Raw genomic sequence first — 72,089 nt, 5'->3', positions numbered from 1 at the left:
TCTATGGAGAGAAATAAATGGTCGATGTTTCGCATCCTGAAATGTTGACTGTTTATTTCTCTCCATAGATGCTGCCTGACCTGCTGAGTCCCTCCAGCATTTTGTGTGCATTGCTCCAGAGTCCAGCATCTGCAGAATCTCTTGTGTTCCAGCTAAGTGTAGCTTCAGTCTTTGAACCAAAAGATACACTGATCAAACATTCTAAGGACTTTCAAAAAAACTGTAGACACTGGAAATCTGAAGTAAAACAGAAAACGCTGGAAACACTCAGCAGGTCAAGCAGCATCTGTGGAAGGAGAAGCAGTCAACATGTCGGGTCTTCAACCCTCTTTCTAGCTGTGTGACAGTTCTAACAAAGGGTCACACACCCAAAACCTTGACAGTTTGTCTTTCCACTGATGACTGCCTGACCTGCTGGGTTTTCCAGCATTTTCTGTTTACATTTTGATCTAAGGACCAAGGCTGTGACCTTTCACCCAGTGTAGAACTGGAATGGTTCGTGTATTATGCATTGAAGAGGCCAATCAGTGGGTGGGATCTCAACTTAATCTCACTGTGTCTGTTATATTTCACGTGTAAATATACTGAAAATGTCTTCAAGCTTAATGGCAGAAAAGTAGGAAAATAGAAAGAAGGATCGCCTTTCATATTCCAGGATACTCCAAAGCATTTCACAGTGAATAATTACTTGCTGTTGAAATGTGGCCTCCAGGCTAGACTGTCTAATAAGGCAGCACATTGCACACTTCAATATGGTACAGATATTAATGAGAGAAATAATCATTTCCATTTTGACCTTGTTGTTTGAAGGTAAATGCTGATTAGGATCATTCTTGCTCTTCATTAGAAAACTTGTGGAATTTGTTACATCCTCCTGATCAAGCAGATTAGCATGTCTCTCCCCCAATACAGCACCAAAGTGGCTGCTATATTCTAAGGTACTTAAGCCAGCCTTGGTCCCACAACCTTAATGAACCAACCAACCTAATGAGTGCAGGAACTCAACCCATTCTGAAGTTAAAAAGAGGTCTGGTTTGCATTTTATAAACTGTTGAATCACCCACTCAAAAACCAGACTGGCCTGTCCAAGTAGTAATTCCAACCCTGGAGCCAAGCTGTCAAACATCAATCAAGGAATGTGAACCTGAAGTTCAGATCTGCAAGTAAGTTAAAGCACCACCCTTCTGGAGAATGCACTTTATTCCATCTAAAAACTTACAGACAAAACAGGGGAGATGACGACTGCCCCTGGCTCCTTATTCAGCCCCACCTATCCCTAAGACTACGGTAGATAAGCAGAAGTGGTCAGAAAAAGTGCTCCTACATAACGCATAGCCACACAGAACTGTGTGACTTACAGTGTCAGGCTCAGACTTTGAATTATGTGCAGCTGTTAACTGTTGAGCTGAGATGAGTGAAGTCATAGCCTAAATGTGCCTGATAAGAATTTACATTTTACAACCTAATCCTATTGTGTTTTGTGTGGTTTTGGTGTTCATTAATGGCAAAGGAAATATTTTCTTTAAATTTCTTTATCTTAGCTCAAAGATTAAATGGCATTTCTGCCAACTATTCTTGCTATTGCACATGTTGGGGTTTGGACTGCACAACAGGAGGCTCCTTGAGTTGGATCATATTTCAGTTCCCCTCTATTGCCAAAACAGTAAGCTCCACTGTGCTGCCACACCATGAATGGTTCTCTCAGCAGACCCTTCTGAAATAAACTGCTCCATAACACAGAGTCATTTCGAATGCCTGATTCTTTTAAGGCTGCGTGGCATTGTTGCAAGACTTTGCTTTCTTTTCAACATTAAATTCTACAATATAAGTATTTACGAAATTCAAGAAGATTCAATAAATGTGGAAAGGTTAGAATAACATGCAAGCGGCCGAGACTGTAAAAGTAGATTATCACCTCAGTGAGGAGAATTTAGCTGGGCTCAGGTCCTATAAGAACTGGAAACACTTTGCTGAATAAGGTTGGTTTATCAGATTCTATTCACTCTGATAAGTTTGTATCACAACAGGCTCTATAGCTGCTGCAGCATAGTCATTAACAATAGATTGTCAACATTTTACCTTGGTAATCAAAAGAGAAAATGGATCTGAAGTAGAAGACCTGCCATGATGTGAATGGTTGAGCAATACTGAGGGGCTGAATTGCCTGCAGCTATTTCTTAGTTTTTTTAAAATTTTATTTACAGAGTGGTAACAGGCCCTTCCAGCCCAACGAGTCCGTGCCACCCATTTTAAACCCAAATTAACCTACCCGTACATCTTTGCAATGTGGGAGGAAACCGGAGCACCCAGAGGAAACCCACACAGACACGGGAGAAAGTACAAACTCCTTACAGACAGCGACGGGAATCAAACCCCGATCGCTGGTGCTGTAATAGCATCGTGCTAACCGCTACGCTACCGTGAAACTTTTATATATCTGCAACTCCATAAATTCCCCTTCATGAACTCCATGAATTTCTCCACTGGAGCAAGGGTTGGGCAGTGAGGAGGGCAGGGGGTGTTGGAGGTTGGAGAGAAGCCAAAATCGGAAAGTATAACCTTACAGCTGGAGTTAAGCAGTTCAAGAGTGTTGTTAGGAAAATCTTCTCCCCATATAGGTAGTGGAAGTTTTTAACTCTCTCTAAAGAAATTGTTGAGGGCTAAGTAACAAATTTTCAAAAGTGAACAACTGTTTCCATGTTGAGGTTTTAACTTCCTGCTGCAGACAGAATATCTGTGAAACTGCTTCGCTATTAGGAAGCAGACTCTCTACAGGAGTTGGCTGTCCAATAAGATCACAATACAAACTCACACATAGGTACAGATAGACCCACATGTTCTGTTCTTGAAGATACGTTCTAATAGGGATACGGAAATAAGAGTGGAGATTCAATCACTGACTTTACTCAGGTTGGAGCTCGATAGATTTTTGGATATTGAAGGAGTTAAGGAATATAGAGAGTGTCGGAAAGAGCGCTAAGGTCAGCCATGATCTTATTAAATGACAGAGCAGGTGTAAAGGGTTGAATGCCTGCACCTGTTTCTATTTCTTATGTTCTTATAATATCTCATGGTTGTATCTGCTGTAAGTACTTCAGCTGATCCCCAGAACCTTTCCACACTCTATAATGCACGAGTCCGGAGTTAGAGGGAATGTTCTCCACTTGACTGAGTGAGTGCATTCCAACAACACTCGAGAACTTGGGTTCAAGACAAGGCATCCTATTTGATTGGCAGCCCATTCACCATCATAAATGTCTGTTCCCTCTGCCAGCAGTACAGTCTGACTTCTGTGTCAACTATCTTCAAGTTGTACTGAGGTTTTGTCCCTGGGCTGCTCTGACTGCACTTTCTAAATCACAACTTCTACCACTGAAAAGGACAAGGCAACACATGCGTGGGTTCACCACCTCCTTCTGGTTCTCTTTCAAGTCAAACACCAGCCTGACTTGGAATTATATTACTGTTCCTTCATCGCTGTAATGTCCTAGTCTTGGAACTCACTCCGCAACAGGGGGAGCATCTTCAACAGCAGAACCGTACTGACTCGTATGAGGTAATTGTATGTGAGCTTTGCCATCAACACCATCCAGCATAATAAATTTTTAAAAATTACCCATTTCCTCCTTCAACGTTATTGCAGATAGTTTTTACTGAAAATATTCCTACCCCTGAGACAGAAGTTTGAAGGAATGAACTCATTTTAGCATGTGAAGATAATATCTCAGTGCAATACAATGAGCCTTGCATGGTCAGATGCACTATTTGTTAAGCAAAATGTCAAAATGAGGTATAGATTCCTGTTTGCATGGGTCATATGATTAAGGGTCCCCAGGAACTCCTAAGAGCAGGCTGATAACTTGTACCACGTCTTTCCTTCAAACCAGATCACCAAATACACCTCTGAATGTGGTGAGATGTTAATGACTGCTGCACAATAGTGTGCACTTTATTGGGCTTGATTTGCAAATGAAGGGTGAAATAAGCCGCTTTATAAATCCACATCAAAAGTGTCTATAATTTAAACATTGTTCATTGATTATGAAATCCTGAAGAGTATCTGGAGGATGTGACAATATATTTAAGGGAAAAAGTCACAAAATCAAAAATATTTCTTAACCTGCCTATGGATTTAATTTAAATATATAATTAAAGTCAACCTTTACAAGTACTGGTCTGGTTAGAAGTAATATGAGCATTCATTTTCACACTATTTTGTTTCACAACATTTGAATGAAGCAACTTCAGCTGCGGGCAAAGTGAATTTCATAAAATGGATAAAATCTCATTGTAACATGGTGTTTAACTGCATTTTTTAGTTTTCAGTTGTTTAGTACAGGTCCTCCTCAGGTTACAACAGGGTCTGCTCCTGAGGACTGTTTGTAACCTGAACGGTTCGCAAGTTGGAAATGCAGCTGTCGGGCAATATATTTAAATAAAAACATAGGCCAACCAAGGCTAATGTGTAGTTAAACCAGTGCATTGAACTCAACCATTCAGGTTTCTCTGCAAGGTCCAATGATATTAGTGCAAACAGAGTTCTCACATGGCAGAAGGTGCCTGCAGCCCTAAACAGCAAACCCCTCCAGTCGGTCTCCCAAACCCTTGTTCGTGTGTATGAGCTGTACTTAAGGGGGGGATATTCGTAACCTGGGGAGGGCCTGTGTAGTGAGTGGGTGAAAGAGTGAGCTGAGAATGGCTTAGCAAGGGAGACTAGGTAGTGAAGTGAACAGGGAAACCAATAAATAAAATCAGAGAATGCTGGAAGCACTCAGTTTGTCAGGTAGCACCTGTAGAAAGACAGGGCTAACATTTGAAGACTGTTCCTCAGAACTGGAGAAGTCATAAACCAAGTTCCTTTTAAGTTGCAGAGAGGGTGGGAGAGGATTATATAGAATGAGGGGAATATGTCGGATAGGGTGAGGCCAGGGTTGCCATGGTGATATACTGTTTACAGAGTAGTTCTTTAACCAATCATATTGAAGGATTGTGAAATTAACAGTGCAAAGTCTGAGGTGGAATTGATATATTATAAAGAAAGTGAGGAATATATTATAAGGAAAAGTGAGGAATGGTGAGGGGATGGTGCACTGGACAAGGGAACTTAACAGGGGGGCTCTCATCAAAGGACATCAGTGATGGCATTCATCATTAGGAAGATGTCCTGATGATCCCTCCCAACATTGAGGAAGTGGAAACCTTCCTGTTGAAGTAAAGGTCCATGTTGTTAATGGTGCCTTTATAGGGACAGGAGTGAAGTTAAAGAGCAAGTCTCAGAGATATCATTTGGTCTTCATCAAAGGAAATTAAATCATTTCCTCATGAATACAATCCCCAGGTGACCTCTCATACTGTCGATGTGGCAGAGATCTCTGTGGCTTCACAGGAAGATCTTGTAAGTTCAATGTTAATGTGACCTTGACCTCATCAAGAGAGCAATCCAGGCCTGAGAGTGTGGCTGAAGGTCTACCAACAGCATCTTACATTTTTCACAGTTTTGGAAAACCTGAGCCTGTGAATATTTTTTTCACCGGAGAGATCCAGGTAGGACATAGTGTCGCTGAAGGCTCTGTGGGAGGTGGGTAGTCATTGCCATCCTAGCACCTCCTGCAATGGACAGCTGCCAGCAATGTCCTCCTGAGGCCTCATGGAATGAACATCCAGCAAACTTAACGATGAGAAAGTACTCGCTATCTGAGCATGCTCTATAAACATTTGGTAAGTGCTTGAGCAGCCTGTATTCAGTTCTGCAGCTCTCACGTCTCCTGATATCAGCAGGGTTCCCCTTTAAATTACCACACATGTAACAAAGTATTGCAAAAAAGTAAGTGCAACTGTTTCTACTGGCATTGTTCAGTGACAGTCACAGGTTGTATGCAGTGGCTCCAATTTATGTCGGCCAGGGAGGAAACATATGGTGCACAGTAGTGACATCATTAGATGCACAACTGACACCGGAAAACATCAAGCATACTTAGGTGAATTGCACACGGAATTGCCTGAGCCAACTTCCGCATGCTTGGAAATTATTACTATTACAATCTAACCAGAGTTAAATCTCTCTTGTGTACAATTTACATATTAAAAACAGGCGTTAATGGATCTAATTTCCAGCCTTCTGTTTTTAACCTCAGCAGCTATGTCTACCTGTTTACACACAGCAAAGTTTCACAGATAGCGATGTGAGAAAATGATCAGTTGATCTGTTTTGTGGTAAAATGTTAGCCAGGATGCCTATGCTGCCTTTGTTCTGACACATCAGTTGGATCCCCAACATCCCTCTGAGCAAACAAACTGAACCGTGGTTTCAAATCTCCATAAAGGTTAGAACCGTCAGCTGTGGAATTTTAACTTCTGGCTATGGGAGGCCCACACTAGGGCCAACTCTGGCACAGGACGTTAAAAAGATTGTTTTCGATCAGAGTCAGTTGCATGACAATTAATGTGAAACCAAAGTGACGTGAGACTCATCATTGTGCCCTTGAGCATCAAGGCAATACAACTGTGTCGTATAATACCAACAAAATTTAGTGTTTGTGTAATGTGAAATCATGTCCCAAAGTTCTTGGGCTGGAAAAAGATTATAGTACCTGATGTGAACCATTGCTCGTGTCTAACTGCAAGCAACAATGAACTTCTGCTCGTGATTTGGTTGTATTTTGAGTAAAAGAAAGACAGGCAGCACTGGGTGGTAACAGAAAATCGAAAGTCTCTTTTACAAATAAAGAGAGTCATTCTGAAATAACTGGGATTAACAAAGAAGTGACAGCATTGGTGTTTCAACAAGCAGATGGAAAATAAAATAAACAATTCCAGCAGCTTCAGTGATTTTTGCCTCTGTAATGTCTATAATCTCACAAAATCTTTTTTTAGAATACATCAGCCCAGAAACAGCAAGGCTCCAAAAAAATGCGTGTTAAGGCAATGCCGCGTGGACGTAGGGAGAGCAGGGTGGGGTGTGGTTATAGCAGTCTTGTATATGTGGCCTGGCTCTAAAACTTTTTCATAATGAGGCCCAAGGCAGGAAGTGTGGAATGAGCCGAGACCAAGGAACACAGAACATAGAACATTGCAGCACAGTGTTGTGCCGACATTTTATCCTGCTCTAAGATGTATCGAACCCTTCCCTCCCACATAGCTCTCCATTTCTCTGTCATTCATGTGTCTAATGAACTAAAATGTTCCTAATGTATCTTCCCCCACAACCTCTGCCAGCAGTGCGTTCCACGCACCCACCACTCTCTGTGTAGAAAACTTACCTCTGACATCCCCCCATACCCTCCTCCAATCACCTTAAAATTATGCCCCCTCATGTTAGCCATTTTCGCCCTAGGAAAAAGACTCTGACTGTCCACTTGATCATCTCTCTTATCATCTTGTGCACCTCTATCAAGTCACCTCTCATCCTCCTTCTCTCCAAAGAGAAAAGCCCTAGTTCACTCAACCTATCCTCATAAGACATGCTCTCCAATCCAGGCAGCATTCTGGTAAATCTCCTCTGCACCCTCTCTAAAGCTTCTACATCCTTCCTATAATGAGGCGACCAGAACTGAACACAATACTCCAAGTGTGGTCCAACCAGACTTTAATAGAGCTGCAACATCACCTCTTATTCTCTTTAAATAACGTGGCAGTAGGCCTCAACCCTCAGATTAAGACCTTTATTTTGTGTGCAAGGCACACATGGTACAATTTTCTACAAATAATATCAGGATATGCACTCCATGTTGCCGGAATCGCTGTGGATACCCAGCTGAACAAGGTTCTGGATATTACTTCCAGAAAGGCACTTCTGCTACACACAAGGTGATTTGTTAAAACGTGTCATCCCCAACCACACCTGCCTGAACCCACCTTCCCAATTTCTTTGGGATAACCCCCATTTAGTTTTCAACGCTAACTCTGAGAAGTAGATGTCCTCCATAAGAAGTGCTGTGTAACCTTACATTTTCACTGATAAATGGTTAAAAAGGGAGGCACCAAGCTGCCTATCAGTGACATAATATAAGATCAGTATCTGTGCCCACTGACTCCTGCCTCACCCAATCACCAATCTTCAGTGGAAGAGCATAAGAAAATTCATCTTCTGAACAACTAAAAAACCTTAGGCTTCTTAAAGCCCTGGTCAGCTTTATTTTCCACTTTATTTACCTAGTTATTGATATGATGGTACAGTTACTGTTGAGCAGCCTTGGCTACCCTTGGTGTTAAGCATCCTCAAACCACAGCAAACTGTGTGGTGAACCCTTACCCAATGTGATGTAGAGAAGGGAGTTCCAGCATTTTAACCCAATGCCAATAAATATTTCTTAGTCAAGTGATTTAAAGGAGAGATCAGAGCCACTGGCATTCTCATGTACCCTCATCTTTTACTCTTCTAGGGATCACTGATTGGGAAGTGGTGTCAAAGAGCCCTCAGTGCGTTGCTGCGTTACCATACATCTTGTAGTGCTTACTTGAACCTGAGATGAGCTCATGTCAGATACCACAAATGCACAGCATCACTGACCACATTTGCATCTGTAACATTACTTCTCCTCTGCTTCAGCTCAACTGCAATTGAAATCCTCATCCACATCCTTGTTACATCTCAGTTTGACAGTTTCAACATACTTCCTCCAGCCTCCCTCATTCTACCCTGTGTAAACAAAACCTGAGGTCATAAAAAATTCTGCTGTCCATGTCCCTACTCACACTGAATCCTGTTCATCCATCACTTTGCTTTCTGACCTACATTGTCTTCACGTTAAACAATGACTGTTTAAAAATTCATATTCTCTTCTCAAATCCTTCATCACATTTCCTCTCCCTATTCCAGTAATTGTCTTCAGCCCTGCAATTTCTGAGATATCTGCATCCTTCCAATTCTGGCCTTATGGTCATTCCAGAATTTAATCAGTTCAATACGACAGCTATGTTCTGTGTTATGGAACTTCTACTTTAAATCTCTCTGCCTCTCAGAGGCTCCTTAGAAAAACAACTTTTTGATCAGACTTTAGTCATCTCCCTTAATATCTCCTCATGTAACTTAGCGTCAGCTTTCTTTGATAATGCTCTTGTGAAGACCCTAGGGGTACTTTGCTATGTTGAAGGTGTTACAGAAAGACAAATTGTTGTCAGAAAGTCCACCCTGCAGTCAAGGTGAGCCTGAGGCAGAGGGAGTGAATGTTTAATTTGGTGAATGTCCAGGACAACAGGCTGTTTTGTCCTGGAAATTTCCAAGCTTCTTCAATGAATTTAGAGCTGCACTTTCTTAATTAAGTGAAGATTATTCCATTTGACTGAGGTTTGTGCATAATGAAAAGTCCAGAGAGGAGCTATTTGCTGCAGGATAACCAGCCCTTGATTTAATCTCGCAGGCACAATGCTTATTCAGCTAATCCAGTGAAGTTTCTGGTCAATGATGACTCTGAGGAAATTGATGGCGGGGGACACAGTGCTGGTAATACTGTTGAATTTCAAGAGATCATTAGACCACCTCTCGTTGAAGCACCTATAAATACTACTTGTCACTTATCAGTCTACACCAGCATGTTGAACAGGTCTGGCTACATCTGATTATCATCAAGAACTGAAAACACTGCAATAATCAACGTCAGCCAAAATTCCCATTTCTGACGTTATCATGGAAGGAAGATCAGTGATAAATAGCCTGTGGATAGCTGGACCAAGGTCACTGCTCTGAGAACTGCCTGCAGCAATTTTGTGGCTGAGGTGATTAGTCTCCTACAACCAGAGCCATTAGCATTGGTGTTTTTCTTCTGGATTCCACTGGCTTTAATTTTATCATACCACACTGACTCAGTAAAACGCAGCAGGGATGTCGTCAGGTCCTATGCATTGCTGCATCCAGCACACTTTGTCATTCCACAATATCACCTTGAATTAGCCACATTGTCAGCTTCAGCTTCTATAACAGTTGGGGCCTCCTGAGGCCAATATTGTCTGTCCACGAGGCAATGCTGGTCACAGCCAGCTGAAAATGCTTCAGCTTTTTCTTTGGCAAGCTGTGTCCGATGCTAAAAACAAACTGCTGGAGAAACTCAATGGGTCAGGCAGCGTCTGTGGAGGGAGATGGACAGATGGCGTTTTGGGTTGAGACCCTTCTTCTGTCCATTTCCCTCCACAGATGCTGCCTGACCCACTGATTTCCTTGAGCAGTTTGTTTTATGCTCCAGATCCCAGCAGCTGCAGTCTCTTGTATCTTTGCGTTGGATGCTGCCAGTTTTTTAATGTGGAGATGTTCTCAGGGCCTCCAGTTTAATTGTCCACCACAATCCATGACTAGATATGGGAGAAATGTAGAGCTCTGATCTGATTCATTTTTGGATAGTTTCTACTCTTGTTACAGCACCCTGATTCTGCTCTTTAGTGCTGTACGGTAACCTCACCAGCTCAGCACCCACTTTCATTTACACCTGACGCTCTCTGGTCTGTTCACCTACTCACCTCATTTCAAAATGGATGAGCTCCTGGTTCTCTAATCATGGCAGACTGGGGATATCAGGCCTTGAACTTGAACGTGGTAATGTAGTGGTTAGTGCAACACTATTACAGCGCCAGCGACCCGGGTTCAATTCCAGCCGCTGTCTGTAAGGAATTTGTACGTTCTCCCCGTGTCTGCGTGGGTTTCCTCCGGGTGCTCTGGTTTCCTCCCACATTCCAAAGACGTACGGGTTAGGAAGTTGTGGGCATGCTGCGTTGGCACCAGAAGAGTGGCGACATTTGCGAGCTGTCCCCAGCACATTCTCAGTAACGCAGAAGGACACATTTCACTGTGTGTTTCAATGTACATATGACTAATAAGTAAATGTCTTAATATTGTAAGACTGTGGGGGAATGCATTCCTGCTGCTGCTCTGATGGCCTACAGCAGTGCGTAGATGTGAACTGACAGGTCTATTCAGAATCATAGAACATAGAACAGTATAGCATAGGAACAGGCCCTTTGGCCCACGATGTTGTGCCGAACTAGTTAAGCTAGTATTTAAATGCCTATCTAAACTAATTCCTTCTGCCTACACAGTGTCCATATCCCTCCATTCTCTGCACACTTAAGAGCCTTTTAAATGCCTCTCTCATATCTGCTTCCACCACCACCTCTGGCAGCGCATTCCAGGCACCCACCACCTTCTGTGTAAAAAAACTTGCCCCACACATCTCCCTCTCACCTTAAGTGCATGCCCTCTGGTATTAGAAGCCTTCTGAAGTCTTCTAATCTGAAGCCTTTATCACAGTAGCAGTGCCACAGAATGTGTTGGAGGGTGCCCTCAGTATGAGAAAAGGATTCCATCTCCAGTCTCCACATGGACTAATCCATTTCTCTCTTTCTCAGTTCTGATGAAGGGCCTTGAACCTGAAATGTTAACTGTTTTGCTTTTCCCTGATGCTGCCTGACCCGCTGAGCTTCTCCAGCACTTTCTGTTTTGATTTCATCTCCAGAAGGACTGTGGTGTGGTGGCTCCTACCAATTCTGTAGAGATAGATCCATCGATGATAGATTGGTAACAATGATTCCTCGTACACTGAGCCTAATACTTACTCATCACAATGAGTGGTGAATGGCATCCCATCACCAACTGCTATATTTTGGTTACCAGAACCTGGAAGAATTAATATAAATGTGTTGCTGTACACAGGAGAAAACCGTAACACCATGAATTTACATCTTGCTTATAAATACCATCAAGAATTCCAGCCTCCTCTCCATGGACTCTGTCTACACTTCCTGCTGCTACCTCAGGAAAGCAGCCAAGGACCCCTCCCACCCCCCTCACCATCAGGCAGAAGATACATAAGCTTGAGAACACGTACCACCAGGCTCAAGGACAGCTTCTATCCCACTGTTATAACTCTTGAACAGGCCCCTTGCACAATAGTGATTACACAGTCTTACACAAAAGGTGAACTCTTGATCTCTACCTCGTCATGGACCTTGCACTTTATTTGTCCACCTGCACTGTACTTTCTCTGTAACTTTAACACTATATTCCACATTCTGTTTTTTCTTCCCTTTTGTGCTGCTTCAATGTATGGAACAATCTGACTGGATGGCATGCAAACAAAAGCTTTTCAATGTATCTCGGTACATGTGACAATAATAAACCAATTACCAATCGCCAAGAAGTCCATGTTTTCAAGGCAGCCCCAAATAACAAACAGTCAACCAGTAAAGGCTACCTTTTGTCTTCTGTTAACAATTAGTAACGAAGCAGTACTTTACGCTGCTATCAGCACCAGTCTCTCCATATAATGGAAATGAAAACAGCCTGACGTCTGCAAGCTTGTATGGACGCCTTAAGGAATTCTCTGGGTAATTACTTTCATGTGGGTGAAGGGTATTATTTGCGTCCTTAAAAACCATGCAGCTTTGTGTTACAAAAACACGGCACATTGGAAAGCAGACAAGGATTGGGACTCGTAAATTTTCTGATGTGTTGGTCAGAAATGGATCAGACTTGAGACAACAGCCTCCTCAAATTCTCCCCGTCTGGTCTTGTACACCATGGTCACAGGACGGCCACACAGTTTTACATTCAGCTGAAGAACGGTGTGGCAAAGAAGATGTTAAAAATGGTTCTGTCAGGTCATTTCAATTTAAAATGACTATGAGCCTTGACATTCCTCTGAATTAGAAATGCCATTCTAAAGTCAACTGCTTCCTGTTGGTTGTGCAACAGATTGAGTCAGTAAACTTGCAAATAGTCAGAACATCTTTTTGACCCAGAGTTCAAGACTGGACACTTCTTACATCAATCTTCCTATAGTTTGTAGTTTTGCAAATCATCTTGAACCTTCACTAAATGGATGTCACCGGCAATGGAAAAAGTGGGACAGAGACAGGATTATCCTCCAAGATTATTAATACTATTGAAACAAAAATTCTTTTATTAGCATTAATCATTCATTGTGCAATGTGTGTAATAGCAGAGTGCCCCAGATGTGTCTTTCATTTTGAATCAACGTGTAATATGGAGGCCCCCTTATGTCAGGAGGGGTTTGGCCTGGGTTCCTGTTAATAATCGAATAGATGAGACTCCAGTTTGTAAAATGTCTTTATTAGCCACTTCCATCTGTATGACGATCCAATTTATACAGCCTCTGTGTTTAGAAGGATTTACAATTGAATACTGAAAGTACAGGGTCACAGTACAGTACATCTCTGTACACAAGTGGTCTGAGATAACCTAGTAGAGAGATTTTACCAAGTATGGAATTTAGCAACAGACGATTTACAGAAACATTGAGTTCTCTTTCCCAACAGATTGTGGAAAGGAAACAGTTCAAGCTCACTATGTACTTTGTGGTGCTGACTTAAAACCAGGCTCTGTAAATATAATTGAAATTGCAGTTAAATACAGAACTAATTTTAAACGGTTTAACTGCTGACTGCAAGTCATTTGTAAATTTCCACAATGGATAATATCCACAACTAATATTGTAGCTGCATTATGGACTTGGCCAGAGTGTTCAGCCTGAGGCCCATGCTCTGTATTTGCTCCCTTGAGTCTTGGTAATCCAATCTTGGAAACCAAGGCAAGCTAACCGCTTGTATTCACATTTGTTATTAGCCGACTTGTCTGTTACATTTCATGGCCTGGAGATTTGGAAATGTATGTTCTTTGTGCTGTTACTTCAAAGGTGACTAAATCAAGGCACCAAGATTTCTGAGTGCAACTTCATATACGCAAATAAAAGATCTTGTGTGACACCAAAATCTTCACTCTGTCCCACTCTGTGCTTCACACCTGGACAGCTCCATATAAAAAGATTGGTAATTGGTTGATTATCATCACATGTATCTAGGTACAGTGAAAAGCCTTTGGATGGAAAACGGGGAACATTTGGAGGATATGATCCCAATACACACATGAACATTTCAGAATCCCAAGAAATAAGAACGGAATTGAACTCAGTGAGCCTCTAGTTATTCGGACCCATCTGGATGCACCACAGCTTGGTATGGCAACTGCTCTGGCCAAGGTCACAAGAAATTGTGGAGAGTTATGAATGCAGCCCTGTCTATCACACAACCAAGCTCCCCTCCATGGACTCTGTCTACACTTCCCGCTGCCTCAGGAAAGTGTAATCAAAGACCCTTCCTGCCCTGGACATTCTCTCATCTCCACCTTCCATCAGGCATAAGATACAAAAGCTTGAGAACAAGCACCAACAGGCTCAAGAACAGCTTCTACCCCCGCTGTTATAAGACTCTTAAACTGACTTTTCATACGCTAAAGATGAACTCTTGATCTCCTGATCTACCTCGTCGTGGCCCTTGCACTTTACCTGTCTGCCTGCACAGCACTTTCTCTGCAACTGTAACACTATATTCTGCATTCTGTTATCCCCATGTACTACCTCACTGTACTTATGTATGGAATGATCTGTCTGGATGGCATGCAACCAAAAACTTTTCACTGTACCTCAGTATGTGTGACAATAGTAAACCAATTATCAGTTATCATTCGAGACTGGAACCTGCTTTTGGAATACAAAGTGGGTATAGGACTCAAGGTCATTTGTTCAGCAACCCTGCACTCTTGGTAACATCTTCATTGTTGGGGAGGAAGTGTGTTGGTTCTGAGCCTAAGAAGATCTAAAATATGAAGGACAGGGTCCATGGTGGATGGGGGCTGGGTAGGGAGGGACCATAGAAAGATCATTTAAGAGTTAGTCAGTGTCAGGGATGGGTGAGCACTGAGGGTTTTCAAGGTCTGAGCTGAGGTGGGGCAGATTAGAAGTCCAGCATTTCTATCTTGCAAACCTCTTCAGCTTGGAGACCCCACTCTTGATACTGCAATCGGATTATTACCTTTCTTTAAAATGGTGTCATTATGACAGCTGTGAGATCCTCGACCCTCTCCTCTTCCCGGATTAGGAAAATAAGGTCATGAATTTGAGCCAATAGTAATTCTCCACCATGTTGTATTACTTTAGCAGGGATTTTGTCTGCTCCAAATGCCTTGTTGTTTTCACCCTCTTGAGGAGATCATTGAAATTTTCCTTCAGCAAAAGCTAACTACCTCACTGTCCTTGCTAAGTGCACCTCCATTCTTGGCTCTCAGCAGAGTGGGTACATCGGCAAGGTGGTCTTGACATTGCTGAAGAATCCACACATTATAGCTCTCAGTCAGCTGCTTAATTTAGTGTGATCTTTCTATGCACCATCAGAGGTCAAATGTATTTTTTGTTAGTCATTTGCCTATAAGGCATGGTGGCATTTCCAGTCCAATTGTAATTACCGGTTTACCATTGATTAAAACCAACCTTTGTGTTCTCTGGTAGAGAAGCTTAGTCCCTTTGCATTATTGCAGACTTCAGGCCAGACCAGACACGGTGGACATTCTGCAGCTACTGTCGGTTGACAATCATCAGGTTGTTTGAGAGCACTGTCCGCGGAGAGGTTTCTTTGCTGGATCTGTAACCCCTCTGGCATAGATTCCCATGTGGCAGTGTTTCTGTTGCCACGTAGGGGACTGGTTGATGGAGATGACAGAGTGGGTGAGGCTGTAGTTGGCCCGGCAGGAATCGGTGCCAGTCATGCGACATCCTTGTGGTGATATAAACCAATGCATGGACTGAAGCTCCTCAGTGACTCTTATCCCATTCTATTCACCCTGACTAATGTTAATTGATTGTGTTAAACAATTTTGGGAAGTCAATTCAAAAAAAAGGAAATTAAAAACTTAGGAAACTCATGGTTCACCAACACATTTCCGACGCAACAATGTATGAGTTTGACAGTAATAATGCAGTAATCATTTACTGTTTGCACAGCTCACAGTAAAAAAATTAATTGGCTGGAGTTTTTGTGAATGAAGAATATGGCATTACAAGTAAAAGCACACATCTTACAGATGATAAATACAAAACTCTGCCCAGTCCTTATCTAAATTCATTCAGACAGGTGAGGTTCTGTATTATCAGGACTATTTATCTCAGTACACACACAGACAGATGGTACAGTCCATGTGAACACTGCAGTTCTTTAAAGCTGTACTGTGAGTTGCCAACATGATTTTGCAATTTATTGCTCAAATTCTATCTCAGCTCATGAGAAAGGTTGAATTTTGTTGCTTACCTTTGTCTCACTCGCTACACCAAAGAAAATCATATCAAACTTTCCAAAACTGTTTTACAATTTTCCATTAAACTGGAACACCACAATGTAATATTTGTCAAGATGCAAGATGGAAGCATAGTTAAAACTGTAGCAGTGCTGTCAAATCTCTTCAACTCCCCACTTTGCTAATGCTTAAAAAGGTATACAGTTTATCTACCACAGATAATTACAGTCAACTACTGTCAAACCAAAATAAAATCATCCAGTAATTTTAATTAAACAAAATTGGGATATTAATCCGAAAAAGACTTGACTGTACAGATCATCGGAATTATGTGACTGTGGTAATCTGGAATACACTCCTTCAAATGACTGAGCATATTGGATCATTTTGAATCCTTTTGGACTGAGATTTTTATTAAGTGAGGGTGGTTAGGTTTCATGACAAAACATCTTAGTCATTGTTGTAATGCTCCCAGTTCTTCAATCGTTTATGCAATGAGTAATTGTGAAACACAAACTGAGAGCGAACTGGCATTTTTCCAATAAACTAAAAACAACTAATCTGGGCCAAAGGAGTGTCACAGGTGCAAATTCAGACAATAATTGAAACTGAGCCAAAGAAGAGAAAATTTGGTTGGATTATTAAAGGCTTGGTCAAAGGAATAGGTTTTAAGGAGTGTCTTAAGAGGATGGAGGTAGAGACAAATGTGAGATGTAGGGAGAGGTTTCCAGAGTTTAGACCTAGGTTGCTGAATGCACATTTGTCAATGGTGGAGCAAAAGAAGTGGAGCTGAGATAGGTTGGAGTTGCAGGGTTTAAGACTGGAGACGGGAAGGAGGAATAAACTCTTGACTTTATTCCACATATTATTTGATTACGTGGAAGGTGCTCTGTAAATTGCATACAGTGTTCTAGCTTTAATTTCAACACATTATTATCAAGTTCAAATAAGCACCAATATCTCCTTATGGACACAAACAAATACTACATCAGTTCCAAATAATAAGAGACTCAAACAGTGTTTGTCATTTTCACTATTTCAACCTTGTCTTATTCTTGTAGCACTTTGAAGATTATCTCCTTTGTTGCTACTTTCAAATTAACTTGTCTTTTCTTACTCCTCTGGGTCAAAATCCTTCCCTTCTCAATAATAAACAAAGTTCTTTAGAAACATAGAAACATAGAAAACCTACAGCACAATTCAGGCCCTTCAGCCCACAAAGTTGTGCCGAATATGTCCCTACCTTAGAAATTACTAGGCTTACCCATAGCCCTCTATTTTTCTAAGCTCCATGTACCTATCCAAAAGTCTCTTAAAAGACCCTATCGTATCCGCCTCCACCACAGTTGCCGGCAGCCCATTCCATGCACTCACCACTCTCTGAGTAAAAGACTTACCCCTGACATCTCCTCTGTACCTACTCCCTAGCACCTTAAACCTGTGTCCTCTTGTGACAACCATTTCAGCCCTGGGAAAAAACCTCTGACTATCTTTGATCAAATTTATGTTGAAATAGCTAAATGTCCTGCCAGTACTTAAACTTTAATGATTGATAGAGAATGAGTTTTAATGCACAGACACCAGAAGCATCAACATGATTGAATCTCATCTGCAGTCTGAAGTGATCTCACAAGCCTTTCCCTAACAAGCCAGTTAGGGAAAGGCCAATTGATGCTGGCCTTGCCTGTGATGTTTCACACCCATGAGCAAATTAATTAAAACTAACAGCAGTAAAATAACTGGAAACTAAGTGTGATCCTTCTGAAAAGAATGACAATTTTTGTTAATTTAATCTAAAGGAATTTAACGCTATTAATCTACATCTCTGATCTGTTTCCCCTCCAACACGAGATTATCTGGTTGCAGGGAGGTTGCAAGTGACTGGACATGATTTCTCATATTTCCTTACAATAGCCATTGGGCCTATCGAGTCCATGCCAGCTCTCAGACCAAACCCATTTATCCCGTTCCTCCACCTACTTCCTGGTAAACTGCTCTCTCTCACAGGCTCATCAACTCCACCTAGACTCTCCTATCAATATAAGGTAACCAATTAACCTACAGATCTTTGGGATCTGGGAGGAATCTAGAGCACCTGGGGAAATTCAATGGTCATGCGAGAATGTGTAAATTCCACACAGACAACAATGGAGGTCTGGATTGAACCCAGGTCATTGGATCAATGAGACAGCAGCACTACCTGCAGAACCACCTCAGCTATCTTGCCGAACAAATGCTATGATGAACCAAATGGTGTTTTCCTGCCTGCCATTTTCAACTGCTGACTTGCATGGGCTGACTGCTAACAGTTGTCTGTAAGTAGGATAAACATTAATAATTTGAATAATCATGTAGCAATTTCAACTTTATGCCAATTTTAATATACTCAAACCAGACAGGGTTCACTTGGCTTACTAAGAGATATTAAGGAGGTTGCTCTAAGAAGCTTAACTGCATATTTAAATGGCATGCAATTAAATACGAGCAAGCTGCCGCATTTTTTGTTTACTGGATATCTCATTCACCAATTGCAAAATCAAGTGCAAACGTGTTGCAGATTAGGTGATGCATCTGTAAATGGAACCATCTGTCTGTGAGTCATTGGGTGCTTTGATCCGATAACATTTCGTCTTCTGATAAGGCAGTACAAACTTTCGTGTGCGTATGTGAATGCATAACCAGCAGTCATTTGTTGACTTAGTCGGACTGCTAGTCAAACAAAGTAGTGAACAACAATGATGGAAATTAGTACAATTGAAAAATAAGCCAAAACTATAAAGGCAAGGTCATCTACCAATGCTATAGAGTGATGCCACTTGTTTACTGATTGCATTAATATTAGTAAGACAAAAATCAGTGGCATTTCAGTTTGAAAACATTTCTTTCATTATTTTGTCACTGCTGATAAACCATAAGTACTTTTTGACATCACCAGTCACTGTTTAAAAAACAGTAAAATCCAAGGCTATCATATAACATTTCTGAAAGTCTGATAAAACACCTCTTCTATAGTAGAATGTGTTTCAATCAATTTTATATTTTATACTTAAGAGAGTATAACTGGGGGAGTGGGTATGTCCCATTACTTTCCAAAAACCTAAATTCACCCCAATCAGCTAGAGCAGAAGTTCCCCATTTATTCCGTCACTCTTGCATGAAGTGTGTGCTTGACTAATTGGGGACATACCTGTAACATAAATCAGGCCATAATCCTTCATGTCATAGTGATACCAGAACAGCTGATGTGAAAGAATCAGAATTCTGTGCTGCAAAGTTAGGCTTTTCACACTGGTTTATTATTCAGTTATAAGGTGCACCCAGCTTAGCTTGGTGTTGTGTGACATCCTTCACCACACTGAATCTAGGTTTTATCAGAAATATCTTTAATCGTAACAAATCTTTAATTTCAATGATTTTGTCTTGATGCTAAGGGAACAGAAATGACTGCTGCAAGCTGTGGTATTTCTATTAAAAAAGTGTTCTTGATTTATATTGCAGCTTTCAGAGACATGTTAAAAAACAATTCCTGTACAATAAATTCATGGAATCAGAATATTACTTAACAGAAATGTATCATTTGGCTCAAGTTAGTGCCAATGGTTTTCACTGTATGACATACCTAGTGCAGTCTTGTTCTTCTGTTCAGCCCCAGCCTCATTTACATTTTCTCTTTAATAAGGAACTATCTAATTCCCTTTACAAAGAATTTGTGACTCCTCTCCAAAACTTTCTACGGTGAACTCTATATCCTAACCTACTACAGTGTAAAATGAAAGCACAAGAAAACTGCTCAGCAGTTAAAGTAGCATTCATGGAGAGAGGAGTAGTGTTAGTGTTCAGGCCAATGACCTCTCATCAGAAAATCAATGTAACAAGTTGTAAGATGCAAAGAAAAGGTGAAGCAAAGAACATAAAGAAATATCTGTGAAATGGTGAAATGTGTGAGAGTAAATGATAAAAGGGATGATGGTGTAAGGTAAAGGTAAAACAACAGAGGTTGGTAATGGGAGAACTAAAGAGACAGAAGTTGGCTCCAGAGGAGTACAAGTGGAAATAGCAGAATCATTATCAGGAATTTATGCTGAGTCTGGAGGGCCATATCATGTCTGATGGGAAGTGAGGTTCTATATCTCGAGCTAATATTGACCTTCATTGGAACTACATAGGAGGCTGAAGACAGTGAGGGCCAGATCAGGCTTGTGAGAGAAATTGAGGTGATAGCCCGAGGGGAGGGAGGTTATTGTGTGTATACTGAGAAAGGATGTTCCACAAAGCAGCCATCCAATCTGCATTTGGTTTCCTTGTTGTTGACCATACCATGTTCTGAGCAGCAGGTATAGTACCACTCTGTACTACTGTCTAGGGTATTAGCTGGGGAGAAGGAAAGATGTAAAAGAGCAAGTGTTATATCACGTGCATACAGTCATAGATAGAATCATAGGGTCATACAGCACAGAAACAGGCTCCTCAACTCACCGTGACCATACATACTAATCCCATTTTCCAGCATTTGCCCCTTAGCCTTCTATGTCTTGGCGATTTAAGTTCTCATCTAGTTATTAAATGTTGTGACTCTCTGCCTCCAACGCCGTTTCCAGATTCCAAATGTCCTCTGGGTGAAAAAATTCTTCTCAGATCCTTTCTAAACCTCCTACCTTACACCGTCTAGTTTTATAGACTTCTGGTATGGGGAGAAGTTTCTTACTATCTGTACCCCTCCTAATTTTGTCCTGACAGTACTGATGGGTCCTGACCCAAAACATTGATCGCCTGCTTTGCCGTTGACGGATGCTGCCTGGCCTGCTGAGTTCCTCCAGCATCATCGTGTTTTTCAGTCTCTTCTCCTGACTGAAACGCTCCATTCCAGGCAGGATCCTGGAAAATCACTTCACATTCTCCAGGGCAATCACTTCCTTCCTATCATATGGTGACCAGAGCTATTTACAGTATTCCAGCTGAGGCCCAACCAATGTTTTGTAAAGTTGAATCATAACCTCCAGTGACCCAGTAAATGCAAGATCTCACCTTTATCAGGATTAAATTCCATCTGCCATTGCTCTGCCCATTTTACTACCTCATCTATATCATTTTGAATTTTATGACTATCTTCACAATCAATAATACCACCAATTTTCATGTCATCTGCAAACTTATTTACATTACCTTCTACATTCACATCCAAATCTTTAATGGATATAACAAAGAGTAAGGGTCCCAGCGCCAATCCCTGTGGTACAAATGGTCACAGGCGTCCAATCACAAAACAATTTCCACCATCACCCTCTAGCTCCTATTACCAAGGCAATTTTGGATTCAATTTTACAACTAGCCTTGGATCTCATGGGCTCTGACTTTTAGATCACTCCCTGATGTGAGACACTGTCAAAAGGCATTACCAAAGACCATGTAGACTATATTGCCACACTGCCCTCATCAAAATGCACTGTTACTTCTTTGAAAAATTCAGTCAAATTGCCAGACAGGACTGCCCCCTAACAAACCCACGTTACCTATGATTAACCCTGCCTTTCCAAGTGTAGATTAATCCTCTCCCTCAGAATTTTTTTCCAATAACTTCCCTACAACTGACATAAAATTCACAAACTTATCCTTGCTGCCCTTCTTGAATAAAATTATTATCCTACAGTCACCTGGCACCCGGTCTGGGGCCAGGAAAGATTTAAAAATCAGTCAGTGCAAAAAAAATTCTCACCATCAACCATCTGAAAGGCACATTGAAGGCAGTTTAAAATCTGGAGTATATTTGCCTTAGTCATCATGGTGCTGCGTTGTATGTTCTAAAGCCGAAATCTCCTCAAGAAGGCCCTGGAGACCACAGTTGTCATCACTAACACCTGAAGAAGGTGTTGTTGCTAACTACAATTTGACGTGACAGCTCTACTCAGTACCACTTCTGTTCTCATCCCCTCTCCTTCCACTCAGGGAAAAAATGATAAGGATCCCCTTGTCCTCACCTTGCACCCAGCCAGCCTCCCTTTGTCTTCACCTTCCGCTGCACCAGCCTCAACATTCAACAGATTATCCTTTGTTATTTCTGACATCACCAACCAGGCACGTCTTCCCTTCCACTCTTCCTTCCATGACACTCAGATTTTCTCTTCCATCTTCACTAATACTCAATCCCTTTCTCATGTCACCCTCTAACGCAGCTACAGAAGATGCAATGCCTGTCCTTTTATCCCCTCCCTTCCTGCCAAGCATTCTTTCCAGGTGAAGCAACAATTTACTTGTTCTTCCAATTTACTGTACTACACTCAATGCTAACTACTATGGTCTGCTCTACACTGGGGAGACCAAACACAGGTTGGGTGACAGCACTGCAGTCTGCAAGGGTGACCTCGAGCTTTCAGTTGCCTGTAGCTTTAACTCACCATCAAATCCTACTTTGACCCCTATCTTTGGCCTATTATGCCATAACAACAAAGTTCAACATAAGCTTGAGGTACAGTTCCTCATCTGCTTTGGCATATTCAGGACTCAACGACAAAATCAGTATCTTACATATCCACTATTTGTTTTGTCTCTCTTTCCTGGTACTCCAAATTTCCTGTTAGCTCCTTATAGCTCCTACATTTGTCTTTCATCCAGCACCATCAGCACTTCTATCAATCTCGCCTGATCGCCATCCTGTAACCTACCTCCCCTCGTTTTCATCAACCCACGTTTCTCTGAAAATTAAAACCTGTTTCATTTCTAACTTTTCCCAGTTTTGATGAAAGGACATTGACCTGAAACATTAACTGTTTCTCTGTATGCAGATGCTGCCTGATCAACTGAGTATTTCCAGCATTTTCAATTTTTCTTTCAGATTTCCATAGAACCACAGAACAATACAGCACAATACAGGCCCTTTGGCCCACCATGTTGTGCTGACCTTCAAACCACTCCTAAGACTATCTAACCCCTTCCTCCCACATATCCTTCTATTTTAAATTCCTCCATATGCTTATCTAACAATCTCTTGAACTTGACCAACGTATCAGCCTCCACCACCACCCCAGGCAGCACATTCCATGCACCAACCACTCTCTGGGTGAAAAACCTCCCTCTGATGTCTCCCTTGAACCATGCCCTCTTGTATTGAGCATCGGTCCCTGGGAAAGAGGCGCTGGCTGTCCACTCTATCTATTCCTCTTAATATTTTGTATACCTCTATCATGTCTCCCCTCATCCTCCTTCTCTCCAATGAGTAAAGCCCTAGCTCCTTTAGTCTCTCCTCATAATCCATACACTTAAATCCAGGCAGCATCATGGTAAATCTCCTCTGCACCCTTTCAAATGCCTCCACATCCTTCCTATAATGAGGCGACCAGAACTGGACAAGACCGTAAGAAAAAGGAGTAGAATTAGGCCATTCAGCTGATCGAGTCTGCTCCACCATTCAATCATAGCTGATTTCTTTTCCTCAACCCCCTTACCAATCAAGAATCCATCAATCTCTACCTTAACTACACCCAATGACTTGGCTGTAATTTGCAGCAGAATACTGTAGAAGAATATCTGCAGTATTTCATTTTAGAATTACCTTTCACTAAATCTGCCTACTTACTATTAATACCCAACACATCCTGAACCAATCAGAGATACGTACAAGTTAGGAAGTTGTAGGCATACTATGTTGGCGCCAGAAGCGTGGTGACACTTGCGGGCTGCCCCCAGAACACGACCCAAAAGATGCATTTCACTGTGTTTCTATGTACATGTGACTAATAAAGATATCTTATATCATCAGACACTTCTCACACCATCCAGTTAAGCTCTTCTTAACTTTTCCATGTTATTTTATTAATTTTATTTAAAATCCTATGTTCCATGCACAAGCTTCTCATCTACTTGTTTTGCTTCAGTGAACTATGACTCGAGTACTTCGGAATGCTCAAGTTATAGGAGATTGTGATAAATTTGGGGGGGGGGGGGGGATTCCCCGAGATGCTCCTCAAAGTTCTAAAGCTGACTTGGTGCTGGCTGCACCCCGGTGCTTAATGTTCCACCTGACCTGCCACTTCCTGTTAAGCGCATTAACATTGAAGGGATCCAACAGAATGTCCTATTGGAATACCAGTAATAGCAGCACTGTGTGACAACTGATTATATCTGTGTTTACAATATGTTGCCCATGGATTGACTTTGTTTGCTTAGCCATCAGCAGCACATTGCCCAGTACATTGTCCAATACTGGAATCCTTCAAACATTTTCTTTTAAAAGACAGAACCCCAAGCTCCTCATCCAAGAGCTCTTCTCCTGGCCTTCCTCACCATGTAAGAGTGCTCCTGTCATACACTAATTGCAATCCCATCATCTGCAATCTTCTTCTGTTATAAATCACAAAGAAGGGTTCAAGTGTTTTAAGAACGTATGCTCCAGAAAGCCAGCGTTGCCAAGGGCCCAGGCAAATTGGCCATGAGAGCAGAATTCTCTTAATACTTTGTTGATTATGATGATATGATTATGTGAAATGAAGACTGTTTATATGATGCTGCTATACAAGAATACAGCTGCTGTCATACAGTAGCCTCCCTCTTATAATGGGAAGGAGAGTTCAAACAATTACACTCCCAAATATATTCCACATTACAGACCAACAGCTCTGATTTCAGCAAGTTGACCTTTACTATTAAGTCAATAGTTGGCACTTATTATTCTAAATTGGCTGCTGCCCTTATCCAAAAGCAGAATAGGAGAACAATAAATTTTCCCTGTCCTCCTATTTCATCCCCAATACCATCATGACCATTCTACTCACAGTGTTCATGATATTTCATAAGGAATATTCTAGTTCACAATCTTCATGAAAAAAAATACATCAGCTTCCAGTTAAGTCTTTAAGGTGGCTGATTTTATGATACCACTGTCAGAAGATGAGATTATTGCAAGCAATACATATGCTTACACCAAAAATGTTATGATGTACATTGTTCAACAGATTAAGGTTATGAAACCTCTCCCTTCACCAAGGCAAGATACAAAAACCTGGAATTGGCATCCCTCCACCCATATGAAGTCACCACTCTTGTGGCCACTCTTTTGCAGGAGTACTTTCATCCCCGCTTGAGTAAATGAAGACCCTGTGCCCCATTCAGCAGCTGTGTTTCTATGTAACTGTGCTGCTGCTGTTTTGCACCAGTATGAAGCATGGATGGCTGCATCTGTCTCTGAGCAAATTCAAGTGGAACGTGTTTGCAATGCAATGTCTGCAGTATGTCAACCCAGGGTTGCTGTTAATTATGTTCAGTCAGCTAGATGTCCCACCTCAGAATATCTAGTGCACAATGTTCAGTACACTCATTCTCAGAGGAAAGTGGATTGGGTCATTGTAGAATTTAATGTTGTGCCCTGAATACAAAGTTACATCTTTGTTAAAACATGCAAAATTGAAAAGTTATAAAACTCATCAAGTTAAAATAGGGCCAACACACAACCCAAAAGTAACTTTAAATCATGAAAGGCAATGCCAGATAATCAAAGGGACACTACATCAAAAAGAAACAAATTCACGCAATTTTGTGGCAGCATGTTATACAATGAAATTGGTGTAATGAAACCTTTTGTCAAGGTTTGTTTTGCATAGCATCCTCTTATCAAATAATTTGAGCAGAACTGCAAATGGAACTTAAATGGCTATTCACTGAATGTTAAACCACATACATCAGTGCAGTTTGATTAATTACATTCATGCTCAGCCTTTTCACAGGATAACACCAGAGGAATCTCTATACCCAAGAACAAGAGCCTTCCAGTTGGTCATCATTACTCACCAGTGGAATCATTTGTCCACTTAAATTTCAACTCAACTCAAAATATTTTCCTTAGATTTAGTTTTTTTGGCAGAAACCTTAATGAACTTCAGGTAAGACAGCAAGTCACAAGTATTCAGGTTCTGGTCATTTTTATTTGTTCCATTTTTGGATTTTTATTGGGGGGGGGGGGGGGGGAGATGGGAAGGGGCAAGAACCAGTAATACAGAAACTTGGTATCTAAATTGGTAAATGCAAATAAACTTTCAGAAATAATTCTACATGCTATATTCTGAACCTATGGAAACCATGCTGGCTTGAGAAGTTACAAATTTAATAAAAATGTACAATAAAAATAAAGATGAAGATTCAACATTCATCTTACTGTAGTCTCTAGTTTTAACTTTTACAGTAATGGTTGCAACTCAGTTATTTCCATGCAGAGAATTCTAGTCTTTTAGGTCTTAACAAATTAAATACAGGATTTAAGACTTATTGGTGCATTTCCAAAAAATCAGTTTTGAAATGGTTTCTAAATTGTTATTTGTCATCAAGCACCACTAAAATATTCCAATTCCTATATATGTAGTGAATGCTCTTTCCAAAACAAGCCAATTCTATAGAGAGGAAAACTGAGAAAGCATCAGGTTAAGGAGATTTTCATTTTACACAATTAACCATAGTGCTAAACACAAAATTAGCTTCAAAATGCCTCATTCATTTTAAAGCCACAATGAAACTATAAAATTAAAATAAATACAGAAGAAATCTTACATCTGCTAAAATAAATAAAGTATCTGAACACTTTACTATGGAAAATGCATACCAGAAAGTTACAAGTACTGACAGCTTTTCAAACAGAATAACTGCTGGCTAAGTTCACGTGCATGCTGTGAAGCACTGTATGTGGCTCAAGGTAAGCCACTCATTGCTGTTACCTTGAGGTAGATAACACATGCGTACCATGTTCTGCATTCATTGCTGGTTTTCCTGGCATCACATGTTTAAGAAACATTTAAGCTATCAGAAAGTATCTTATAATATATTGCTGGGGAAAACAAATGTAATTTACTGCTTGGACTTTTAATTTTCAGATGAAATTTTTGAAAATCTCATGCATGTATATTTTAACCGTGTGTTTGCCAAAATGGAAGCCATTCCATTTGTAAAACAAGTAGACTGTGCTTGGTGGCTTTTCTGTTTCACCAATAAAATGTACCCACTTGGCTTAGTGCATTTTCTCACCACTATTTCAGTCACAATTTTGTGTTAGTCACTGTTTTTTTGCGATGTACATTATTTTAAACTGTGCAAATGACATACAGGTTTACAAAAAATTAAAATGCAATGTCAAAATAATTTGACGTATAAAATAAAAATGATAAACTATTCAAACCAAAAGCACAAAAAGAAAAATTACAAAAATAAAAAGATTCCAGACTTCAGAAAACAAGACAAATGCACATAGTGAAGTATACAAAACAAATGTCTGCCGAGTGTTCTATTCAGTTCAAATGTTTCAAGATGCTACTATAGGTCTTATGAGGAATCTGAGGAGACGGTTTTGCAGCCGCAGGTGCTAAAGTGGTCTGAATTGCTCTCGTTTTTAGCGGTGAACTGACAGGATTGTCAAATTGGGGAATACCAATGGACTCCAACTGCTTGCTAAATGGGATTTCCCCATTTCTGCTCATCTCTTTCACACTCTCTTCACTAACCCTGTCCTCCAGTTTCCTGTCACTCGCTGGCTCAGATTCTGCTACTTCTACATCGTCTTTTTTGTTGAATAATTTGTCTAAGTAACTAGTAAATGTAGTTTTTTCCAACTGTTCATCTTTCCTGCTATCCCAACAAACTTCTTCATCTTGAATTAGAAAGCTTTCATCCCACCCACCACTTCCATCAATTGCAAACTGGCATTCCCATGGATTCTGGCTCCAACACCCCAGCTGAGCCAAATTGGCCATCCCCTTCTCCTCCTTCTCCTGACTAACAGACTTGCAATTTGACATTGAACTTTTTAGATCCAACTGGGACACTGAATTGTTCAAGTCATTCAGCTTGTCTACATCAGGAGACTCTGGCTGTAAACCCAGTTTGATAGTGCTGGCCATGAAAGAATCAAAGTCAAACTCTCGAATCTTCTCTTTGTCCTTTTCAACAATCTGCTGGGATGCCTCCACCAGGGCTAGCTGTGCTTTCACCAGTCCATTCTTTTCACACTTTGACTTTCCTTTTTTATCTGGTTTCTCTCTGCTCTGCTCTTTCCAGTTAGATAGGTCCATAATAAGTTTGGGCTCATAATAATGGTTCACTTCACTCTCCCTCCACATCAAGTTATCCAAGTAGGATGGTGACCCCATTTTATAGTTACAAGTGTGACCACACTGCAGATCACAATATTTGTTTTCATGGTGATCTGGATGTGGCCAAGAATGTTCAGTGGAAAAGTTCAAGTCAAAAGCAGGATCCTCCAAATACTTTTCACGGTCTCCATCTAGATACTTGCGAGGGTCCACTTGCACCTCCTCCTCTTCAGTCATATCAGACACTGCTCGTGGATCACGTTGAACATCATCTGCCTCAAAGTTACTGTGCAAAGGCCAATCATGGTCTGACAATTCACTCTCATGGTATCTGAAATGAACAATTCAAGCAATGGGCTTAGATACAGGATGGATGAGCAATGGCTTAGAGACACAGGATGGATGAGCAAACTTAGAAATTCAGCATCTTGAATGATTCAAAGACTGAAGCATCATCTTGCTGAAATGCAACAGGCTATATTGTAATTGTAGCAAATGTTCCACAGATATATATAAAATCCATTAAAAACACAAGGCTGAACATTTAGATGGAAGATTGTGTCTTTGGTTTCAATTATCAGTGTGTTTAAAAAAAGTGTCCTTATTTGGGTAATTTAAAGTTACAGTTCAGTTGAGCACATATGTCCCAAAGACATGTTAGTTGGCTACTGCAAATTACCCCTAGTGTAGATGGGTGGTAAGAGAGTCAGGGTGAATGCGGGGGGGGGGGGGGGGGAAGAGGGGGCGCTGGAAAGAATTTGGGGGAGTTTATAGGCACAAGAGAGAACAGATTACAAGGAAATAAGTGAGGAATTGATCCAAAACCTTGCAATGGACTCAATGTGATGTTGTAAGGAAATATGAATATAACCATCCAAAATTTAACATTAATCAATTTTAATACCTCATACCTTACACACTTTCCTCGAGACAGGATGACATGTCACAGAAATAATGTTACCTCACTGAATGAGGACCTTTACGAAACCTTAATATAATATAAACCTAGTTTTCACTGAAACTAGATTCCACAAATATACTTAATCAATGATCACAAAAAGTTAGGGGAAAGCCTCCATTAAACACTTAACTACATCACCTCATCAGCTGAGCTTGTACAGATCCCAGAGATCCAAGTTACAGTGCAGTCATATAATTTAATCTATGATAGTATATTCCACTTTGAATACTAAACTGTTCAACCACCCAGCTTTACCTGCTCAATAGTTTTCTTAATTAAAACAAAGATTATCTACAAAAAATTTTCCTTGGATCGGTCCACCATTATGCCTCAATAATAAAAATTGGTGGTCATTATTAGCAGAAAGGACAAAAACTTCAGTTAATTAGTGCAAACTTCAACAACTCATGATCCCCTGTCATAAAGGGAATATACATGCAAATAATTTTGTCATATAGGGAAAGTTGACTATACAGTCAAAGAAAGGGTTAAAAGTACTTTGCAATCTTGCATAAAGATCAAACTTGTTTCATTCCCCTGTGAAGGAACAAATCTTTAAAACAAGGATTCTGCCATCATGTATTATAGTCACACCCAAAATCAACTCCTCTGGTTTAACTATTGAATTAGGTTTCATAAAAACAAAAATCTGAGAAACAGTACTTTACCACTGAAATAAGAAAAGCAGTACCTGTCCCAATTATAAATATGGCTGTGACTCTCATCCATCAGTAAAATGTCATCAACTTCATCCTCAATGTGAAAAGGATGGGTAGAGGTTGGTTCATCCAATGGGAAGGAATAAATACTCATGTATGGATGTGCCAAGGCTTCAGCTGCTGTCAGTCTGTCCATCGGATTAAAGGTCAAAATTTGTTCCAGAAAATCTAATGCTATTTTAAAAAGAAAAACTCATTGTAAGAGGATCCTAAACATTTCCTTCACTTGCTTCCAAGTCTATAAGTACACCTGTTGCATTATTGTACAGATAACTGCAATATTAATTCCCAACACAAGAAACAGGAATTCAGTCTATCCCCAAGCTCCTGCAATGTCACTAATAACAAGCTGCAATGCACAAGCCTGAATTTACCCTTCAATTTCTTCCTTGTAGCTGAGCCAAAATTAAATTAGCAGTTGGGGATTTAAGTGCTAGGTTTCTAGATTATTTTAAAACAGAAAACTAATGGTATCCTTATATTTTTCTTCAATGTACAAATTAAGACTAAATTCAAATATGTCTGAAGAAACAAATTTTAAATAAGTTCATTTTGAGAGCTTGTGGAGCACATACCTTCAGAACAGATGCCAGGGAGTAATTGTGGCAAGGGATTATGTGGTTCTGTCATATCCTTTTGTAAATAAACTGGGATGACACCCAAAAGCTCCTGATGGTCCTCTTCATGGATTACAGGGATGGAATTCAGAATCAACTGCATTTGCTCCAGCTCATGAGCACCTAAACAAAGATTAAGAGATCTGAATATCTGAAGAGATAAGATATGACACTCTGTATAATAAGTCTTACAGAATTGGGCAGAGATAAGAGTCGAGTGAGCTCTGAATTGTTCCATTAATCATTCCAATAACAGCATGAAGTGCCTGGCTCTACAAGTGAAGTACTGTACTGCTCATTTATTCATTTAGGATGAGTATCAGTGTTTCAATGAAACATGTTTTGTAAACAAATTAACTGCTTAGTTCAAAACAAAGAGCAGTTTAATGGAGACTAAAATATTATCTACAAAACTGGAATGCTCTTGCACTTTCACCTCATTATCTTCCAGCAGTACTGACCTGCAAAAAGCGTTTTCCCAGTCAGCATTTCTGCAAAGATGCAACCAGCAGCCCACATGTCGATGGCTTTGGTATAATTGTTGGGAGAGAGGAGAAGGCGTGGAGATCTGTACCATTTAGTAACCAATCCTTCAGAGAGATGGCCCTAGAAAAATAAGATGTATATATTTTTTTGCATACTAAGTTACTTGTAAACAAAGTGGAATACAATAATCCATGCACACAGCACTGAAATTGGCTGATTTACAGATGTGTACAAACCTTTCCTATAAGACACAATACACGACACATTCTATGCAGCAATCTAGAACTGCCACTTCTAAATTTTGGATACCACTTACAGAAAACAATCTGTCCAGGAGCTATATGAACCTAATTCACTTGCTGTGTAATACGCTCAACTTAATGGTCTAAGACAAATAAATGCCAATTGCCAGCAAGAAATTTATTTTCACATCACATTATTGAATACAAACCTCTGTTCTAGAATCACACTGACAATCACAAGCTGTCCCTGCTAATGCTAGAAATATGGTTGTAATGCTTGCTCATTGCTTATGCTAAAGAAACTAATTTTCCTGCCAATCTTCCAGAGATGAATTTATTAAGCTTCTATAGTTAGGGAAACAAATTCTGTGGACTATTCTCATGTCACTAAAACATGCTTATAATTTGGTAATGAAATAATTCTCAAACTTCAGAAGTAGACATGTCAAAGTAGAAGAAATACAATACAGCACATTTCTTGCGCTGATTTTTAAAAATGAAATATGTTCGTTTTCTATTAGAAGGAAATTGCCATCAGTTCTTTGAAATAAATATTCTAAATCAGCTTTGTGAACACTCGAAGACCATATTGCTCATGCTGGCTGCAATTTTAAATAAGACCATCATGCAATTTTTCATTTCAAGCCATCAAAATTAAATATGCTTTGCCATGCAACATCAGCATTATTCCAACTGATGTGTTATCCCCCACAACATTAAATTCACAAGATACATCTTCATTCTTCAAATTCACTTCAGATTGCACAATTATGCTCCTGCACATCAGATGACTAGTTAAAAAACTTAATGCAGCAATACTTCATCTTTTAACAGTGCACAGCATAATATCTTGGGGCTGTGGGAAGTACTGGAGGAAAAAACAAAATTACAATATCTTTCATCCAAATACTAACCTACCAGAAAGGATAGTAATATCCCTCCTGTTTTAGGAAGTTGTGTGGCAAGCATGAACACCACTTCTGGTATGGTCTTAAGAGTGCATTTTTCATTCTATTCACCAATTCTGCCAACACTTTTTCCTTGCTAAAAATAGCTAACTGAAGAAAATAAACTTAAGGTGCTATGAATAAAAAATTCAATTCACAGTTGCCCTATGAGAGATGAGGGGTGGGGGAGGTGCAGGGGAGACAAGATTGGAGAGGACTACCTACAACTAATTCAATGAAGTAACTAAATAGATTCTTTTGCCATTTTTTCTAAATACTCATTGACAAATATGGAACAAATCAAGACAGAATAAGAATTTGCAGGAGCTCAATATTATATTTCTATTATCCATCAAACCCTTTCTGCACACAGAGAGAAAAAAAAAATCAGAAAATATGTTCTGTATCCTTAGGCCAGAACAAATATTCCTGCATTTATCATCTCCCTTCCAAACTTGCTTAGATGTTTGCAAGGTGGAGATGCGAGTGAATCACTCCCTGATCCCCACCGGTTTCCGCATTACAGAAAGCATACCTAAAATTCTAAAATTTCCATTCGGTAAGTGTAGATGAAGCAACCAATCAAGACTTTTAGTCTACGGTAATAAGCATTCCTACACCAGTCCTAAACTATGCCCCCAAACTACATTACACAAATATTGGGTGGATTTGCCTTTTGCTCTATTATAGTTGAACACCTTTACTCAGTAGGCTGTTGCGCCAAGCCATACACAAAAAGGTTTAAATAATGTTTAAAAAAAATTGCATTGCCAGAAATAAACCAAAAATAAAATTCTGGGAAACACTCAGCACATCAGATCAGCAGTTCCTGCTTCAAGTGAATGTCAAGTGAGAAAGGGCAGGGCTTGGCTGTGAATAGCAGAATTAGCACTCACCATCCAGGTTCACACATGAAGAATGGCCATTTCAGAAGTACTGGAGGGCCACTGCTTGTGGAACCATATCCTGGCACAAATTGCTGCCTTCAGGAGAGGAAGGGAAAGGTCTGGAGAAAACAAAGGGACCCTTGTACGTGGAATGTTTAGGAAAGACATTAGCCACATGGAAAAACTGTGCATTACCAACATTTAATGAAAACTTTACATTCAGGTATATATTTATATACTCACAGTACGTAATCAGAAAATTTAACTAGGTGCATTTATATAGCTTATTTTTGGTGCCATAATGATGGTGGTGATCTTAGGTCATTATAAAATGGATCAATTGACATTTGATAAAGAATCTAAGTCAAGGAAGTCTATATAAAAAAAACTTGGTTATAAGAGTACATTTAATCAATGATCCGATAAGGTTGCTGAGGAAGTTGCAGAATAGATTTCCACACTGCTGTAAATTTCTCTTAGCAGGGACTGAAAACTAAAGTGCTATAATTTAACTTCTGCCTAATCCAAGGTAAACAAAAAATTTCCAATTGCCCAAGTGAGGACTAAAATCAGGCTCAGCTGTGATATCTTCACTTACAGTAAAACTCCGTTAATCCAACAAGTTTGGGATTTTGCTGGTGCCAAACTATCAGATTAAACTCACCTTTAATTCACTTTTTAAAAAAATGTTAAATAGTAGAATAATAAAACTTACAGTGAACCCGTTAAGTTTAAAGGGAGCATGGGAACCAGAGCTGCAGTGAGCGGAAGGGAGCAGGGAAATCAACATCTGGTGAGCCACATGCCAAAAGATTGGGAATTCCTAATAGTTGGATGGTGGATTATTGGAGTTTTACTGTACTAAAGCTCAACTGGAGAGGCAACCATTAGACAGAGACAATACCCAAAGTGTAGAAAATGTGAAAGCAAAAGTTCAGAAGTTGGGCGAATGTGAACAGGTAATCTAGACTATCACAGAATGCTTACCTTGCAGAAAATTAGATGTCAAAAATATTTCAGTGATATGCTTTTGGTATTAAATAAGTACAGCAAATAACAAATAGCAGAGCCCATTTTTTAAACAAACACATTCAGGGTCCAATTTAGAATTTAACTGAGAACTCTGCACTGCAAATAACTCAGAAATAAACATCCACAACCGTTTTCTGTAGTAAAATATTCCACTGCAATAAGATACTTCATTAGTAGATCTGACAACTGAAATGTTATCTTTTCCATAAAAGTTTGCATATATTCAGGACAAGCAAATGTAAGCCTAACCAACCTGAATACAACCCAGTTTGCAGGTCTACACTGTGTAATGAATTGAACGGCATGCAAGTTTTGTTTAAAATTGTACCTTGGTACAAGTGACAATAATAGACCAATTCCAAGAAAACAGATTAACAGACAACTAAATACAAGGCAAAATAGAGGCAAAAATGACCACACTATAACTAAATACAAATCATTTTATGAAGTCAATTTGAAAAATAGCACGTTTTACTTTCATTTATTGCTTGTCTAATACTGCAGTTCTGACAAAAAAAGTATCATGCCATCAAGTTCACTTCTCAGAAGTATAAAATCCACCCCCCCACCACACAAAAGAAATTCTGGAAAGATCCTTCTACAAAGCCAAGTTAGAGAAAAGCAAACATGGACAGTTTCTGACTTACGGACATCACTTGTGGAGTAGGACTGTACTTCCACAGATTAATCCCAAAATTTCACATTTAGTCACCAGCTAAAGACTAGGTGATTCTTAAATATCATTATCCCACAAAGTCTCTTAAAACCTGTAGTTACTATATATTAAAAAAATCTAAGTAAATCAAGGTGGTTTATTGGGAAGGGAATGCGAGCTTTGCCATGAAATCTTATCATTCTACTTAGTGCTTACATTCCATTCTTAAAATTCCCAGTTCCAGGGTATTTTTCCATTGTATTTGAGAGCTGAAGCAGACGCACAAGCAATTTTTGTTTTAAAAAACGGAGGTATCTGATTGATCAGAAAATTTTAGGATTTGTTAGGTTCAGTGTTACTTTAACAACAATATTATGCAAATTTAGCAGGATTTTAAAAAAAGTATTATAAATGCACAGGCCAGCTAAGTTATGACTTCCATGCATCTAATTTATTCCGAAGGAAGAGTGCCTGAAAAACCAACCTTTTTTTTGCTACATTTGCTGTTGACCTGCAGTACATTTCCTTCATTTTATAGCTAATTTTATACCTTAAACCACAAGGTCAAAAAAAAAAATCAGGCTGGTAATAATAATTAACTAAAAGACAAAAAGTTATCCTTCAAAAGTTACCCTTCATCTATGCAAGGAAGTAGAAGCTTTTAAAAAAAAGACCAACAGGTGAAAAAGCTCATGTGGAAGAATGCCATCGGAACTTATGCCGAGAGTTCGGGGAAATTGATCCTCAAAAGTAACATTTTGAGAGAAAACTGAAAAGTTGGAAGAGCACACCAAGTTTTGAAATAGACTTCTTTACATTTTAACAATACTAGGCAGGTGCTGCCTTTTGCCACTGTCTTAATGCATGCATTAGGCAAAAGGGATAGTGATTTGAACCCTCATCCAAGAGACATGCTGCATTTAAACTTGAACCTACAATCAACTCAAAACCTGTTACAAACTAGGCTGCGCAGCATAACCAAAAATTAAACCCCACATGACTAACTCCCAGTCAAGAACACAATTCCTATCACTTGACCTTTATTTACCCATAGTCGCATACACAGAATTAGTCTTAGCAGCACTATTTTAGTTACCACCGCTTACCGCTAGATTTTTCTTTCCTCAAATTAAAAGATGTACATAATGTGCAGTGGAAAGTAATATTTTAATCATTTATATGGAATATACATCACAGAAAACGGCCATTTAGCCCAACTAGTCCATGCAAGGTTTTATACTCCACTCAATCCTCAAGTCCTTCCATATTTGGTTTCATCAGCAGAATTCTTCTTGCCTTTACTTCATATGTTTATCTAGTTTTCCATTATGTCACTTATAGATTTCCTTAACCATTCAACATAATAGCAAGTTACACGCACTGACTTTTTCTCCCTAGGCAAAGAAATTCTCATGAATTTCCTATTTGATTTCTTCAGTACATTGATACATCTAATTTACTTTGAGAGAAATTGAAGAATTTTCCAGGTAATTTACATTGAAGGGCACATTTCCCTCAGCACAGACTACTTGAAAGACATCTAGGATACTTGTAGCCCTATCCTTTATCATTCAATTGTTAAAACTTCACTCCATAGATTGCCAATTGTTGTTTAGAACATTGGGATCATTATATTCAGTTCATCATATTCACGTTCACGCAAAGGAGATAGCTTGAGTACTGCGGCCTTGCTCCTTTGCTGCTAAACCAAGCACTGAATTTGAAATAAACAGATCTCCTAGTGGTCCTTTTGTAACTTTAACCCTCTATTTAGCATCCTTAAAGCTCAGTGCAGCCTCCCAAATGCATTCTTTATACTATAGTGTTTACCTGAATCTGTCTAAAAACTAGCATAATAGTTTGGAATTATTACTTGTACATCGCAGTAGTTACATTCTCTTCCTAACATGCAAATGCACGTCTAAGCCATTCAGCCCAACTGCTTTTTCTAACTGCTACTTTAATTGAAAACTAATCTAAAAACTAACACCCTGTACACATTTAAAGAAAAATAATGCAAATATTGTTGAAATGATAAAAGAGCCCAGCCAGAAATGTTACGGGATATGATGAAAAAGGATGTACTTAAAAAGGCTGGAAGTCCTTAGATAGGTCAATCTGTCCTTTTGGTGTGCCCTAGTTTATTGAAAGGGTGACGGAAATCATGGAGTCTCTGAACAATCTTCCAATGTCCTTGGAAGTGGATTTAATGTCAGAGAAATGGAAGATTGCTTGTGTTACATTTTCATTGAGACACACAAACCTGACAATTAGGTCAAATCACTCTAATGTCAATGAAGAGAAAACATTCATACAGAAGGGTCTGGGACAAAATTGATTATTAACTTTTAGTTCTTCAAATGGCAGTGAGGAAGAATTTATTAAAAGGCATTCATGTTTGACTAGCTAGATCAAGTTCTTTAAACTGCAGAAGCCAGCTTGCAGGCAAAGCAATTAATGTTGTGACTTTCAGATATCCACAATCAATTAGTAAAGGATACTAATACATAACAGCCAATTAGCAAAATTAGAACCCATAAAATTAAAGGAACAGTGGCATTGTACATACAAAATTAGCTGCACGACAAAGTAGAAAACAGTGATGAACAGTTAATTTTCAGACTGGAAAGATATATTTAGTGGTGTTCCATAGAGGTTCTTATCGAGTCAGAGTACTACAGCACAGAAACAGCCCTTCGGCCCACCTAGTCCATGCCGGCCTGGTTTTCTGCCTGGTCCCACCTACCTGCACCCGGACCATAGCCCTCCATACCTCTCTCATCCACGTACCTATCCAAACTTCTCTTAAATGTTACAATTGAACCTGCATCTACCACTTCTGCTGGCAGCTCATTCCACACTCGCACCACCCTCTGAGTGAAGTTCCTCCTCAGATTCCCCTTAAATATTTCACCTTTTACCCTAAACCTATGACTTCTAGTTCTAGCCTCAACCAACCCATGAGGAAAAAGCCTGCATGCATTCACTCTATCTATACCCCTCAATTTTGTATACCACTACAAGATCTCCCCTCATTCTCCTGCACTCCAGGGAATAAAGTCCTGACCTATTCAACCTTTCCCCATAACTTGAGTCCTCAAGGTCCAGCAAAATCTGTGTAAACTTTCCCTGCACTCTTTAAAGCTTATTGATATCTTTTCTGTAGGTATGTGACGAGAACTGCACACAATACTCTAAGTTTATCCTCACCAACATCTTATACAATTTCAACATCACATCCCAACTCCTTTACGCAGTGCCCTGATTTATGAAAACAAATGTGCCAAAAGTTCTCTTTACGACCCTATCTACCTGTGATGTCAGTTTCAAGGAATTACGGATCTGTATTCCCAGCTCCCCTTGTTCTACCGCGCACCTCAGTGCCCTACCATTCACTGTGCAGGTTTTACCATGGTTTGTCCTCCCAAAGTGCATCACCTCACTTGTCTGCATTAAATTCCACCTGCCATTTTTCAGCCCATTTTCCCAGCTGGTCCAGATCACTTTGCAAGCTTTGATAGTCTTCCTCACTCATCCACTATGCCCCCTATCTTGGTGTCATTCATAAATTTGCTGATCTAGTTTATCTCATTATCATCTAAATCATTAATATAGATGATAAACAACAATCGGCCCAGCACCAATCCCTGTGGCACACCACTAGTCACAGGCCTCCAATCAGAGAGACAACCAACTACTACCACTCTCTGACTTCTCCCACTAAGCCAACATTGAATCCAATTGACTACTTCATTCAGAATGCCAAGCGACTTAACCTTCTGGACCAGCCTCCCATGCAGGACCCTGTCAAAGGCCTTCCTGAAGTCCATGTATTCAATGTCCACCACCTTCCTGGTAACCTCCTTGAAAAACTCTATCAAAGATTGGTTAGATGTGACCTGCTATGCACAAAGATATACTGACTATCCCCAAGGCCCTGTTTATCCAAATACTTATATATCCTGTCCCTCAGAATACCTTCCAATAATTTGCCCATGACTGACATCAGGTTCACCAGCCCATTCTTAGAGCCTTTCTTAAACAATGGAACAACATTAGCTATCCTCCAGTCCTCGGGCACATCACCCATGGCTAAGGACATTCTAAATATCTCTGCCAGGGTCCTGCAATTTCTGCACTAGTCTCCCACAAGGTCCGAGGGGACACCTCATCGAGCCCTAGGGATATATCCACCCTAATTCGCCATAAGACAGCAAGCACCTCCTCTTCTGTAATCCAGATAGTCCATGACCTCACTACTCTTTTTCCTCAGTTCTATAGACTGTGTCTGTCTCAAGTAAATACAGACGCAAAAATTTCATTTAAGAGACGTGGGAGATCTTTTGGCTCCACGCATAGATGACTTTAAGAGGACCAATTTTGTCCCTTACCATCCTTTTGCTCTTAATATAGCTATAAAAATGCTTGGGATTCTTTTACCTGGTCTGCCAGAGCAGCCTCATATCCCCTTTTAGCCCTCCCGATTTCTCTCTTTAAGTGTTCTCTTAGATTTCTTATACTCCTCAAGCACCTCATTTGATCCTAACTGCCTAAACCTAATATGTGCCACCTTTTTCTTTACCAGGGCCTCAATATCCCTTGATAACCAAGGTTCCCTAAACCTGTTAGCTTTGCCTTTTAATATTTCACTTTTGAAGGTCTCCCACTTACCAAGTTTCTCTTTGTCAGAAGACAACCTATCCCAATACACACCTGCCAGATCCCTTGATTCCCTCAAAATTGGCCTTCCTCCAGTTTAGAATCTTAACCAGAGGACCAGTCCTATCCTTCTCCATAATTATCTTGAAACTAATAAAATTATGACCACTAGGGTCCAAAGGGTTCCCCCTACACTCATTCCTGTCACCTGCCCTGTCTCATTCCCCAGGAGGAGATCCAGTATCATGCTCCCTCTAGTTGGGACCTCTATATATTGATTAAGGAAACTTTCTTGAACCCATTTGACAAACTCTATCCCATCCAGTTCTTTTACAGTATGGGAGTCCCAATCAATATGTGGAAAGTTAAAATCACCTATTATCATAGCTTTATTTCGTACAACTGTCTGCTATCTGTCTACAAATTTGCTCCTCTAAATCCTGACTATTGGGAGGTCTATAAATATAATCCCATTAATGTGGTCATCCTTTTTTATTCCTTAGCTGCACCCAAACTGCCTCGGTAGTCGAGCCCTCCAGTATGTGCTTTCTGAGCACTGCTGTGACATTTTCCCTGATGAGTAATGCCACCCCTCCCCCTTTAATACCTCCCCCTCTAATACCTCCCCCTCTATCATGTCTAAAACAACAGAACCCTGGAACATTGAGCTGCCAGCCCTGCCCCTCCTGCAACCAAGTCTCACCAATGGCTAAAACATCATAATTCCACGTACAGATCCATGCTCTAAGATTATCTGCCTTACCTACAATACTCCTTGCATTGAAATAGACGCAACTCAAAACATTAGTCCCTCCATGCTCAATCTTTCAGCTTCCATCTTTGCTTGTAGTCTTAACATCTACTTTCCCCACAGCCTCTCCACTTACTGTCCTGCTCTGGTTCCCACCACCCGCGCCCCCCCCCCCCCCCACTTCCCCAAACTCTAGTTTAAATCAGGACCAGTGTTTTCCCACCCCCAACCACTAATATATTAACAGTTTCAATTTGATTGAGCACAGGGTGCAATTTCAAAGTGCAAAGGTGACAAGAAAATTAAATACAATAAACAATCAGAAAGATAATAGTCTAAAAGAATTTGGCAAAATGAAAAGACAGGAGATTTACCAGTGAAGTGATTCTTTTTCATTAGATGAATGAGAGGCAACATGAACTAAATGGTACCATTTTAAAAAGGTACAAGAACACATACCTGGAGGTCTGTTTATAAAAATTATTAAATGGAGAAGACCATTACAAACAGAAGTAAAGGAATAAGCAGAAAAATAAGGAGAATTTCATTAATGAGTTGTCAGTTGAGATTACTGGGTTCAATTCTGGGCAGCGCCATAGGCAAGTAGTTAAGGTTTTCAAAAGTCAAGCTATCAAGAAGATGCAAAACAGATTTACTGGAACTGGTTACACAAATGAGGGACGTTTAATGTTGAAGAGGGTAAAAAAGTGGCAATGACTCTCAGGGAAAAGGTTACGAGGTCTGACAGGTGTTTCAATTTCATGAACAATTTTGACAGGGTTGGTAACCTGAAAAGATAGATACGAGGAGATTGGCGAAAGAGTTGACACAAAGGATTGTTTTTCCAATGTAAAATGGAGCAGTTGTTGGGATCTAGAAAGGATTCCTTGAAAAGGTCAGTTGATTCTGATTCTCACAGTAACATTCAACTGAATAAACGCAAGAAGGGAATGTTTTTACATGGCTATGTGGCATGGTCAGAGAATTGAGTCTAACTGAATAGCTCTATCAAAAAGTCAACACATGTATAATGAATTGAATAAGCTCTTCCTGTGCTGTTTCACTCTATGATTTTCCTGAATTCTATCCTTATTAGTTGAAAGAAATCTAACTGACTGAAGATTTATTGTGAGCAGGGTGGCTTACATTTACAGTTTATGCTTTGCTTCATGATAAAATGGAATGACAACTGAAGCATCCAGAGATTTCATCTACATATTTGGAACTGACACTAACTTTAGGTCAGATGTCAACATTTTCCAAGAGATGACAAAATGGAATACCAACAAAGTCAATCAACATCCATTTAATTTTACATTATCCTTATTATAAAATGCTGCTGCCAGAATGCAATCCATTATTACATCCTAGAATAATGTCAGCAGCAAAAAATCCAATATCTAAGTAATATTTATCACGTCAAAACTATAGATGGGAAGTGACAGATTGAGGTTCTATGACCAGTGAAACTCTGGACTTGAGTTATAAGAACACTCCAAATTTGTTTAAATATTAATTGGACTGGCTCTGCCATTTCTGCAAAAATTGATTAAAAAGAACATCAGTGCAGGAATCAAGATTAAATTATTTCAGGAAACTAATGTTTGTTTGTGTGATACAATTACCTTTTTACTCTATTCACTTCCAAAATTTTAATGAAAGCAGGAAAACATTTTAGGATTGGCAATTGTGGAAAAACTAATTGCAGCAAATACATGCTATCAATATGTTCTTCCAAAATTCAGTCTGTGAACCCATGTCCAAATTCTTAGCACTGGTACAATTTCCCATTAACTACACTTTCATGTGTATAGGAGTACCTTGGTTGAAAAGCAGAAATACATTCTTAATTGTCAATAGCAAAACAAGTTCTGGGGTGGAGTAGGGGGTTGGAGAGTGGAGGTTTTACAGCAAAAGTGAAACCAGTTAATTAGGCCCTGTAAATTATGCAAAAGAGACATTTTTGTATTTTCCATTTCACTCCAATTACAATGCAAAATTGTAAGAATGACAAAGGCAACACTCTTCAATCAAAAATGGAAGAAATCTTTCTAAATCAAGTTAATACATGGCAGAGTTCACAACTGAATTGAGAATTAAAAGCAGAATCACCTCATTCCCAATTGCCATTTTCTTAGTCTCAAATAAAGTGCTTACTAGCACTCTTAAAACCAAACCATAGTAATTTAAACAATGGACTTTATTACAGCTATTACCAATGAAGAGGACAAAGTGCCGAATGAAAATTAGAGCACAACTTCCTATATTTGTGAATGCAATTATTTAGTCTACCACCACTTATTCTGCATTCAGCACCTCATTACTTTAAAACAATATTTTTGCTGCACCAATGCTGGAAGAATACAGGGAATAAATGTTGATATTAGGACTGTTGCAAAGCTAAAATGTACTTTATGTAATTGATCCTTAAACTGTATTAGAAATTACAAAATGCTAGCATTTGCACTCCTCAAGACAAATGACACACCACTTAATCCCCTTAAGCTATATTATGCACTTACTAAACGACATTTGCAAAACATCCAAACAAGGACAGCCAGCACCACTAACAACACACTATCTTATTCGTTCATGGGTAATAAATCAAAACTTACTTTGTGAGAGTAATGGGGGTCCATGATGCGTGCCAGACCAAAATCCCCTATTTTCAGCACCAGATCCTCAGTGTTAATGAAGAGATTAGCCGGTTTGAGATCTCTGTGCAGAACATTAGCTGAATGGATGTATTTTAGCCCACGAAGCAGCTGGTACATGAAGAGCCTAGCATGCTCTTCTGAGAATGGACTCTGTTCCAACAGCTTCGCTAGGTCGGTCTCCATGTACTCTTGAACAATGTATACTGAATTCAGTTCTGTGATGGCACCCACATCATCAGACATCGGTATCCCACTTGGGCCCAAGATCTCAAACACTTTCACTATGTTATCATTGTCAAGTCGTCGGATGATTTTGATCTCTCGCAAGGCATGTTTGACACTCTGTGGGTCACTCAGGACAATTTTTTTGACAGCCACTCGCTTGTCACAGTCATTGTCCACAGCCGAGAAAACCAGGCCATTTCCACCATACCCTAGTGGCTTCAAGTCCATATACCGAGCACCCAAATCAAACCCATGAATGTTCATTAAACTTCCAAACTTTTCTGCCATGTTGATAACCCTCAAGCTTTCCTCTTCTATCAGATGGCCAATCCTATATCAAAACTAGGCTATTTAAAAAAAAATCAGCTTCCACAATAAAAAGCTTCCGTAGAGAGCAAGCCAACCCTAACCGTTTCTTAGTTTCAAGGTATTTTCTCTTTGAAATGTGCGCGCCATCCAGCCTAGCTGAACAAGGTCAGCTCTGTTCCCATATGAATCCCTCCTTTAAAGAATGAACAGGTTGCAGAATAGAAATTCAGGTCTGACTTATGTCAGTAAAGGTTATGCTTCTAATTCAAATAAGGGCATCCCTGCAGACATTAAAAATTAAACTAAAGTTTGATTGCAACGGAATGAACTTCGACAGACAGATGCATCCAAACTACCGTTGTAAACAGGTTAACATTTAACAGGGTGTGTGAGAATACATATATGTGTTATAAACCTCTATTGATATCCTCCTCATAGTGCAGATACATTCAGTGTAAGACTGGTCCTGAGCAGCGACATTCTACAGTGCTGATGAGCACTTTTTCTTTCCTTTATAATTATAATGTGGTCAAGCAAAGAACTTGTGGCAGCTTTTCTATCTCTAAAGATGGCTCTCGTTAATGATCAGGTGGCTCCAGCTCACCGCAGTCACAATCAAAGCTATCATCCATTTTATATTTGGACAACCTATGAACAAAAACAGAAGAAAAAGTGTTGTTAAGTGAAAGATCTAAAAATTTTTGCAATGAACATTTATAAACATTTAATAAGAGTTGATCATTTTTCTCTCAACTTTTCACTGTGTTCACTTTTCAGAAAAAGAGAAAAACAAAGCAGCTAATAATTCTGCAGGCTTGACAGTTTCAAATTGATGACATAGCATACTGGAGATATTATGCATAGACTGCAAGGTGTCCATGTAGCAATCAGCCAACTATTTTCTTGGGCAAGGTCTGTCTCTCCTATACTTCTCTGGCTTTACAAATTGTGTATGAAGCAGTGGTGGCAATATACTTGGGAACGTTGGTGCTGTTGTACAAACCAAAGCACCATAGATACTTCTATTTAACCATTCAGGTATTGGATTGAGAACTTGAGATTAAGGCAGCAAATAAAGAAACAAGGAAGATAAAGCAAAAGTAATTTAAAACATGAAAGAAGCTTACTTGTGAAAGTGAACATACAATGCTTACTTGACAATGGAATCTGAGCTACTCATTTCATTTTGTTAAAGGCCAGGGCAATTTGTGCAACAGTACATTCAGCATAACCTTTCCCTACACCTAATCGTCATATTTACTTTCAACATTAGGGTTTGGGTAGAATCAACAAGCTAACATATCTAGATGGAACATCATATAACTGTGTAATTTTGCAATAAATAAAATGAAACAAAATCTTCTAAGTTCAAGAAGTGACTTTATACACTGGACTTTTAGAAGTGACTTCTAAGATTGCTTTTTAGAAACAAAAATTATATTCTGAATGAAGCTCATATTATCCCTATTCTTAGTACCCATTGAGTTGGCAAGTCATCACATCTGTGAAATTAACTTCTACATACTAATGTATGAATTTTAAGTTGATCCCAGAGGTGTCAACACACCTTTGGCTTATTAAATGCCACGAAGTACAATGGATTTTTGTTTCAATAGCACGCAAAACATTAATTACTCTTAAATTGCCTTCTAAGTTCATGGTTCACTTTGATTATCCAAATGTCACTTAGACGTACAACTCTTAGACATACAAGTCTGTTTTGTATGTGGAGTTGTACACTCAAGTGGGAAGAGTTGAATTTAAAAGCATGATCCCCTCAGAATTCCCAATCACCACTGAGAGGCAGCATCCATGTAATTGCCTGTAATATGACCAAAACATTCATTTTCCAGATTCTGCTTTTTGATTAACGTACAGAAGTGTCCGAGAAAGTCTTAAACACAGAGGGGAGATTTCAATAAATACTGCAAGCCCTCAGGGTGTAATCTTTAAACCAAAGGTCAGTATTACAGGTAAGAAACCCATCATTATCTAACCTTGTTGTTTAAATTCCACACTAACATTGGGAGCGGGAATTGGTGTGAGGGCTGGTGATGTGGAATCAGGGTTGGTGAGAGGGGAAGTAAAAGAAAATAGAAAAGGTCTGGTAAAATCATAATTGTATGGGATGAATGTCATAATTTATTCAGAGGGGGCCAAAATGGTCATCTCCTACATGTATCTCCAAAAAATTTAGTTTAAAAGAGTTTAAAAATTGTTTCAGAGCTGGGTTAAAATATTTACTCCGTTAGAAAGTCCTTAGAACTTAATAGACATCAGCTTCCTGTTTCAATTTCCTTATCAACAGCTTTGCAAGCACTGAAAAGGAAGAACACCTGCACCCAAGACCTTAATGTTAACAAACCTTCAGTTACATTCTTTCAGGATTTTGAAAACAGTGTTTTTTTTAAAGAAAGCTGACAAAACACTGTAATTTAACCTATAATTGCAGAGAGTTGGATAGTGAAACAAATACATTCACACAACATAACCAGATTTCAGGGACTCACAGTAACAGCATATTATTTCAGATTTAATTCCATTGCTAAAAGATCCTCATGAACTGGCCTTGTTCTAGGAGTATTTTGTTTATCTGACACATTAATAACTGAAAATCAGATTGATTGTAAATATTATGCAGTGCCCGCTTTAAATTAACATACACACACACACGTTCAAATTGCAGCATATATGCAAAACGTAGAACTTTAATTTCAAATACAATTAATTTCAAAGCCTTGCTAGTAAATGCTACAATCAACTATATCAAAAAAAAACTTCAGACCATCCTCTGGTACTCACTTATGTCATAGAGACAAAAAAAAAATCTGGTGATTACATGTCTTACAGTTCAGTACTAACATACCATTTAGTACAATATTCATCATAACTTTAACCTCTGGTGATAGAACTACAGTTGTGCAAATATTCTCTACACCTGAACCCAAACTTTAGTGCACACTTTTTTTGCTTTAACTACAAACTTTACATTAAAAAAAATGTATTCAACTTTTGACCAAAAATACCAGACACCAAGTCACACAATGTGAATCCTAATACATCTGCTATGACAACTCCTGACAAAAGGAAATGCCACCAGAAGTGAACTAGATTTGCATACACCAGCTTCAAAAGTAAAACAATGACATTCTAAACAAACCAACTAGTCACATGGTTTATGTACAAAGGCTTACCCATGTAATAAAAATAGCATTTACCCTCGGTTCATATTTCAAACTTTGTCTTCCTTTTCATTCTCTTAATATCCGAGTAACTCATACTAAGTTTTTTTCATAAATTGTTAATCTTGATATTTAACGCACAAACATTTTACCTCAAAAGGGGAAAATACTCATGCAATTACCTCACTAGGTGCTTTCGTTTTCACTTAAGAATAATCATTCAACTAAAAAATCCCGGCGGAAAACTGATCAAATGACCCAATAGTTCCCTCTCCGTTGAATTTTAATTAAAAGATCGAGACACATGTAATCTAAACTCAATTAAAATCTGGGGAATTCTATCCAAAGATAAATACAAGTAGTCAATTATTTCCGTGAAAAAGCACGTTATCACTGCTTGTAACTCCAGGGACCAAATTAATTAGGGAACTTGAATAGCTTACTTCGAAACACGGAACACGATGAATCCTATTAAGGAGTAGCCATTTAAACCCGGCGACAGGAAACTAAACCGCAACTTGCTAGAGAAAAACCATACGCGTCACATGAAATAGAGCCACGTCGCAGATTGTGGGCAAGACGAATCATTGAGATATCACCTCCCTGGAAAAATTACTCACTGACCAGAGACCTGAAAGTTGAGCTTTCACATGACAAACTGGCGTGGGGGCGGGGGCGCGTCAAGTCTGAAATCATCTAACAATGAGAAACCACTGAATTGAGAAACCCAGTGTTCGCCGGCAATTGTTGCCGGGAAAAAAATTACAGTAATTCCTGACCAAAGCCGTTCCCAAACTGCGCTGCATATCTTAAGTGGTTAATTCCTGGAAAATATTAACTTTTATTTCAGAAAAGCTGCACATTTTTGCTTTGAAAGTAGTAGTTAAACGGCCATTTAAAAGGCATGAATGCTAATTAAGCAAGATGGTTCAAAGGAGAGTCTCACTGCAGCCCTTGTCCCTGAACAATAGGAGAGCCACAGACCGGCCACACGCCAATGGTATTGCATATGTTTGCGCTGTCTGCTTGTGCCACTACAGCACAGGGTGATAGATGCCTACCAACTGCCTCCACTTTGGAACATTGCAGCGCCCACTCTCCCCCATTAAAAAGATGAAGCACCCGCGTAAATCAACCGCACTACATCAACAGAGCGACCGAACCGGGCACAGGTCCCGCCTCTCCCGAACGCCGATTGGCCAGCGCGCCCCAAACCGCCCCGCCCAGCTCACGGGCGCTGCCTCTCAATGGTCGCGCAGCTGTCAATCAACGTGCCGCCTTCACTCCGGCGATTGAGAAATTTAAGACGTCTGAAACAAAAGAAAAAAAAGCGGGGTTTCCTTTCCTCCAGGGGGGAAATTCCCGGGATTGGTGGACGGACCGGGAAAGAACAGAGCGGCGGGGAAACGTCGGCTCTTCCCCGATCCCCGGGAGAAGGAAGAGCGTGGCTTCCCCGACCCTCAGCACCGCCAAACAAAGGAAGGCGCGGCCTAGACCGGCGGAGTCCTCCTCACACGCCTCAGCCACACACATGGCAGCCGGCGATCGCCGCCGCCGCCGCCCCTCCATCGCCGTCAACTCACCAGGCGTCCCAACAGCATGAGGAAAAAGGGTTTCAAGTGCGGCGGTACCGGCCGCTTCCGTCGAAACCACCACCGCTCCGGCGAAGGCGCAGTGCCCAACACCCACCGCCCACTGCGCGGCGTCACCGCTACCCGACAGGCCCCGCGTGCCCGCCCGCCCGGCGGGAAGTTCAAACCCGGGCAACCTCCCCCCTGCCCTCTTTGCCCACCCTTTGCAGCTGGAGCTGAGCGCAGCCCAAACAAGGGGACGACCCATCTATCGTATTTCTTTCTCACACGAGGGAACGAGTGCAAAGGTTTAATAGGTATAGCATCTGCGGGCATCTGTCGGTAGAAAGTCTACAGGTTGAAGGTTCGAATGGGGAGCAAAGGTATTCAGTTTGGACCTTGAACCTGTTTCTGTTAAGCAGTGATTAATATAAACAATGATCTTTAACGCCCTTTTGTGCAATTAGAGGTGTATCTGCCTCTCTTTATGACTACTGCAAAATTAGTTTTGCCCTGACCCGGTCTTACCCTGACCTTTATTCGTCATACATTCTATAAAGTTATCGTAAAAATCCAGCTGGAACTATTTTCATTATGTACCCCGTGTTATTTCCTACTACATGACCCAAAGGAGAAAGTAACACATATTACCATAGTAACTACGGGTACAATGAAGTGACCAAACAATGAATTAAATAGGTATTGTTTTTGAAGTCGCATGGTAATCTGACACGGTACACGTAATGTTGCCCGCGGCAGATTGTGACATTTGATTTGACCATGGACATTACGGAATACTATCTAAAGGAGCTGAGTTAAAAACAATGTACATCAATTCGCATCCTTTAGGCTTGTGTATACATAAATAAGTAGCCTACCATCTGATAGAGTATACCTCTGTTGTATTTATTTCAGAAATTGGATTAATTAATTGTAAGGTACGTTCCGTGTTACCGTATTTATTGCGATTATATTTCAATATGATTCGAAATTAAATATGGGGAAACGTAATATGAAAGAGATGTTCCTTGCAATCTAACTTTATTTACATTAAGCGTGTGTGCAGCGCTGTTCTGGACACCACAAAAGCAAACAGAAAGTCTGATTTTCTTCCTAAAGGCAGTAATTGTAACATGCATTCTGCGAAGTAGCATAATGTATAATTGTTTAGCTCAGCATTATGACATTAGTGATCTTGGGCACAATTAAGAAGGAGAATCAAAAAAATAAAATATACATTTAATTATCTTGCATGGTAAACGGGCAACTGTAAAATTCATTAACTGAGTAAATGTTTATAGGTCAGGTAAATTCACTGCTGTTTAAAGTTAACAGGGCGATTTCGCGCAGGCGTGGGGCCACCAATTTCTTATCTTGAATTTCCAATAGATATAGAATGTTCTCTCTTATAAGAGAAAACCAATCAAGGTTGCAAAATGAAACCGTCTGTCAGACTTATGAACGATGTTATCGCTACAAGTTGTCGAGATTCTGATTGTACATCAGGCCAGGTAACAGTGAACAAATTGTAACATCACCCTTGATTTCCGAACGACAATAACCGAATTCGGAAAAGAAACTACGCGCAGTAGCGGCACAATGAAGCACGTAGGAACAATTCTACAGAACTGACAACAACAGTATTATCTGACATATAGCTCACGGAAGCCAAAAGTCTACGTGTTCCTCAGTCATATATTTAAAAACCGTCAAGTTTGTTATGAAAGAGCTTACCATGTTTGGCGTTTGACAGCGGTACGTCAAGTGCCGGGTTCTATTTACTAAAGTAATCAAACGACTGAGAGAAATGAATCCACGTCTGTAGGAATCGAACGATCGCTGATTGTTTAACCTGGGTACTTTTTCTGCACTTATTTAGCATACGCCAAAGCCATTCTGTAGGCAGCTAGTGCCGGTCGAATTTAAATTGCGTTTGCATGCGGTTGTGCTGGTTTTTTACAGCATCGGAGGCGGTGCTTGTATCAGTTTCAGTGTCAATGTCATTTTAAGTGTCAACTTGCAATGACGCATCGAGCTCGTAAACAGAGACCGAGCCCACATTTTCCCGTCTTGCACAATTACCATTGCCGGAAAAAAGACAAAACACCTTTCTCCCAGGGTTTGTTTTGTAAATTAACGGTAAAGTGGAGGGCATGAGGGGTAAACTTTCACTTCCCTTCCCCCCACCTCTTCAGGGACCCTAAACTAGCGAGGGCCGGCACTGCAGAAATTTGTTTCGCTTTTTAGGTCATGTCTAATAATCCTCAACTCAGTGTATGGAATTACCCTTTTCCGATCGGGTTTCACGCAGGGGGTGGGTGATTTCTAGTCACTTCTCTAAACTGTGCGAGACATATATTTCCCTCTTGTCGGATATAAATAATCTAGTGGAAATTTCGTAGACGCAGTCCCGCTTAAAACTCAGCCTATAGGTTCAGATAATTGAATACTTCTGTGCGTAGCTGTAGGGGGTTGTCCCATCTTCCACTGCGCTGGTTTGTTGCTGAATTTGCGCTACATTTATGGCGCAGTAAAGTATTTTTTTTCCCTTAAAACCGTGTGTACCGGGTCCGCTGTACAGTACTGAAAGTACGCCAGGTCCCGGAGTTGACTTTAGTCACTAAAGCTGTGTCCCTTATCCTGACGGTGAACTGTCAGGATAAGGGACTTGAAGGAATTAGATTGTCCGCTGCTGCCCGCCCTGCCCCAATGATGTGTAGCGACTGACAACGCTTCAGGACATGTCAACCTGAGGATTACTCTGTTCCTTTCGCGGATTAGTTCTGGCAGAGTCATCTGAGATTTATCCATTCCAGATTTTTTGATTGCTATTTGTGTATTATGGTAAATGCTAGCGTTAATGTAACAACTGAAACATTTTGTCAGAGTCATAGATTCAAACAGCACAGAAACAGGACCTTCGGCCCACCATGTCTGTGCCAACCGTGACGCCAAATGAAACTAATCCCATCTGCCTGCAGATGATCCATATCCCTCCATTCTCTGAATCTTCATGTGCCTATCTAAAAGTCTCTTGAAAGCCACTATCCACCAGCACGCTTGGCAGTGTGTTCCAGGCACTTACCACTCCCTGTGTAAAACAAAACTTGCCCAGGGACATCTCCCTTAAACTTGCCCCCTCTCACCTTAAAGCTATGACCTCTAGTATTTGACATTTCTAAACTGGGAAAGAGACTCTGACGATCTGGCATTTCTATGCCTCTGATAATTTGATAAACTTCTATCAGATCTCCCCTCAGCCTCCAATGCTCCAGAGAAAGCAATCCCAGTCTGTACTTGACCCATAGTCATCCATGCCTTGGTGAATCACATGCTCGTCTAGAATTTTCTGTTTTGTTAAGCAGGGGTGGGTGCTGGCAAATTCAGTGTTGTCTTTCCCCAGCTCAAGAGGAGATTTCAAAGGAAACTAATTTGAAGGAACAGTGGACTCTGGACCCATTTGATAAAGTGAATCAGTACTTAGGGATCAGGTAGGTGCCAGCTTCAACCTGACTGTTCTGCTGAGATGGGACTAACAGATCTTCTTGTCCTTCATCAGTGCCTGTGGTTCATGAAACATATATAACCATGTCTCCATGATACCAAACTTCCAAATGTACTGTAGGTGTGCTCTGTATTAGCTTCTATGAGAACTGAGATCCATCTTGCTTTGAAGAATTTTAGAAATGGAAGCAAGAGTCTGCCACCTGCTCTGCTATACAATGGCTGATCGAATTGAAGATCCTCCCTCAATTCCTGTGACAAACCTGATATGGGATTTGAGATGGCGTTGAACCCCTTGGAAATTATAGGCCTGCTGATCTGAAGGTAAACGAGAATGTAATCATTTTATTTCAGTTGAATGTTTTTAATTGTTTATGTTTTTATGTACTTCAATGCACTTTATTTTTTTTAATTTTCTTTATTTATTCCATTTTTACAGCTTTTAAATATCTTGAAAATCATTAACATGTCTGGAATAAAACTGCTTACTTGAAAGGATGAGAAGAACAGCCAGAGGCAAACTGATTTGATAAATTGTAGAGATAATCCTATAAATCTGCTGGATTGTAGTTGTTATCCTTAAGTATCAACCAGGAACATATCACAGAACAGTGAAGTGTTGCATCAAAAATCAAGATTATGTTACGAAAGGTCTCCTTTAGCCTTAAGGCTACCCTGGTAACTATGGTGACAACAAATTCCTTGCCTGGTACCTGGAGTCCACATTGAACTTCATCTGAAATTCCACAGAAAAGGAATCTGTGTTGGAAAAACTACCTAACCTCAGGAGTAGTATCCATGCTGAAGTTCTAACAATTTGCAGAGAAAATCTTCTGCCTAAAATTCACCTCAGCTCCCATGTCTGGGAAGAGGAAGAGATGCCAGGGCACCTCAGAGACATTATAATACTGACCATTCAAGAAAGCAGACAAATCTGGGTGAATAAGTCGGGTCTTGCTGTTGTCTACCACAGGAGAAGTTATCCCTGGGGTCCTCCTCAACTACCTCCTCCCAATGGCTGAAGAGCTGCTCCTCAAATCACAGTGTGGATTCTTTGTATCTAGAGGCAGAGTGGACGTGATCTTCACTGCAGGTCAAATCCAAGAGAAATGCAAAGAGCAGCATTGGCTTCTACTTGAAGATCAATGCCTCAAACCTGGAACAAAACTCATGATCTAATGGGCAGCAATGATTATTGCCTTCATGGACACCTCTGAAACATGGACTACCTACAGCAGACATCTCAAAATCCTGGAGAGATAATGTCAATGCCTTCTCTGAAAATAAGGATCCTCTGAGGATAAGCAAAACAACATCAGTGTCCTCTGCAAGGCCAACATCGTCATGCTGAGGCCCTAATTACACATAGGTTCAGATGGGCACATGCCCAACACCACACCCCTGAAGCAGATCCTTTATACCCAGCTCTATCACAGCAAAAGACTTACAGATGGACAGTGGGAACAATTCAATGATCTTCCCTCAACTTCCTTGAAAAAATGCAACATTCCCTCTGACTTATGGGAATCCCTAGCCCATGAATGCTCAAAATGGATAAGGAGCATGGAGGCTGGTATTGAGAACCTTTAAGTCCATTTGTTGAGATCACATAGAAATCCAGTAAAGCAGCAGAAGGAGTGCACCACTTCCTAAATATCACCCACACACTCTGTTAAGTACCTCATAGCTCAATTGTGGGTTCCACATTGACTTCAGCAGCCAAAGAACTGCAGTGGAAGCAAATCTTTCTTAACCCAAGGGTTTGCCTAAGAACATAGCACAGTACAGCACAGGAACAGGCCCTTCGGCCCACAATGTCTGTGCTGAACACAGTGCCGAATTAAACTCATTCTCTTCTACCTGAACATGATCCATATCCCTCCATTCCCTGCATATTCATGTGTCTATCTAACAACCTCTTAAATGCCACTACCATATCTGCTTCCAGGAAGTCCAAAGGCCTTTGTTTTCAATGGATTTGACACTTGTGTAAAACTAAAACTTGCCCTGCATATCTCCTTTAAATTTTCCTCGCTAACCTTAATTGCATACCCTCTAGTATTAGCATTTCAACCCTGGAAAAAAGATACTGGCTGTGTATTCTATCTATGCCTCTCATAATTTTATAAACTCAGGTTTATATAATTTTATAAACTCAGGTCTCCCCTCAGCCTCCGGTGCTCCAGAGAAAACAACACAAGTTTGTCCAACCTCTCCTTATGGCTCATACCCTCTAGTTCAGGAACCATCCTGGTAAACCTCTTCGCACCCTTTCCAAACCCTTCACATCCTTCCTATAATGGGGCAACCAGAATTGAATGCAATAGTCCAAGTGCAGCCAATGAAGAAGGAGAATATTCTGAACTATTTATTAATTTAGATTTAAACACAACAAATAAAAGAGCAACTAATATTGTCAGTTTTAGAAAATGTGTAGTTTCACTTTAACATCTCCCTAAAACAATGTCTGTTATGCCGCTAAAATCTCAGGGACCAATATTAATTCTGATGTATAGCAGCTGGTTTGATCTTTTAGATATTACATTAATAGTTGCAGATAATATTTTTCTAATTGTTGGCGACTCATGTTCCTCTGAAATTCAAGGCACCAAAACTGTGTGTGAATATGTGTCAGATGATGCAGTAGTTAAAAGCCTGCTAGTGTTTGCAGTTTCAGAGGAAGCTAAGGAACCTATATTGTATAGACAGGATTGTCAAGAGGTGGTATAATTCAATGGCTCTCACTCACACTCGGAATTAAAACACATATGAAGGAACCTAGATAGTCCTGATAGCAATCTGATTTCAAACTTTTTGATTGAAATATTGAAGGGACCTTCAAGTGGATGCTATTTGAACTTCATATACTCGGTGAAGAAAACAATATTGAAACACTTACCATGCAATTTAACTAATAGACATATAAACCAGAGTTTGATTAATATTCAAGAGAAACCATTCCTTTTCCACTGTATCTGTCTTCTTTTTGTTTCAGATTTCTGTTTCAGATGTGAACACAAGGATCTCAGGATTTTTCCAAAGAATTTACAGCATTACCTTCCCTTTTTAATATCTTCCCAGATACAAGTTACGAATTTATCTTAAACACCACATATGTGCTTTGGCTGGTAAAAGAACACCAAGGTTTTATAGTCACACCTGTCCGGATAAAGTCTGCAAAAAGGGAACTGTTGGCAAAGCTTATATTATCTTCATTTTTAGTTTTCTTGTTTACTTCTGTTGCGGCTTTTCTGCATGAGAATTGGCTCTCTTGGGAAGTAGGGGGAGCAAGCTAATAAAAGTAGAGACAACTCCTGGTCGTTCTTGTCACACACCAGTAGTATTCATGTCAATGTTCGATGGCAGATATGCTTCACAGGAAACCCCACAAATTGCACCACTAGATTGCAGTCACTTCCTTATTATTGAAATGACTACCATCTTAATTTTATGAATATATTTTTAAAAATATCCTGCCAGTACCATTTCCCATGCAATAAAGGTGCCAATGAAGAAAACAACTAACTGGAATGAGCTACATTTTCTTCTAAGAATTGATGGAAAGGTAATTTTGTTTATTCCTTTCCCTGAATCTCCTTTTTCATGGAACTAATCATAATTTTAATGACTTTAATACAGATTTCTAAAGAGATTTTGTTCTCACGCTTGCAATTCTTTTAACCAATAGGAGTTCACTCTAAATCATTTCAAGCTGTTTATTTTCCTATTCTTTTCTATGTGGTAGATGATTTCATTGCTTTTCAATGCTGTAATATACATATTTAAAGAAGAACTAAACTTAGCTAAGACAATTGTCATGATTTATAGGCTCGCTGTACAGCAGTGTTTTTCCAGTAATTGCTATTTTAGCATTTCATGCTATTGTGTACTTCAATATACTCTCCAGGAAATCAAAGACATCCTCCCAGAATTTCGTTGTGGCTTGGCATGTCCTTAACATATGCATATGATTCTTATCAGCCTGGGCATAATGCCTATAAGTACTACATAGTTAAAGATTTTTCCTTTAGAAGGGGTCAAGTATGCTTGTGTAATACCTTCAACTACAATAATCTTGACCAAACATAAGTATTTTAATACTTGGAAAGCCAATGCCAATGTTTGGCAAGTTTATTCATGGAAACCTTCACATGTTCTTGTTATCTTTACATCTTATTGTCATTATATCCTGAACATTATGAAGAAAGTATCTTAAAGAATCTCACAATGCTATTAAATTCAGCATAAATCCTAGTTCCCAGTATGTGTAAGATTATTTTTGAAATTTCCAAGAGAAGAATTAATTAGGAGTATCATCATTTTCAGACACTGCCACAATTTTTTCCCAACCACTGACTCCATCCCTATCACTGACAATTGTTTGAGGTTGAACCACATTGTTTGGAAGATTTGTGCTTGCTTGAATTCAAGATGTACTGCCAAGCACATACTTAGAGATTCACTCAGACCATTTATTTCCACTGGAGCATTCTCAACCCCTCTCCTGTATTAATTCATCTGCTTAAAGTAAGTGAAGGTGTGCAGTCCTGACCAGTGTCCTAAGTTATACTATCAGTCATCCTTATTTCTACAGCTCATTGTCTTAAGTTTGATCTTTCCTTAACTCCACCTCTCCAGTGCTTGTTGACCTACACTGGTTCCCAGTTAAACAATAGTCCAGTTTTTAAATTCTCATCTTTGTTTTCAAATTCCTTTGTGACATTACCCCCCCCCCCACCCCCCCACATTTTACAATGAGCTGAGAGATATGTGTTCCTCCATTTTCAGCCTCATGAGCATTCTGTCTTTAATCAGACTGCAACTAGCAGTCATGTCTTCAACTGCTGAGGCCCCAAACTCTGGATTTCAACCTTGTCTCTTTGATCCTCTACTTTTTTCTCCTTTAAGAAACTCCTTAAAGCCTCCCTAATTAAATCTTTTCTCATCTGTCCGATTATAGAACATAGAACAGGAACAGGCCCTTTGGCCCACGATGTTGTGCAGACCTATTTAAACTAGTAATTAAATGCCTAACTAATCACTTCTGCCTACACAATGTCCATATCCCTCCATTTCCTGCACATTCACGTGCCTATCTCAGAGCCTCTTGAATGCCTCTATTGTATCTGCCTCCACCACCGCCCCTGGCAGCCCATTCCAGGCACCACCACTCTCTGTATAAAAAACTTGCCCTGCACATCTCCTTTGAACTTAACCCCTCTCACCTTAAATGCATGACCTCTGGTATTAGACATTTCAATGCTGGGAAAAAGATACTGTCTGTCTACTCTGTCTATGCCTCTCATAATCTTATAAACCTCTTATCAGATCTCCCCTCAGCCTCCACCACTCCAGAGAAAACAACCCAAGTTTGTCCAACCTCTCCTTAAAGCACATGGCCTCTAATCCAGGCAACAACCAGGTAAACCTCTTCTGCACCCTTTCCAAGGCCTCCAGATCCTTCCTATAATGGGACAACCAGAAATGAATGCAGTACTCTAGATAAGGCCTAACTAGAGTTTAATAGAGCTGCAATATAACTTCCCGACTCTTGAACTCAATGCCTCGACTAATAAAGGCAAGTATGCCATACACATTCTTTACCACCCTATCAACCTGTGCAGCCACTTTTGAGGAGCTATGGACTTAGACCCCAAGATCCCTCTGTACATCAACACTGTTAACTGTCTTGCCATTAACAATGTACTGTCCCTTTGCATTTGATCTCCCAAAGTGCAAATCCTCACACTTGCCCGGATTAAACACCATCTGCCATTTTTCCGCCCACGTCTGCAACTGATCTATATCCTGCTGTATCCTTTGGCAATCTTCTACGCTGTCCACAACACCATTAACCTATGTGTTGTGCAAGACCTTTGTGGCATGGTGTGAACTGATGGTAGCTAATTCTTCTGTGGGGCACCTTTGAACACTTTGCTATGTTAAGACAATAAGAACTAGAAGTAGGAGTAGGCCATCCAGTCCGAGCTTGGTCTGCCATTTCATAAAGATCATGTCTTAAGCAGTGTTCAAATCCAAGAGCTGGGATGTGTAAAATAACTCTTTTTGTTTTATCTTGTCAATCACTGATACCAATGGAGAATTAAGACGAAAAGTAGGTGACAATCCAGAGGCACTACCCGACCAAAGTCCTATTTTTCTCAGGGAATATACATGGTCATGTGAAATATTCAGATGTGAGTTCAGCATTCTGTTTTCCTTCGGGTGTCAAATAAACCCACTCTCAAAGACAGGAGTAAAAGACTTGCATCATTCCAATTCACACCAGTATACAAATAACGTAATCATTGAGAAACATTGTCAAAGCTTGTCCTAACACAGATCGTACTAATACTGATCTTAAAAGATCTCAAATTAGGATAATGGAGGACAGAAAGTGGGTGAAGACAGTTAGGACTAAAGGCTGTGTAGTGAAGAGACACTGTGCATAATGGAGCAACAGTCATACATTGTCAAATGTATCATCATGTAATCATAGGAAAATTGTGGCACAGAAGGAGATCATATAACCTTTGTTTGGATTAAGGAGAATAATCTCTAATGCCCCTTCAGTTAAAAATTAGTTTGATCTGAAGAACCAGTTGGTGAAAATATAGGTCAGTCTGGGAAAGTCTGTAGAATGTCATTGCCTAAATAGTTTGGCCACATTACGTCTTGCTGTTTCCGTGCTTCAATTGTTGATTGAATGTTGTGAACAAAAACAGAACATTGTCAAAAACAAAATCAAGGCAGTCAACATTTGAATGAGAACACCATGTCAGTACTTCAGAAAGAACTCTTTATTTGCAAAACCTCTTTTGTTAAGAGCAGAATAACATTTAAAGGTTGAGCATATTAGGCATTTTTTCATTTTGATGGTATCCAGCTGCAAGAGAATAAGTTGTACCTTTTAGTTTATTTGTTTTTTGCTCATCAAGATGAGGTATGTCAGCATTAAGGAATAATACACCTCACTACCAGGTGTCACAAGATCAGTTGCAGAAAGGAGTATGGAATATAAGGGTTACTTTATTCTGTCACACAAGGATGCATGCTATTTCACCTCAGGACATGACCTCAAATTTTCCTAGTATCAAAGGTTCTACTTCCCATACACCAAGGTCATTTGCATTGCCTTTGAATAAAATTACAAATTTGGATGATAGTTTAAACTTGCCATTTGGAACAGGCTTGCAACTGACCAAATTTATCTCATTTGGAATGTTGAGATATCTTGCTATGTGATATAAGTGCAAAGAGTTGTTATAATTAGCAGAAAAGTCCAGTTTTCATTTTGAGAGTCTGGGCTGAGCTCAACCCCAGGTTTTGAAGAGATGAAAGGACAACATGTTATTTCATTACATCCAACGCTGGGGTTAAAAGTGCAGCTTTCCATTGGCTGACGCACTGCAGGCATGGCTGAGTGAACATTTAATGGAGACTTGAGTCAGTGAGTTATTGTGACAGGTGCCTATTTGTGTACAAGATTGTAACTGAGCTCCATTTAGGCAGAACATGTTGGTATCTCTTTGCTAGTTCTCCTCATCTGTTGGCTCCAGAGAAGGAAGTATAGAATACAAGAAACTATGCAGTATGTTGAGTTTAGGCGACCTAGCTGACTGCAACTTACCCAGCTTGGTTCTGTAAGGAAAAGAGTGTCTCAAGCAGCAACAGACGGGTGTCTTGTCCATTGGTCACTTAAGCTGGTTGTTTGTCTGGATATTCTGATATCAGATGTCAGAGGACAGAGGGGAATATGGTCACAACTCAGAGTGAAGTGCTGGGTCATGCACATTCCTGTGAATTTGGAAAGAAGGTGAATGGTTGCCAGAGTGCTATGTCTTCTTCCTTAGTGATCTTCTAAAACTCAAACACTAAAGAGCTTTTGAGATGCGTTGTAAAGTGTAATGATCCTGAAGGACTGAGCTTTAGGAGGTTGGAGTTCTGGTTCAATAGGAAGAAGGGCATGGCCCCAAACTCAACACACTTCAATAGTAGAAGACAGGTGCAGAAAGAGAAAAAGAGTTGTGATTCTTTCCTTGTATCTTTAATACTAGTTATTTAGTATGCATTGTTCCATATGCACAAGCTCATTTACAGTCTTACCCGGAATCATTCAGAAGACCGTTCCTGGATGGGATGTTTCAATGAAAATCAAAAAAAGAACTGCAGGTGCTGGAAATCTAAAATAAAAACAGAAAGCATTGGAAATGCTCAGCAGCTCAGGCTACATCAATGGGAAGAGAAACAGTTAATATTTCAGGCCAAAGACTGAAACCTCTTCCCACAGGTGCAGCCTGGCATGCTGAGTATTTTCAGCAGTTTTGTTTTTATTTGGCACAATTCATTTATGAGAAGATACAGGATAGTACGGGCTTGTTGTCCCTGGAACAGAGAAGATTGAGGAGAGATCTGAGAGAGCTATAAAATTTGTGATGCACATAGATGGGATAGTTGGCAGAAAACTTTATCCCACAGCAGAGGTGTCCCAAACTGGAAGGTATAGGCTTAAGGTAAGGGGTTAAGAGGTTTAGAGGGGATATGAGGAAGAATTTTTACACCCAGAGGGTGGCTGGAATCTGGAACGCATTGCCTGAGTGGTTGGCGGAGGCAGATGTTCCCACAGCACCTAAGAAGAATTTGAACAAGCACTTGAATCACTAAGGCATAGAAGGCTACAAACCAAAGGGAATTAGTATATTTGGTACTTAACTGTTAGCATGGACATGGTGGGCCTGCTTTGGTGCTCTATGACTCTATAACCATGTCGTCAGAAGTACTCAAAAATGCAACATTGTAAAAACAAGCAAAGATGATTTGTAATTCAATGTTGTAAAAGGAAGCAACGCACTAGTCCACTCCTCATGACAATCCTTTAGAGGCCAGTGAATGTCTTCAGCATTTGCTTAGGTCACAAGCTGGACAATATTCCTCTTTTTCTTCTACTTTCAGCTGAACTGCTGTCATTTTACTCTCCAGAGTGAATGGCCTTCTACACCAATCTCACCAGCGGAACCAGCAGAAGCTCCAAAGCTGCCTTGTAGAGTGGTGTATTTATTTACAGGAGATGGAGGGAATAGAAAAGTTCCTAAATATGAAAATCCAAAAGAAAACTGAGTCAGCAAAGCCAGCTGTCAAACCAAATAAAAACTATGCATATTCTTGAATGTCTGACATTCAAGAATATTCAAAAAACAATATTATTGAAAACAACTTAAAATATTAAAAATTGCTAAAAATGATAAATAATAACTAAAACATAAATAGAACATGTGCAAACGATTATATTTTTTAACTAAACTCAATTAACTTAAAAAGTTGTGAATTACATAATACTTAGGTCCCTCAAGGCCATCGGCCATTCACCTCCATCTGAAAGAACAGAGTCACTGTTTCTGCACTCTAGGCCTAACCTGGTACAGGTTTTGGCAGGCAGATTCATCATTGCAAATGCTGGGGAACTGGTAAAACTTTGTGCACTATCACTAGATTCCTTGAGGAGTCCAGCGTTGGAGCCCAGTCAGAACAACACCAGCAAAGTGCAACCAGCAGTTTCAGAACTTCTACATTTATGCAGGAATCCTGAACTTGGATTATGCAGGGAATTATTAGCAGTTTCATGGGGATATGCTGACATTTCCCTGTAAAATCTAGCCTAATAGAACTGAATTTCAGAAACAGAAGACAATGCTAATAAACATTGTATGTTTAACACATGAAACCAGAAATATATGTCTATATTTTCTTCTTGTGCTATTCTTCTGGCTGGACGTACACTATAAATGGCAGGGACCTTAGAAGCATTGATGTACAGAGGGACTTTGGGTTGCAAGTTTATTACTCCCTGAAAATGGTGACACAGGTAGATAGGGCAGTGCAGAAGGCATTTAGCTTGCTTGCCTTCATATGCAGGGGTATTGAGTGTAAGAGTTGAGACATCATGTTGCAGCTGTACAAGGGATTGGTTAGGCTACACTTGGAATATTGTGTGCAGTTCTCGTTATTATTATGTTTAAATGTTACCTTTTTTTTAAAGAAAGAGAAGCTTTCACAAAAACATTAACCAGGGTGGTTTGTAGAAGTTTGGGATACTGAAGGATCACAAAATCGTTTGCCTAATCAGAAAAATCTTGAAAGTATGATGCACTGTCTCAATAATTATATTAATAACACACAATGGACCAGTCAAGCTGTGGATTGATAAATGAACTTCCTGAAGAATGGAAATTTTTGCATCAAGGCTTTGAAGTATTAAATGTTATGTGGCAAACTGATTAAATGCTCCCTTTGAAGTGCAAGAGTAGAACACCAATATCCAAAGTTTAATAGTCATAAGTGGCAGTTCACATGGGGGAGTCACTTTAAAGAGGGTCCAAAGGGTGAACTGGAAAAAAACTACTGGGCTTAAAGATATGCCAAAGTGAAAAATGAGAAATAAGGAAATGATAACAATGAAAGAGAGATAAATTACCTCAAGACTGGTTGATACAGTAACCTGCTGTAAATGACCACGGTTGGGATCCGTGAAACAGGGTTAACTGAGGATGAACTTGATTAATGTCAGTTGAGGAAGTTTGCAGATTGTTTTTAAGTATTCATGCACACAACTGACGATCACATTTAGTCAACTCTTAAACATTCTCATAAAATGGGCACACGTGATCCCTGGTAGGATTAAGTTATAGATCAACTGGTGGAACTAGGAATGTTAACTCCTCAAAGGAAATTTTGTAAAAGTATGGGAGGTGTTAATAGCATAGAAATATATGATGTATAGAACACCTTGGATGTTTCCAGCATTTTCTGCATTTTTTGGACTTTAATGTTATGACTGTTGTAGATTCAGAGTATCAGGGAAAATGTTTCTTCTCTGCAATGTGCTGCTCTACACTTTTGTTAAAAACAATCTGGATTCACACTAATTCAGTACCGCTCAGGGCTGGCATGCATAAATATAAAGATGGGGCCACTCTACAGGCAGCTGAACAGAAATTTTTTTCCCCTTAAAAATATACATGCATTAAATCTGCAAATATGCAATATGGGTACTCATTCATTGTCATTGACTGTCTCTGATGTTTCATTATATTTGCTTTAAAGAGATCCAACATGTCATACATTTTTCCGTAGCAGACATTCTGTCAACATTAGGTTTGAGAGGTATTACACAGGGCTCAGCCACTCTGTGAACAGTGGTGCAAGAACCTTCAACTGTGCCCCTTCCCCCATAGACCCTCTGTGGAGGCAGCTCCAAGCCTCAGTGCTTCCCTCAGCACATAGTCCTACACCTTGGAATGTGCTAGCTTGCCACACTCAGCTGTACACTGTTCTTTGCAATGGAAGATCAGCAAGTATTGGGCAGACCAAATGTATCTTTCCCCAGCATCAGTGTTTATTTAATTCAGTGTACATCAATGCCCATGTAGCACAGAGTCCTGTGTTATGCAGCTGCTTGGAATGAACCACAACAAAGACCTCTCCATCCATTTCTAGATCTTTTTGACAAACACATGTTCCAGTGAAGATAGGTGACGATGGTGCAGCTGGTAGAGCCACTGCCTCATAGTTCCAGAGACCCGGGTTCAGTCCCAGCTTCTGGTGCTGTCTGTGTGGAGAATGCACGTTCTCTCTGTGATCGTTTAGGTTTCATGGATACTCTGGTTTTCTCCCACATTCCAACAATGTGTGGGTTGGTAGTAAATTGACCTCTGTACATTGTCCCTAGTCTGTGAGGGGGAGGGGGTGTTGGGAATATGTGCAGCATAAAAAACAATTAGTGTAGGGTTAGTGTATATGTGTGTTTGAACACAGACTCAGTGGGCCGAAGGGTCTGCCTAATTAATCTATGTCTCTATAATTCTCATCTCTAATGGGGCCACCTCAACTAAACAGAAAATGGTGACTTGACATGCTGCTGGGCATATGTTAAAACCTGATTGTGATTCCAGGTTCCAGGTCTTTTCTTTGGCTAATCTTAAAATAATTGCAAAGGAGGACATTAACTTTGCCAATCTTAGTTCATCCACCCAGAATGATTCAAAAGCCACACTTGCTGCATTGCACTATCGAACTGACTCTCAAATCCAGTCCTCAAGTAAAGAATACACTTTATCTGTTGAATTTTCTTGAAGCTATGCCTAAGTATTTTTACCTGGGCTGGGACGTTAGATAAACCTAACTATATGATTCTTTGGAATGTGTTGGGGCAGAAAGTTGTCTTTGAAGATTGTGGATGGGTAACAGAGGAAAGAGTAGAATGTTTCTGGTCCAATAGCTTGGGCAACAGGCATTTTATACAACCATATTTATTAATAAGTACATAAAATCACATGCTCTTACTTTCAGAGATTTTCTTTGATATAACAAAGGAGCTTCTTTCTAGTCTGAAATTTTCCAATGAAGTGGATAGAATCAGCTCCAAGATTAAACTGTTTCAGTCAAATCATTATAGCTGAAATCATCAAATTCATAGTTATTCAGTGCTATGAATTGACTGCCATCTGTAGATGAGATGGATTAAGTTATGTACATGTTCCAATAAAATTGTCTACAGGTAGTCTTCACATTCAGTCAGTGCTCTTTCAGAGATATCTTTCTCTCTGTGTCCAGAATGTTTATGCTATATCAGTACAAGCTGTATAACCAAAGTATTTGTACAATGTTCCTTCTGCACTGAAGCTGTATAACCAAAGTATTTGTACAATGTTCCTTCTGCACTGATTCACAGCCTAGATAAAGGGGGACCCTTTAGCTTAGGCTGCAGCAGGCTTTTACCATCCAGTTAACTCTGCTCCTGCAGCTAAGACCTGCAATTTCCCAAAGCCCGTACTCACACTATGATTTCACAATGGTTACATCAAATGAAGACCAGCACTCTCCATGCATAAGCACAATGTAATTTCCCAGAGAGTGTTATGTGATCTTCCAGATAAACAGGAAGTCTAATCTTCAATACACTTTAGTCTTTGTGCTTGATTCTACAACTTTATTTTTCTTGCACAGTATTTTTAAAAAATTTCACCAATCTGCAAAGTGACCACAAAGTTCAGCACTGGCACTAATCAAAGTAGAATTGGGATGCAGAGGAGAAATTCTTGCTTGGGAGCAAAGTGAGGGAGAAATGATCCCAATGACCAGAGCAACAAAATTCAATCCTTTTTCCAACCCCTTCAACACTGCCAATCTCAAACGTCAGTCCAAGGAATGTTCTGCAGATAAAAATCTGAATTTTTTGGGTGCAGTACAAAAGGTATGAAATAATGTGGAATGGGAACCAACATGTTCTCCAGTTGTGATACGTTCTGCACCTGAATTTGAGCATGTTTATAAAATCCAACATCTATCTAGCAGTAACTCTACCTGACCAGTAAATGAATATGTAAACCTTCCCTCACAGATCAACAGGACAGAATCATCAGTCTGGAGGTGAACTTAGTTCATGATGACTAAGAACTCAGCTGATAGGTCTCTGAGGCTGAAAAATTATTAGGAAACTGTAAGAGTTCTGGAACTTTGTTAATAGTTAACTGGTAATTATGTAAGGTACAAGTATAACTGGTAGGTCACATTATAAATATCCACGATTTTGCTGCCAGAGGTGTGGTTGCAATGGATTTATGTCTATTCATTTCAACTCTGCATCACCCTCTTCCAAGTCACAGAGGTGAGATTACTTTAATATTATACATAGGTGCCCAAGCCAGTACCAGTGGCATGAACACAGTACAATCTTACAGTAGTACTTTGGCCCATTGTGTCTATGCCGACCATCAAGCTCCCACTTATACTTAATCCTACAGTAATTCCATTTTATTCTCCTCTCATTTTCATCAACTACCTCCCGCCACCTTCACCCTACTTACCTACACACAGTGGCCAATTAACCTACCAATCCCCTTTGGGATGTGGGAGGAAGCTGAGGAAACCCATGTGGTCTCAGGGAGAAGTGCAAACTCCACACAGACAGCAGCGGAGGTCAGGACTGGACCTGGAATCTGTTGTGGAACGGTAGCATAGCGGTTAGCGTAACGCTATTACAGTGCCAAAGACCTGGGTTCAATTCCGGCTGCTGTCTGTAAGGAGTTTGTATGTTCTCCCCGTGACTGCGTGGGTTTCCTCCGGGTGCTTCAGATTCCTCTCACATTCCAAAGACGTACGGGTTAGGAAGTTGTGGGCATGCTATGTTGGCGCCGGAAGCGTGGCGACAGTTCGGGCTGCCCCCAGAACATTCTACGGAAAGATGCATTTCACTGTGTGTTTCAATGCACATGTGACTAATAAAGAAATCTTACCTATGTGCCGCCCAGTATTTGCATTATGAATGGGAAGTCCGGGATTTGTAGTTATAACACACTGCAAATCCCAGACTTACCCTGCAACCACATGGCTTCAAATATTACCACCCACTCCAACCCCTTCCCCAATCCCAATTCCTTGACTTCAACCAAAGGTATCATAGGACCCCTCCTCTCTTCCCCAGCTCTCATCCGCTCTGCAGCATTGCTCAATTCTGCACATCTCTGCAGGAAGTAGAAGAATTTCTAACCTATTTGAATATTTTGCTGTGGAGCCCATGTTTACTTTTGTATTGCAACAGTTCCAGGAGTGAATGGCTAAGGCGGACAAAACAGGAAAGAGTTGACGTTCCCCCTGCTACTGGTTACCCAGTGGTCCAGTCAAACAAACAAGTGAGGATTATGGGCAAGGATAGGATGTGATTTCCCCCAGGATTCACAACACGCCTGCTCTCACCATTAAAATTTGCAGTCGATTTATGTACACTTGAGGGAGTTGCCAGAACTAATTGATTGGTGCAATACTGTAATGGGATATCTGTGTCTTTGGAGAGGAAGAGAAATAAGTAGAGGTTAATGAGGAAGAGAAAAAAAAGACTTACCATTTACTCCTTTTTTATAAAGCAGGAAACATCCTATGATTTGATATTATGAAAATCAGTCACTGAGGGCAAACTGAAAACAAAGGCAGACCTGAAATATTCAGGCATCTTGTGGCCCCATGAATAAATAATGGTTACTTTGTTCTGACATTTGCAACCAAGCATGAAATGTAATTTTCACCCTTATTACCTAACCTCCACATGGAGGTATATATTATGTCAGGTCCACTGGGATTTGAAAAGTGAAGACATTGTATTTATTAAAAAGAGGAAAAAAAATAACATATATAACATCCCATTTAGGGCTAAGGAAGTCCCAGAGCACTTTGCATCTGATTAAGTATTTTTGAAACTTAGTCATCATTATAATGCTGGAAATGAAGCAGCCAATTTGCTCACAAGCTTCAACAAACAGCAATTTGGTAACAACCAATTCACCGGCTGTTGGTGATACCGCAGAAAGACCTGGAGGATTTCAGTGGAAATCTCTACCTGGTGCAGCTGGAACTGGGGATTGGAACATGGGCCAAGGGTGTGGTTGGAATTGAGGGTCCAACTGAGATTAATGTACAATTAAATAGGATTGATGCATGACTAATGTAAATGGGTGATTGTTGGTTAGTGCGGACTCAGTGGGCAAAAGGACTTGTTTCCATGCTGTATCTCCCTATGACTCTCTCCGCGGGTCAGAACGTGGGTCAGGTATGAAGTTGAATTGGGAATTAGAAGGTGGGGCAGGTGTGAGGTGAGAGCCGGGAATCAGAATGCGGGTCAGGAATCCATTCGGAATGTGAGCCAGGTGCGTGGTCAGAGCCTGGGGTCAGTATGTGGGGACAAGTGTATGGTTGGTTTGGGGCTTTGGAAACATGGGCTGGGCGTGCAGGGGTCAGGAACGTGAGCAGGTTTGCAGCAGGAGCAAGGGAACAGGAATGGGGCCTGGTATGTGGCTGGAGCCAGTGACTGGGTGAGAAGCGAGGAGGGATGCAGTGAGATGGTCATATCCAACTCAAAAATAACAAGGCCTCAAGAGCAGATGGATCCCCACTGACATCCTGAAGCACGGTGATGAAGAACTTCAGTCACAAATCCACAACCTCATTGTCCACATCTAGGAAGAGGAGGATACATACTCAAGGAAGGAGACCTGTCCGACTGTGGTGTCTACAGAGGAGTCTCTCTGCTGTCTGCCACAGGGAAAATCATCACCATGGTCCTCCTCAGAAATTGGTGATGAAATTCACCAAGATCTTCAACGTGTTAGCACAGCCTTGGCTCATGGAAGAAAAGAGAACTTGCAGATCAAGACCTCAGACCTGGCACAAAGTTCATGGTCTACCAGGCAACTGTGATCTCTTCCCTCCTCTATGTTTCTGAGATACGTCTATCTTCTGCAGATATCTCAAGGCACAGGCAAAATGCCACCAATCCTCCAAATTCACTGGAAGTATAAGCAAACCAGCCTCAATGTCCTCTCCCGGGCCAACATCACCAGCACGGAGAGCCTAGTTGTACTCAGTCAGCTATGTTGGCCCTGCTGGTCACATGCTTGACACCAGACGCTCTATTCCAAGCTCGGTTGTGGGGGGATATTACCAGGCAGACAGAGAGAAGCATTCAAGGATGTGCTCAAAGTTTCCTTGGAGAAGTGCAAAATCCCCACCAACACCCACCAAAGGGGAGAAAGTGCATTATTCATAATATTGAGATCCTTGAATCTATGTATGAATGGCAGAAGGAGTGCACCACCTCATAAACAACCCACACACTTGCACCCTCAGGCACCTCCTGCCCTATCTGTGGAAGAGTCTGCAGTTCCCTCCTTATCAGCCACCTCAGAACCCACAAAATCCAACTGGAAGCAAGTCATCCTTGATCCCAAGGGACTGCCTAAGAAAGTGTAGTACAGCACTAGAGGATCAGCCTGAATTTTGGGTGCAGCTCTATGGAATTGGTCTCGGACCCCTAACTTTCTGACTTGGAGGCAAACGTGATGCCCACTAAGCTAAAACTGACTGTCCTGAATTCACTGAATAGCTAGTTTATCCTTGCTTCTTAGAGTGTAAATTATTGATGCCTCTAAATCATATTGTGTATATGCAATGAACTTCATGAACCTTCGGTGTAGAGTTTGTAACACTTACCTTTCATATGTTTCTCAAGTGGAAATTTCAGAAATAAATATCCTAAAACACTTCGACTTGGTGTAAAAGACCATCACACTGTAATGTTAAACCTCGAATTGCAGAAGGCCACATTTAAGTTAAAATCTAAGATCTTTCCTTCTGTTGTAAGTGTCCCGGCTGCTGGGAGCTTCTCACTAGTAGCTGCAGTGCAGTTTCCCTGAGATCATAAGATCTGTCCTGTCGACCAAAAAAACTCTGGAGATGGTGTGTAACTGCACTCTGCCTGACATTGGAACCAGAGTAAAGGTTAATCAAAATTGAGTTTAATATTTGAACATCAAGCCAACCACATGATGATAATTGTATACTCAATATGATTTGTGAGTTGATGTGCAAAATCTGATATATTGGACGTTATTTTTACACTCTGAAACTGCACTTTACATCATCCTCACACACACAACATCATTACTACTGTGAAATCCAGGGAGCATTGCACACATATTAAAGAGTGCTTCCTCTCATATTGATTAATAGCCTCTTCATCCATGTATTGATTCAATTATCCAAATAAATGTTGTTGGTCAATTTCAGCTACGTTGGCATCAAAGTATCATAATTGTCCTTAGTAATCCGGAGTAGAGTGTATATTGCAGTATCTTCTTGAATTGTAATAATCATTCCAGGTTGTTAACATTGACTCCTGCAGGAAGTGGCCATATGTGGGCATTGTTGAGGAGAACAATGTTAGTGATGCCCCACAGTCAAACAGCCAGTTGTCATACCAGCCGTTTGTGAAATCGCCTTGTGGCAGACTACATCTTCAGGCAAAGACAAGAAAAGATGAAATAAAAGTGACATCGTCGTAGAGAACAACCTCAACGAAGCACGGCATCCTTTGGGGGCTTGAGAGGGTGGAGGATAAGAGGACATTTCCCTTGGTGGGGAGCATAGAACAGAGGGTTACTGTCTCACAAGAAGGGGTCAGCTATTTAGATTAAGATGAAAGGATACTTTTTCTTTGGATCTTTGGAATTTCTCCTCTGAGGACAGTACAGTTTTTGTATGTATTCATTTCAAAGATTGTTAGATCCTGGGAAATAAAGGGATATAGGGATAGGGAGGGAAGCTGGAGGTGGGGTAGAAGCTCGGGGGTCACAATGTCACTGAATGGCAGCTAACTTTGGAAAGACCATAGTGTTCACTCCTGCTTTGTTTTCATCTGTTCTGGTGTGAGTATTGACAAATGAAGGAAGTGTGTTGAAATGACACAAATAATGAGAACCTCTGGTTGAGCAATTTATGAATGACCATAGTCATGGTTTCCTCAGGAGAGTAAATAGCAGGGTAATTCACAGCAGTCTAACCTCAGAGACAGAGACATAAGGAAAGAGGAACAGGAGTACATGGAACATCGAACGTTAGATCCGATAAACCCTTCAGTAAGATCTAGCCCCATAGGCTGATAGACAGACAGATATCAATAGAATTAATAGATAGAGACCTTATAGAGGTGTATAAAATCATGAGCGGCATAAAATGGGTGAATGCATACTTTTTTCCCAGGGAAAGGGAATCAAAAACTAGAGGGCATAGGTTTAAGGTGAGAGGGGAAAGATTTAAAAGGGAGCTGAGGGGCAACTTCTTCACACAAAGGATGGTGCAAATGCGGAATGAGCTGCCAGAGGAAGTGGCTGAGGTACAATAACAACATTTAAAAGACGTTTGGACAGGTACATGGGTAGAAAAAGAATAGATGGAAATGGGCCAAATGCAGGAAAATGGGATTAACATAGATGGGCATCTTGGTCGGCATGGATGAGTCGGGCTGAAGGATCTGTTTTGCTGCTGTATTACTCCATGTGATTGATAATTGGATTAATAGATAAAGTACTTCCAGTTAGGGTCAGGCACAGATGTATATTTCTGTGGGATAAATGACAGTATTATGATGAACATTCATTGACCGGAATTATTAACTCTGATTCTCTCTCCATAGATGCTGCTTGACCTGCTGAGTATCTCCAACTTTTTCTATTTTTATTTTAGATTTCCAGGATCCATGGGATTTTGATTTTGTATTGTACCAGAGAACTGTGGAAGTGGCTCATTACTTCCTGTGCCCACTGCCCCAATAGGACTAGGATTTTGGAGCTGCTCAGATGTGCAGGTTTACACCCTTCTCCTTACCGTCCTTAAACCACTCCCCCAGCATCTTTGGGTTCTATGTGCAAGGGTACATATGCCATTGACCAAGTCTCCATCCTTTTCTTGTTAAGATGTGTGGATTCCAACTCATCTGCGCTTAATTTTCTCTGGAAATCTCATCCTGGGGCTTATTTTCCTGAAATATAATCCTTTCTGTGAAACTAATTATAATGTATTTTTGTAGCTAGAATGGGAGGCACATCATGGTGGCGACCACCTTCTCCACCATGCTGGTGTGCTTGGACAGGAAGTATACTGATGTGCCATTATCAAAAAAAATGATTGGCTTCATTAAACTTGATGGTGGACCCTGAAAGACTCAAGAGGCTTTTGTGTTAATTAAAGCTATTGCATCAAGGTAGAGACTGTTCACATACTGTTATTTACCTTGACTTTAATCAGTCTCTCCGGATAATCATGGAGTTGCATAGATTTGGGAATCTGACTAGACTAAAGTCCAATAGGGAATTCATAGGAAACTTGAAGGAAAACAAAAACAATATTTTGATTAAATGAAAGAAAGCAAGGCAGAATAAGATTAAAACCCTAACCAACCATAGCTGATCAGAACCCAGACATAGTACTTATAATTTTTCCCATACAGACCCAATAATGTCAAACGTACTTTGATCTGCCTGAGGATGAATCACAAAATATTGGTTAAGAAAACAGGGCGTGTGCAGTAATACAAAGCAAATCATCCCGACCTGGACAAGGTACTGCACCAGGCTGACATGACTTAGTGCAACCCAGCCAACCCAATCCCCACACATACAGTCAAGTCCTGTTGGGCTCACGTCAGGCAACCAGGCTCCAGTGGGATGGAGATTTTGCAGAGCATTGATACCAACATGGACCAAAAGGGCTGAATGGACTGCATCTGTGCTCTACAATCTATGGAACTCTAAAGCTTTAGTGAGGATTGTCATTGATGAGATGTGCAGTTGGGAATGAAAGCCACCCTCCAATACATCTTTGCCAGTGTGTAGTCGAGTGCAGGAGTTAGCTGACTTCATTACTTGATGAAACGTGTTGAAGCAGAAGCATCAAATAACCTAGGCAAGAGAATATATTTCCAAAGGCTGCCAAACCCAAATAACCCCTATCTCAGTGTGGTTTAGTTTATATTCTGGAAGGTCTAATTTATCCATTAATGACAGTGCATAATTAATCTCCAAGGGTCAGAACAACACCCCCATGAGCTGCTTCACCCAAAGACCCCAGAGACAAATCTGAGCCATATACGACTTCTTCATTGTGAAATTTATATTCATCTTCTTAGGAGGTATAGCCATGGAGCATGCAAAACTATTCCCAAATGCAGCTT

The 72,089-nt window shown here is 40.2% G+C and overlaps 1 protein-coding gene across 3 annotated transcripts; it reads right to left on the bottom strand.

Moving 5' to 3' along the window:
- Positions 1-25,960: 25,960 nt before the first annotated feature.
- mapk6 (mitogen-activated protein kinase 6) lies at positions 25,961-49,979 on the bottom strand. 3 transcript variants are annotated; one of them, XM_052040413.1, is made up of 6 exons: positions 49,766-49,979; positions 42,703-43,926; positions 30,890-31,034; positions 30,387-30,551; positions 29,784-29,985; positions 25,961-28,462 (listed from the first exon to the last, which is right to left on the bottom strand). In XM_052040413.1, exons 2-6 carry the CDS (start codon positions 43,255-43,257, stop codon positions 27,331-27,333), a joined length of 2,199 nt encoding a protein of 732 aa, XP_051896373.1. In that variant the 5' UTR covers positions 43,258-43,926; positions 49,766-49,979; the 3' UTR covers positions 25,961-27,330. The 3 variants fall into 3 exon arrangements, with proteins under 3 accessions (XP_051896373.1, XP_051896374.1, XP_051896375.1); XM_052040414.1 differs by lacking the exon at positions 49,766-49,979 and adding an exon at positions 48,044-48,187; XM_052040415.1 differs by lacking the exon at positions 49,766-49,979 and adding an exon at positions 48,044-48,156 and having other exon boundaries at positions 43,883-43,926.
- Positions 49,980-72,089: the final 22,110 nt, after the last annotated feature.

The sequence above is a fragment of the Pristis pectinata genome, chromosome 28 (genome assembly GCF_009764475.1).
Source record: "Pristis pectinata isolate sPriPec2 chromosome 28, sPriPec2.1.pri, whole genome shotgun sequence".
NCBI lineage: Eukaryota > Metazoa > Chordata > Chondrichthyes > Rhinopristiformes > Pristidae > Pristis > Pristis pectinata.
This window is presented reverse-complemented; position numbering and strand designations above follow the sequence as displayed.

What these genes read in the sequence shown, in the direction of transcription:
- mapk6 (XM_052040413.1), bottom strand. Translation starts at nt 43,257, where the DNA reads ATGGCAGAAAAGTTTGGAAGTTTAATGAACATTCATGGGTTTGATTTG. An exon ending in ACCCCCATTACTCTCACAAA is followed by an intron (nt 31,035 to 42,702) that starts GTAAGTTTTGAT and finishes TTATTTTTCTAG; the next exon opens with GGCCATCTCTCTGAAGGATT. An exon ending in TGGGAAAACGCTTTTTGCAG is followed by an intron (nt 30,552 to 30,889) that starts GTCAGTACTGCT and finishes ATCTTTGTTTAG; the next exon opens with GTGCTCATGAGCTGGAGCAA.